The sequence below is a fragment of the Camelus bactrianus genome, chromosome 6 (genome assembly GCF_048773025.1).
Source record: "Camelus bactrianus isolate YW-2024 breed Bactrian camel chromosome 6, ASM4877302v1, whole genome shotgun sequence".
In the NCBI taxonomy this organism is placed as follows: domain Eukaryota; kingdom Metazoa; phylum Chordata; class Mammalia; order Artiodactyla; family Camelidae; genus Camelus; species Camelus bactrianus.
This window is the reverse complement of record NC_133544.1, coordinates 62473795-62542258: the sequence shown is the minus strand read 5'-3', so window position 1 is coordinate 62542258 and position 68464 is coordinate 62473795. Positions and strand designations below refer to the sequence as shown.

The 68464-nt window shown below is 49.5% G+C and overlaps 3 protein-coding genes, 1 long non-coding RNA gene and 2 other non-coding genes across 21 annotated transcripts; 4 read left to right on the top strand and 2 right to left on the bottom strand.

The window, feature by feature from the left end:
* Positions 1 to 6661: 6661 nt before the first annotated feature.
* Positions 6662 to 6734, bottom strand: TRNAD-AUC (transfer RNA aspartic acid (anticodon AUC)). Its single transcript has one exon. It is a non-coding gene; the product is annotated as a tRNA-Asp (tRNA).
* Positions 6735 to 25424: 18690 nt separating this feature from the next.
* TRNAF-AAA (transfer RNA phenylalanine (anticodon AAA)) lies at positions 25425 to 25497 on the top strand. Its single transcript has one exon. It is a non-coding gene; the product is annotated as a tRNA-Phe (tRNA).
* Positions 25498 to 29864: 4367 nt separating this feature from the next.
* Positions 29865 to 41531, top strand: LOC105068793 (dehydrogenase/reductase SDR family member 4). 5 transcript variants are annotated; one of them, XM_074365744.1, is made up of 8 exons: positions 29866 to 30172; positions 31923 to 32100; positions 36229 to 36330; positions 38363 to 38433; positions 38528 to 38579; positions 38874 to 39008; positions 39381 to 39497; positions 41004 to 41133. In XM_074365744.1, the coding sequence occupies exons 1-8, from the start codon at positions 30042 to 30044 to the stop codon at positions 41052 to 41054; spliced, it is 837 nt and encodes a 278-aa protein (XP_074221845.1). In that variant the 5' UTR covers positions 29866 to 30041; the 3' UTR covers positions 41055 to 41133. The 5 variants fall into 5 exon arrangements, with proteins under 5 accessions (XP_074221847.1, XP_074221845.1, XP_045372468.1 ...); XM_074365743.1 differs by having other exon boundaries at positions 29869 to 30172; positions 39442 to 39497; positions 41004 to 41531; XM_074365745.1 differs by lacking the exon at positions 38874 to 39008 and having other exon boundaries at positions 29868 to 30172; positions 39442 to 39497; positions 41004 to 41531.
* LOC123616772 (uncharacterized) lies at positions 31277 to 41099 on the bottom strand. The gene is made up of 3 exons (XR_006724763.2): positions 40962 to 41099; positions 31874 to 34251; positions 31277 to 31598 (listed from the first exon to the last, which is right to left on the bottom strand). It is a non-coding gene; the product is annotated as an uncharacterized LOC123616772 (long non-coding RNA).
* Positions 41532 to 41989: 458 nt separating the features above from the next.
* On the top strand, positions 41990 to 59075 carry CARMIL3 (capping protein regulator and myosin 1 linker 3). 6 transcript variants are annotated; one of them, XM_074365742.1, is made up of 40 exons: positions 41990 to 42441; positions 43895 to 43989; positions 44294 to 44344; positions 44448 to 44507; positions 44593 to 44708; positions 44925 to 45022; positions 45262 to 45332; positions 45434 to 45507; positions 45742 to 45817; positions 45895 to 45983; positions 46435 to 46529; positions 46757 to 46843; positions 47054 to 47163; positions 47313 to 47390; positions 47925 to 48001; positions 48083 to 48187; positions 48283 to 48352; positions 48824 to 48905; positions 49033 to 49129; positions 49275 to 49329; positions 49409 to 49581; positions 49836 to 49904; positions 50127 to 50220; positions 50311 to 50409; positions 50844 to 50972; positions 51151 to 51264; positions 51711 to 51886; positions 52692 to 52779; positions 52921 to 53058; positions 53345 to 53408; positions 53526 to 53734; positions 54142 to 54242; positions 54851 to 55166; positions 55526 to 55654; positions 56278 to 56344; positions 56445 to 56534; positions 57967 to 58085; positions 58178 to 58352; positions 58513 to 58623; positions 58746 to 59075. In XM_074365742.1, exons 1-40 carry the CDS (start codon positions 42402 to 42404, stop codon positions 58772 to 58774), a joined length of 4116 nt encoding a protein of 1371 aa, XP_074221843.1. In that variant the 5' UTR covers positions 41990 to 42401; the 3' UTR covers positions 58775 to 59075. The 6 variants fall into 6 exon arrangements, with proteins under 6 accessions (XP_074221843.1, XP_074221841.1, XP_074221840.1 ...); XM_074365740.1 differs by having other exon boundaries at positions 58172 to 58352; positions 58749 to 59075; XM_074365739.1 differs by having other exon boundaries at positions 58172 to 58352.
* A 1306-nt stretch (positions 59076 to 60381) lies between these two features.
* Positions 60382 to 68175, top strand: CPNE6 (copine 6). 7 transcript variants are annotated; one of them, XM_010954741.3, is made up of 17 exons: positions 60426 to 61008; positions 62276 to 62447; positions 62871 to 63050; positions 63374 to 63448; positions 63606 to 63680; positions 63839 to 63922; positions 64014 to 64103; positions 64459 to 64563; positions 64805 to 64891; positions 65143 to 65202; positions 65799 to 65932; positions 66009 to 66063; positions 66156 to 66207; positions 66541 to 66674; positions 66802 to 67038; positions 67238 to 67412; positions 67518 to 68141. In XM_010954741.3, exons 2-16 carry the CDS (start codon positions 62280 to 62282, stop codon positions 67373 to 67375), a joined length of 1674 nt encoding a protein of 557 aa, XP_010953043.2. In that variant the 5' UTR covers positions 60426 to 61008; positions 62276 to 62279; the 3' UTR covers positions 67376 to 67412; positions 67518 to 68141. The 7 variants fall into 7 exon arrangements, with proteins under 7 accessions (XP_045372469.2, XP_074221835.1, XP_074221833.1 ...); XM_074365731.1 differs by having other exon boundaries at positions 60407 to 61008; positions 66009 to 66439; positions 67518 to 68175; XM_045516514.2 differs by lacking the exon at positions 60426 to 61008 and having other exon boundaries at positions 62265 to 62447; positions 67518 to 68144.
* The last annotated feature ends 289 nt before the right edge of the window (positions 68176 to 68464 follow it).

Here is a 68464-nt window from a genome sequence, read left to right as displayed (position 1 = left end):
TTGGCCAAAAGCAAGTCACGATGCCAGACCAGATTCAAGGGAAGAGAAAATAGACTACCTCTGTCCACAAAAGGAGTTTTCAAGTCACGTTGCAAAAGATGTGGGTACAGAGAGGAGTGAAAAATTATGGGCATTTCTTTCATCTGCCACAGAAACTTAACTATATAGAAACTAAAAGCAATTAGCTACTGCTATACACAACACAGATGAACCTCACAAATGTTGAGTGAAATAAGCCAGACAAAGACGAATGCATACTATACTATCCTATTAATATAAAGTTCAGAAACAGGCAAAATTTAAGTGTAGTGTTATAGATACATGCTGAATTAAGCATTTTTTTAAGCAGTGAATTAATTATCATAAATATCAGAATGGTAGTCACTTTGGGATTGGTAGCTACTTTTAAGAAGAGTGGAAAGGCATTGCAATTAATACACAACACACCCGGGCTTCTGGGTTGTTGGCAGTGGTCCTTTTCCTAACCTGAGTGGTAATTACCCGGGTGATCATTTTAAATCAGTAAGTGGTAGATTTATGTTTTATTTTCCCTTGTGTTACATTTTATGATAAAAACTTAAATACTGTATGATATTGGCATAAGAACAAAAAGATGGACAATGGAACAAAGAACTGAGAAATAATTGATACCCACAGATGAGAATTTGATATACAGTAAATATTGCATCACAATTTAAAGACAACACACTGTTTAAAAGAGGGTGCTGAAAAAACTGGCTCACTAGACGGAGAGAAATAAAACTGAATCCCTACTCTCTAGAGGACACAAAGAGAGCTCCAGGGAGATCAAAGACCTCTAGGCAAAAGATTGTAAGTTAATGGTAAATATTGTGGATTAATATCTTCCTGATACACAAGGCAAGGAAGTACTTCTGACGAACAGCAAAAGAAGAAATTATAGCATCAAAGCTGATTAAGTAAATTGCATCAAATTAAGAAAATGTGTTCAATGAAGAACATCATGATCAAAGTTAACAAATGGATGACAAATTGAGTGTTAGTTGTTATACTTAAAACTAATTTTTTTAAACTGATATCTATCATGTACAAATGTTGCCTGAAAATAGGTTCTTGTCTTGAGCAGGAATGAATTCAAGAGTAAAGTGAAAGTTTTTCAGGGAGATACACACTCCATAGACAGAGTGCGGCCTCTCAGAAGGCAAGAGAGAGCGTGACCACAGAATACAGAGTTGTTAGTTTTTATGCGCTCGGTAATTTCATATGCTAATGAATAGAAGGATTATTCCAACTATTTGGGGGAAGAGGTGAGGATTTCCAGGAATTGGGCCCAGTCCACTTTTTGACCTTTTAAGGTCAAAAGCCCAGAAACTGTCAGTGCCTGTGGGTGTGCCATGAGGCTCAAGGTCTATTTGAAGTTGAGACTTTCACCATCTAGGTTGATTACAAGTTTGTCCTGTCCTCAAATGCTTTGTCACTCCTTCAGTGGATGTGCCCTGCCCTCTTCCCTCCTATCTCACAAGGAACTCTTAAGAGATTAAAAATCAGGAACCCCAGAAGAAAAATGGACAAAAAAAATGAAAAGACAATTTGCAGAAGGAGAAATCAAAAGGCCTGGCAAGCATATGAAGAGACGCCCAAACTCCTTAGCTATCAGAGTAAAGCAAATTTTAAAAATAATATTATTTTATTCAGCTGGCAAAAATTATAAAGCTGAGTAATACCAAGTGTTGGCAGGGACTTCAGGAAGAGAGAGACCTCTTATGCTGTTGGTGGGAGCGCAGTCTGGAGAGTAATCGGGCAGTTCTTGGTTGTAGACCATTGTATTTCATGACCGGCAAGCCCCACTTCTGTATATATTTCTCAAAAAAAAATTCCCTCTCAAATTCAGATGAAGACATCTATAAAGATGTTCATTCCACTGTTTGTGGTGGTGAGGAGCTGGAGGTGACCCTGATGTCTATCCAAGAAGTAGACTGGAAGATGAGGAGTACCGTGCAGCAGTCAGAAGCAACAATTACACGTACCAGAGCGACAGGCATCATGCCGAGGGAAAGCAGGAAGAAAAGAATGAGATCTCTAGCATACACCACTTACATAAATTAATACATCACACCCAACAGACAATACACACCTTACAAGAACACATACAACTCAAAACACATTCACTGAACAGGATGGTTATCTATAAGGTGGAAAGAGGCAAATGAAAGTGGAGAATGGGTCCTACCCAAACCTATGAGTGCCATGAACCAAAGACTATAATGAACGCAATCCTCTATGTCCAGAATTCCCTCAAAAAAAAAAAAGAAAGAAAACCTCAAAAAAAAAAAAAAAAAAAGGAAAAGAATAGGAAGGTTTGAAAGGAAAAATATAATCTTTCTTCCTCCATGGCTTTTCTCTCCACACATCTGCTTTTAATCTGTGTGTCTGTGTGTCTGTGTGTCTGTGTGTGTAGCACATTTTCTAGGAAAATGCTGAATGCATTTACTAACATACGTTCGTAGGGACATGTAATTTTATTTATATCACATTGTTCTCTATTTTGTTCTCTTTGCTTCAGAATATACTTTGGACACCTTTCCCTTTGAGCACTTACAAATGGATCTCCTTTATGAACAGCTGTATTACGTTGATATACTCCAATTTAATTTTCCTACAAATAGATATTTAAGATTACTTTTTAAGTTGTTCACTATTAAACAAGTTAGCTTTTCAAATTGTTATTAAACAATGTCTTGCAAACATTCTTGCACATAGATTTATGGGAAATTTTAGCAAGCATATTCACAGTGTAAACCCCTAGTGGTGACTTCTCAATCGAAGCAGTCAAAATATACGTACACTTAAATGTTTGATAGATGTTGTCAAATTGCTTTCCCAAAGGTTGCAACAAAATAAAATCCCATCAAAAATATCTAAAAGTACCTATTTCCGCAGACTTTTGCCAGCTCTGCATATTATGAAGCTTTTTATTTTTTACCGATCTAAAATTTGAAAGATTGTATCTTGTTGATGTTCTGATCTTCGTGTTTTTAAACATAAGTGAGATGAGTATGTATCCATAATTTTATAGACCATTTATATTTTTCCTGTGAACTGTCTGTTCTCACAACTTGCCTATTTTCTTTTGAGTTGTTTTACTTTCTTTCATTCATTTGCATGAGGGTTATTTTGCAAATTACGGCAATTAGCCATTTTATCATATGCTCTGCAACTACATTTTCACAGTCTGTCTTGTCTTTTGCCAAACAGAAGTTTTAAATTTTTTACACAAATTTATCAATCTGTTCCTTTATGGCTTCTGGGGAACAGATATTTTAAATTGTATTTTGTCACTTGGAAGTTTAAGTGCTTTTCTGAGAGGATTGATTAAAGTGTCTGAGGTGAAGAGGGAGGAGGGGAGTAGTTGAGACAGTCACAACTTATAGGCAGAACAAAGAATTTAAACCAAGAGGCAAGGGGGCGCTGGTGTCAGCAGGAATCGCAGCCCCACTGGGGCCAGTTCCCGACAGCAGCATCCCAGCAGAGCCTGCTAGGTCCAGTCACTTAACGGGAACTCTTAGCTCCCCCGGTGAGCAGCCCAAGCTGGTCCTGAGACTTGAGAAAACACACCTCGTGCTTCCTGGACACATCAGGGAAGGGACCTTCCCAAGTAACTGAGACATTTCAAAATAGGGTGTCATTAATTTCTCCAAAGAAGACATCCCGATGGCCAACGAGCATATGAAAAGATGCTCAATATCACTAATTATTAGAGATATGCAAATCAAAACTACAGTGAGGTATCACCTCACAGCAGTCAGAATAGCCATCATTAAAAAGTCTACAAATACTCAATGCTGGAGAGGATGTGGAGAAAAAGGAACCTTCCTACACTGTTGGTGGGAATGTAAATTGGTGCAGCCGCTATGGAGGACAGTATAGAGGTTCCTTAAAAAACTAAAAATACAGTGCATGATTGGCATACAAGAGGTCCTGAGTTCAATCCCCCAGTACCTCCATTTAAAAATAAATATATTATTATTTTTTAAAAAACCTAATTACTTCTCCCTAAAAAACAACAAAACCAAAAGAACCATGGAAAAGAAAGCAATTATAAGAAAAATTTTAAAAAATATATATATACATGTATATACAATTTTATATGACATTCTTAGGAGTCCTCTGCCTGAAGATGGGACAAACTGTTTTTTTCCTGGGACGGGAACACTGAGTTATACCTACATGATCTAAGTCATGTTACGATTTGTTCTGAATAAAATAACCAAAAAGATGAACAAGTTCTTGCAAGACCAGGTTCTAATGCCAGTTAACCTGTCAAGGATGCGAATCACTGTTCCTCTCAAAAGCATGTGTGGACTCACAGCCAGGAAAGCCAAATTACACTAGGCATACTTTGGTAAGAAACTACCTGGTAAAGAAGAATTGGTTTTGTTTTTTTAAGACTGACTCCAAAACTGGCTATGGAAGCCTGTATCTTGCTAATAAGACTTAGACATACAATATTTGAAAAAGAACAGGTATATCCTATTCCAAGGAATTAGGAACAGACACAAGGGAGAAGGGTAGGCGAGCAAGCCTTTAGGCAGCAGCCCAGGCTGAGCTTTGAGAGGCCCACCTGAAGGCAGGAGGGGGAAGGAGGCCCCATAGTTACCCTGGTTTTCACCTTCAGCCCACATTTATACACCCTCCTATGTTGTAGATGTGTTGGGTCAGGATGCAAAATTATTTGAGTTTAAATTCACAATGTTTAATCATCACTGAATCCATAAAACATGTCCATATATAAGATATGCATCTAAGATATATATATATAGATAGATATTAAGAGCCGGGGACTTGGAGACAGACCCCAGTGCTGATGAACAGTGATTATCTGTGGTTGGACAGGTTATTTAACTACTCTATGACCTGGTTTCCTTCTGTGTAAATGAGGACAGAATCACTTACTTCAATGGGTTTTTATAAAGATGAAAACACCTAATGAATCTGAGTTTGATACACAGCAAACACTCATAAAAAAAAAAAAAAAAAAGGAAAGAAAGAAAGAAAGTCTGTTGGACACCCCTCCACACACACACCGCCTTAGGAAGAAAGAGGCTGATGTAACAGAGAGCATCAGCTAGACCACACACCCAGTTTCTCCAGCCAAATCTCAGGCTCTGACTCTTCGGGTCACGACATGCATCCTCACAGTGCCGTAAGAAGCTGGAGGCATCTGCAGAGAAGAGACATGTAATTTTTTTAAAGAAAATTCTGAACAATAAATGCAAATCTAACTCTGGAGAAGTATAAAATATCAATTCTGACCTTAAGGTACTATCAGCCTGATTGGGTGTGGGAGGAGGCATAGGGCTAAAACATAGAGTTTGGTTGGAAAGACCAAATAGGTGAATCAAATAAGGCTTCCCTGCAGACATGATTATCTCCAGAGGAGATGATGCCTGTGCTGAGTCCTGAGGAAAAGTAGGAACAATCCAGAAAATGAGGAGATACAAGCATAGAAATACAAGAAAGTTGTTATGTTTCTAGTAAAAGGAGCGTGTGAAGGCTAAGGGAAATGAAGCTAGGGAGATAGGTCAGGGACAAATCAACAAAATCCCAGTACGAGAAGCCAAGAATTTAAACTTTATCATAAAAGTCAATGGAGAGCTGTTGAATTTTAGCAATGAGATGGACTTGATCAGATCTTCACCTTGGAAAGATCACTCCAGCCTGGGGCTGGGGGTAAGAGTAGGGATTAACTGTGAAGGACATGAGGGATCTTACTGGAGAGATTAAAATGTTCTAAGACTGTCTCAGTGAGATTGTTTCACTCCTGGGCAACGTTACCGGAGATCATTCAATTGTATACTTAATTTTTACATGTAAGATATACTTCAATAAATTTTTTTTTTGAAAAGAAATCAAGATCTTTCCAGATCTTCAACTTCCATATATGGTCTTTTCTAAAAAAATTATTTGCCTGAGAAAGTACTTGTGTTCAAGGTTATGTAAAATCGCCTTTCCTATCTCCCCTTACCAAGCTCAAAAAAGGGGAGAAAGTCATATTATTCCACTATGGTGTATTGGCGCAGAGTGAGAATACCTCCCAGTTGTCAACAAAGACTATTCTAGACATTGGTTTCTGGGATGCCCCATTTAATATTTAAATACCTTAGGGCTTCTAATCTTTCTCTAGCTTATTCTTCATTTTGTGAAGAATGTAGCCTGGTATTCAAAATTAAGTGTTTCAGCCTGTGTTGTGTTGTTCTGAATTCAGATATATTGTGGAATGAGGCAGTGGATGTGTGAACAATTTTTATTTAAGGACCTCGCCTTTGCACACACCTCAAGTCTCATCAAGGAACACATATGGGGAAGAGTTCTACAGGGGCAAAGCGAAGATAGCGTTGATACAAAACAGTCAATGCTGAAACTGGCATTTCCAAATATTTAAACATAAGCATTCTTTTCAGCTCTTCTCAACTCTCAATCCATAGGTTGTGCCATTAGCTAGGAAAAAACATTACCTTTGAACAGACGAAGCTGAACTGTTTAGAATGGTTTCTAATACTACCGAAATTTCAAGATATACTGATTAAAGTCATGAATAAAAATTTCACATGACTTCTTGCATTTTTAAAAAATTTGAGGGGGAGGTGTAATTGGGTTTTATTTATATATTTATTTATGTAAATGGAGGTACTGGGGATTGAACCCAGGACCTCGTGCATGATAAGCATACACTCTACCACTGAGCTATACCCTCCCCACTTTTTAAAAATATTTTTTGTGGGTTTTTTTGTGGGGGAGGGTAATTAGGCTTATTTATTTATTTATTTTATTTAATGGAGGTACTGAGGATCTAACCCATGACCTCATGCATGCTAAGCATGTGCTCTACCACTGAGCTATATCCTCCCTCTAAAATTTCACGACTTCTTCAGAGTCAATCTGAGTTTATCAGAAAGGTAGTTAAAGCTTATTTTATAGATTTGCATCACAAAATGCAAAGTCCAGTGCTATGATCGCTAACCAGTCTTGTGAGCCTTGATGCTGTCCCGCATCATACTCTAGCTCCATTTATTCTCCCCCTCTCTTGACAGCTGCTTCATGATTTCTCTTCTCAAAGCTCCAGCACTTCACTCTTAGCTGGTGACCTCACTTCCTTTTTCTCTGAGCAAATGAGGCAACGGAAGAGAACGTCTACAAGCTCTCACCACATTTCTGCATGTTTACTCTTATCTCTTCTCCTCTTCCTCTGGATGAATGATAGGTGCTCCGAGCTAAAAATCAACCTTCTCTTTCAGGGCCCCCCTGGAGTGGGCAGTAACACAACAGTGGTCATCTTGTGCTCACACCAACATATCATTTACTCATTGACCAGGACCAAGTTACTTCCTTATGTGCCATCTGGTCATAGGGGACACTGCCCTGAGGCCCCAGCATAAACTGAGAGGGAGGCATCCACACAATAGGGGTAGGTGACCTGGGAGCCTGGTGTGTAACCTGTAATACATGGACCTGCTTCAGCCTGGTCCCTGTTGTGCCGCTGCCTTTGACCTCCGTGTGAGGCTCCCGTAAATACTTGTTTTCCTCCTGTTCATCTGTCTTCCGTCCATGACTAGACCAGCCAAAGGAGCCTACAAGGGTGAGGGAAACTCTTTTCCTTGCCAGCACTGTCTTGTACTTGCCCCTCCAGACTCACGCCCTCCAGGTCTTCACTCTGTTCCAGGCTCTTGGAGGCTGTCTGTACTTGACTCTGCAATCAATTCATCTTAGAAATTTTGTTGAACATCTTCTAGAAATGACTACAGTAAAACTTTAGGTTAGTAGTGGGCAGGAGAAAAAAAAATGCCTCTTCCAGAATGCTGTCTTAATATGGCCTATTTCAGTCCAGAGCGATCACAGGGTACACATTCAATATGCCGGAGCAGGGCACAGGAATCAGAAAGTTACCAGTATTTATGATTAATACATCATGTAACAAATCCTGCCAGTAAAGCTTTTTGGCCTTTTTCGTCATTTGTATTATAAATTTGGTTATCAAATTTTTCATTAGTAGAAGTAAAATCTCATTATAAATGATTCTAGAGAATAGCTCTCTTCCAAGTCATCCACAGGGCAATGCTTCTGATTCCAGTAGTAGTTAATTGTCCAGGAGGAAAACCCCCAGTTGTCCCCTGTCTTTAGCACAGAAAGAGCTGGAAGAACTCCACCAGCCACGTAGCAATTCCGTTTTTCCCTGTGTCCCTTTCTAGTAAATGTCTCTTTACCACCCTGGACATTCTAATCATTCCTCCCCCTCAAAAAAAAAAAAAAACCATAAAAAATAAAATGTTTTTAATGTTTAGAAGTTGTAAAAAGAAAAAGAAAGCGTTGGCTAGCATTTTCTTCTTTGTTCTACTGGATGTAGAGTTCTTGATAATTCAGTCTCTAGGCTTCGTTCTGATTCACTTGCAGGTTTTACACCCCTCATCACTGCTGTCATCAGCCTTAGGCTGGCTTTGCGAGAACCACAGGGTAGACACAGAGCTAGTGGATCCTGCCCTCAGCTTCCTGTGCCACCTTCTTTATTTTGTGTCACCAAGACAAAGCTTAACTACAGGTTCCTACCCTCAGTCAACTTATCAAGATTTCTAGGGGATCACTAGGAATATGTCACTATTAGTTGTGTTCCTGAGTATACAAGACAAGAATAATATTCTCCATTGCAGAGTAAAAGGAAAAAAGTATATGGCACATAACACATATATGTGGTTACGTATGTGTGTGAATATCTGCATGTAGATTCTCATATGTACACACGTATTCTGTTCATATATTTTGGTGCTTTTTTGTTTCTATATGATTTCTATACCTTCTCACATAACTTTTCACTTTTTTCCAAAATATTTCTCCTTCCAGACAATATTCAGAGGTATTTTCAGGTAGCGGTTACCAGAAAAAAAAAAATGTCAAAGTGCTTTAATAAGTATTTCTAGCTTTCACCAAAAACGAATGTTTTAAAAATACAACTGGTCTTTATAATTATATAAATGTGGTCATATTAAACTCAGTAATGTCATGGATGAGATTTTTTTTTGATCTCCAATAATTGGACTAACTACAAAGCCAATTAAGATTTTTAAGTGTGATTTTCATTCCCAAAGAAAAGAAACAGAAATACAAAAAAGATAAAACCTTCTTGGTCACAGCAAGAACCCGGAGAACTATCCCACCTATCTCTTGGCGTAAATTTTACCTCAAACATGCACATACAAAAATCTACTTCAAACAAACCACTGCCATTAGCTCAAGCCTGATCAATAAAGTCAGCAGAAGAGGGGTCCTCTCCATGCCATTAGAGAGAAAATATATCTCCATTATTTGAGAGACCTAGGGAGAAAGAAATCTAAAAAAAATTTCCCCTTGAAAATAGTAAGAAAATTAAATAGCCGTCTTTCAGTTTCTGCGACTGGGGTGACATGGCTGGAACTTACTACACAGGGTCTTCAGAAAATCCTTCTGCGATTTTCAACTTAACTCTAAGGCTTTGTTAAATCTGGTAGTGGGAATAATTAAAACACATACATTAGAGGGGAGAGGGTATAGGTCAGTGGTAGAGCACGTTTGGCACGAGGTCCTCGGTTCAATTCCCAGTACCTCCACTAAAAAGATAAAAAAGTCAAACCTAATTATCTCCCCTGCCAAAAAAAAAAAAAGTGTTATGACATGAAACAGTAAACTCTCCTCTGCTAGCTGAAATGAACTTCCATACTAGGATCACCAGACAGAGTCTGTCCTCTCATTTTCCGAAATCAGTTATTTCCTCAGGACCTGAACTAAGACAGCACAGCGGTTCTGTAAAGAGCTCAGATGGACACCACCCAGTGTCCCTTGGTGCAGGTGGAACTCACAGTGGCAGGGGCGGCAGGGCCAGGTCCCTGTCTCCCAGGAGAGGTGTGCTGGGCCCAATGGAAGTCACGTGCCGCGGAGGAGACCCGCGGAGCGCTTGTCCCACCCCCGGTACTCCTCTGTTTTATGAGATGTGTATAAAAGTGGCCTCACATGGGGTATTAGACATTTTTTTAAAACACTTTTAATTGATTTATAATCACTTTACAATGTTGTGTCAAATTCCAGTGTTCAGCACAATTTTTCATTCATTCATGGACATATACACACTCATTGTCACATTTTTTTCTCTCTGAGTTATCATAACATTTTGTGTATATTTCCCTGTGCTATACAGTGTAATCTTGTTTATCTATTCTACAATTTTGAAATCCCAGTCTATCCCTTCAGGGATTAGACACTTTTGATATGCACACCAAACAGTTCTAATCTTAGGTGCCCACTGTCGAGCGGGTTGCTCTGGGATGCCTCGGTTTCCAGACTTCGGAGACTTCGAGAGGCCTCAGTCCCGTGGGGCACTGAGTCTGAGAGCTGGCGCGTTGCCAGGCAGCTTAGAGAGAAGCCCAGGCCCAGAGTCGTGCTCAGATAACCCTGGGGTCTCCACAACTCACAGCAGTGTACAGTTCACATACATACGTACACAACACACACACGTCTACAATTGGGAGGGGGTTACTTCACAGATTTTATTTTTTTTAGGGTAGTTTTCGGTTCCAGGTGATCGCGATGTGTCAATGTAGGGTCACCAATTGCAACCATATCTATTTAGGTTTCTGTGTTTAATTCAGACTTCAGTTAGAAACAATCCTCAGAGCCAGCTGGAATAAGGTGAGTGACTGGTTGCATTTCTAAGACCTTGAAGAGTCTTTGTTGCATCCCACATGAAGGGCAGCTGGGCGAGGTCAAGAATGAACGGGCTCTCCCTTTCTCTCCCTCCTTTTCTCTCTCTCTGTCTCTCTCTTTCTTTCAGATTCTTGGTGAGAGTTCCATATCCACCAAGCTCTTTTTATGTTACTAGAGAAGGCAACAGTCTTTCTAATTTACATTCTTTTAAAAGTGCTCTTTTCTTTTTGCTTATTATTGCAAATGCATTTTCCTTATTGTTTAAAATGTGTCTAAGATGCTCCCACTTGGAGAGCAAGACCCAGACTTGAACTTGGGCTCTTCACTTACTAGTTACACCCCTTGGGCAAATCACTGAGACTCTTGGAGGTTATTTTCTATCAGCAAACTGAGAGAATAATAGTATCTGTCCATCTCATACGTTGTCATGAATATCAAAAGAAAAGACAGATGAGAAACAGACTCACAGACTTACTGTTACCAGGGGGGAAGAGGGTGGAAAGAGATAACTTGGGAGTTCAAGATTTGCAGATACTAACTAATATACATAAAACAGACAAACAACAAGTTTATACTGTACAGCACAGGGAACTATATTCAATATCTTGTCATAATTTATGGTTAAAAAGAATATGAAAACGAATATATGTATGTTCATGTATGACTGAAGTATTGTGCTGTGCACCAGAAATTGACACAGCACTGTAAACTGACTATACTTCAATAAAAACCTATTTTTAAAAATACAGATGAGAGTGATTAACAAAATGAAGGGGGAAAACCATATAATCAAAAAAAAAAAAAAACAAACCATATGATCATCGCATTAGAACTCTTTTGTAAACAGCAGGTCACTCCTCAAATGTTCATACATGTTCTATTGGACCTTATGACACTCCTCCATCTCAAATCTGATCTCTTCTTGGCTCTGGGAAAATGTATTATTGCATCTTTAATTATTGATTTAGTGCCTTTTATTTGGGTTGCTTATTCGGGAAGCCTAGCTATTCAGAAATTGCAATGCTGAACTCTATTCCCCAGATCTGCCCCGTGAAATGTTTCATTTCTTATTTCAGTTTCTTAAAATTCTGGATATATTGCTGAAGTTTTCCTGTTGCTTTTTTAAGTGCCATTTCTGCTTTGTGCAGCTGACACATTTTCAGTCTATCTTTTGCCATGATCGTTACCTTCATTCTTTTCAATTCTGACCTTCACTCACTTGAGAGGATGTGGAGTCCATTTTATTTCTTTGAAAAGAGGCTCCAGCCATTTTCTGAATTCTGTGTATGGTCCTCTATTGTTGCTCTTTTTCAAGATTAATTAAAATAATTTTCTGTGTACTCTTTGGTCTTGCTTCGAGTGGTGAAACTTTTTCAGAGAGCCCACATAAATTTTTCCAGTTTAATGCATCCTCCCTTAAGTTACCTTAGTGACTGATCTCTGCTCTACTGCTGAAAATTCTTTAGTAAAATTTCTGATTGATTTTGATAGAATTTGTGATTAGGAGTTTGATTGGGTTTCTAGTCACTCCACCATCTTCCTGGACAATTTTCCTACCATGTCAGATCTTTCTATCCTCTGGTTCAATAGAATCTGGAAAGATGCCAAGGACCAAAGATGGGATTAAAACCAGAGAGCAAAACATTTTTAATAGAAAACTGGAAAAATGCCTCTTTTGTGCTTTGGTGCTGCTGTTAAGGCTCAGGCTGGGCCTAAGAAAAGGGGCGCAAGGATGGAATGTTGAAATGAAATCTTACTACAAACCCCTTCATGACTCTACTTATTAACCACATTCCTAAAGGTTCTGAACTCTCCAGGCATCTTGCAAGCAGCAAAGGCTGTGTTGGTTTCCTTTATAAATGAGGGGGATGCTAAATTATCTCCAAGGTCTTTTTCCAGCTCTGAATTTCTACATTAAATAATATTTTAGTTGCAGAATCAGGCATGAATTGATGTAACCAGAATTATCCCCACTTCCGGCTACCCCACCTTCAAAATGGTGCGCGCGCGCGCGCGCGCACACACACACACACACACACACACACACACACACACACACACAGGTCTACTTTGATTTGTAAATTTTCCAAATCAACTGTTACTAAACATAAAATGAACCAGTAAAAGGGAAAATAAGGGAACTGGATAGGAAATTGCCCCCCCCCCGGAATCAGGACAGCCGCTGCTCCCCTAGATCTACTCCAACTCGAGGTACCCAGGAGTAGACCCCACAAGCAGCCAAGGTAGAAATGAGGCACCAAGTCTCAGCCCAGTCCGGACTCTGTGAAGGGGAGGCCCTGCAGCCCTCTGGTGGACACAAGGTGAAACTGCAGCCTTCTTTGCCTCCAAAAAGGCACCAGTGACCTGAAACCCTAACCAAGGGCCTACCTGAGGGACAGTCTAGGTCTTTGCTTCAAAAATGATGTCTTGTGTCATTTTGAGGCACACCTACCAGGAAGCTATTAGATTTGAAGCCCAAGAAAACGAGGCTGGATTTCAAACTGGGTAAGGTTAAATGGCCTACATCTTTACTAGTATTTTGGGTGCTCTCAGCAGAAGAAAAATTTTTTAATTCATGTATTTCAGAATGAAGTTAATCAGAAGGAAGCTGCTGACCCCAGGGCTCTTGACTCTCCTTTGAACTTCAATTACACTTAGTTTACATTGTCCAAACTCATGTCTCAAGCAGATATCCATGGCAATAAGTAGCAGAGAAGTGAGGCATGGAATTGTTTTGACAGGCTGTGAATGGGAGGGTTGTGAAACTTTAGATTACTGTTCAGCCAATATTTAATGCATGTCTATCTGCCTAGTCATTCACTCAAGCCACAAATATTTACTCGTTCATACCGGATCGATCATTGCCTGTTTACTCTCAAATCTCTTCCCCATCCTTCTCTTGAAAACTGTTTCCTGTTTGTCTTTGCCAACTATCTTCCAGCAAAAGCCAATGGGAAGCACTAGCAAGAGATTGGAGGCTGAGAAATAAGGAGAAGGTAGATTTTTTTTTTCTGACCCTCTCTCTCTGTTTTGTGCATAATTTTCCTACAGTGGTTCCAGCTCCTCATCAGATGAGCCCCTCCATCCAGGGTCTTTGGCAGTTCCCACCATGGGACAGCCTCAGCCTCTGACTCTGGTGACACCAACCCTCTCCTGTGTCCTTCAAGCCCCAGTAATGGTAGCGTTTAGCTTCTCACCTCTATGCATTTCTTGTGTAATCAATTCATTTTTTTAAAATTCCCTCTTTGACATGCCCAGGATGATTTTGTTGAACTTGGCAACAGGGATATGGCAGTGGGCAAAGCAGGCTCAGTTCCAGGTCTCAGGGAGCCCATAGTCCATCAGGGAAAATTCAGATGTTAAATATACAATCAGGAGCAGGGTAAGTATTTCAAAAGAAGAGTATATAAGAACATAGAGCAGAGACATCTAACCTAGAATAAGAATACATTTTATAGTTTTATAGGTGACACTAGAAACCCTAAGTCAATGGGTCTTAACACAAAGAGATGGCTCCATGAGCTAGGGTTACCGCAAGGCAAGTTTTAATGCTACCTCGCACACTTCTTGGATCTGGCAGGGAAGAACGGAAGGGTCCCAAGTCAAAGAGGGAAGTTAAGGGTTTCAAGCAGGATTCAAGGCCCAGTAGTGGCAGAGAAGCAGAGATGGAGTCATTCTGGCAACCTGCAAGGGTCCAAGAAAATTAGGCTCTGCCTGATCCACACAGGGGAGAAACCAGAATCTTGGAGGACTGTGTCGTCCCCCTGGCAACCTCCAAGGCATGGGAGTCCGGCAATGTCCAGCCAAGCCTAACTCAGAGAAAACGGCTTCCCAGAGATTTAAGCTCCAACACCCTAGTATGTCCCAGGCCTGCTCCCAGCCCAGCACCGTGTGGTGGGGAGGGAGGGCAGGCAGGCCAGCCAGCTCCTGTGCCCTTTTTTCCCAGCAGGTTTCTACTCATGCCTGGTTGAGTTTGGGGCTCCCTTATCCTCTCCACCTACTCCTCTGTCCTAAAGAATTCCAGATTTACTTAACTCTTTGACTCGTCTTGCCAAATCATCAAAGCTCCAGCTTTATACATCAGATGGGGTAGGCATACCTTCTTCACTTTTGCCATTTAGGTCACAGTTTACCAGATCTGAAGTGCGTTTGTTTTTGTTGTTTTCAGAGCACATGTGAGATTTAATCATGGGGAGGGTCCAGTGGAGACATTTTTACCAGGTTGGTGTCAAAATGAAACAAGGTCCACACATCTTTATTCTTCTTCTTCTTCTTTTTTTTAATAATCTCCACTTTTTAAAAGTTTTCTTTTTCTTTCTTTAAAGCCTTCTTTTTTTTCAGGGTAAGGGAGTAATTAGGCTTCTTTATTAATTTTTTTTTAATGGAAGCACTGGGAACTGAACCCAGGACCTTGTGCGTGCTAAGCACGTGCTCTACCACTGAGCTATAGCCTCCCCCCGGGACATGGTTCTTAACACAGACTGAAGTGTGTTTTTTAAGTGGAGATGTTCCAAAATTCCATTCTGTGCATGACTCAAATACACGGCCATTCCAAGCCACCCTGGCACCCTGGCAGGAGCTCCCTGGTACGGAAGGAGACAGAGAATAAAGTTTGAGGGTCCGCCCCTCCCTCCCAGCTCACTGCCTTCTAATAGGTCAGTATTAGCACTTAGCACATCTGATAACATTATAACTCAACATCCCACCCACCACCGGGCTCTGGTCTCCCTTTCGAACTCCAATTACCCTTAGTCTATACCATCAAAATTCATGACTCAAGAAGTTATTATGGGTCACCTGTGGCAACTGAGGCAGGCTAAGAAAAGGAGGGAGTTCAGTTGTTGCTTGAGACCCTTGGACATGGGCCAGGAAGCAGCCCTTCTCAGTCTGGGTTCCAGGACAGAGCTAAGCCCTAAGGCATCTAGTGTATGTAATGGATTAACTTGTATCTCTAATGCTTCTGGGATGGTACTTGCTATGTACCATCCTTGGGAGCATTGAGAAAGTATTCACTCTAATAATATTCCATAGACTTTAATTCTCTCTTGGAAACCCTGTTGAGAAAGACTGGCCCAATAGCAGAAGCTGGTTCTGGTAATGCTTTTGTTTCGTCTATTTCAAAGGATCATACACGAATGATTCGACACATAAGCATTACCAAAAGTGGGGGGTGTTTATTTTAACAATATGGGTATAAATGCATAGTGAGAGAACACAGCAAAACAACCAGGGGAGCCACCAAGAAGTCCACACCTGTGTCTCCTGATGGCCTTTTGTATTCCCTCTGACCCATTCAACTAACGAAATTCAGTTTTTTTACTTTATTTTTTCTTGAAGTGTAGTTGATTTACAATGTTAGTTTCAGCGGTATAGCAAAGTGATTCAGTTATACACATACATACTCTATACACACACACACACACACACACACACATTATTTTCAGATTCTTTTCCATAATAACTTATTACAAGAAATTGAATATAGTTTCCTGTGCTATACAGTAGGTCCTTGTTGGTTATCTATTTTATATATAGTAGTGTGTATCTGTTAATCCCAAACTCCTAATTTATCCTTCCCCACCTCTTTTCCCCTTTGATAACCATAGTTTGTTTTCTATGTCCATGACAAACCCATTCAATCTTAACAGATGATCAAAGAATTAAACTTATTTTCACCTGCAGGATCCTCTTATCAGGGTCCATTTTCTGGAATTATCTCCACATGAACCTTTACTCGCAGCCACCAGCACTGAGCCCAGTGGGAAGGCAGGGGACTAAATCCCACAGCATGAGGAGGTGGGGGGGGACGGAGCCGAGATGCGCATTACCTGCCTGGCGCCTCCAGAGTTCTGCCACCTGGGGTCGGGAGAGCCTCGCTGCAGGGGAAGGGAAGGAGGTGTGAAGAAATAACACTTAGCGGAGCACTTTTTTAAGCAGTTGTTTTCTAGGTGTTTCACTGACATGTCGGATCTCTCTGCAGCTAGATTGTAAATTGCTTGAACGCAAGGACTCGGTTTCTGCTGTAAACCTTTAATCTCCTGCAGTGTGGAGCCCAGTGCTTCTCCTGCAGATGCTTAATCAGCACGCTGTTGGTTAATTAGACTCTGCTTTGGAGAAGAAAAAAAATAGTGTATCTTTGCAACAGTTGCAGTGTAAGGTTTATGGGAAAGTACTGTATGAATATAATAAGGTTCAAAATATCGAATACTTGTGCACTATAAACCAAGAATCTCCCCACATCCCACCCCACCAAGTCTCATAGGAGCCACCCCACCCCACCCTGGACATTAGACAGAGAAGCCTGAATGAGGAACAAGCTCGTCACCACTGAAATTGAGCAGAACGTCCCCTGGAGACACAGCCCAAACATTCCCTACATTTCTAGGAACAGCAGGCCAGACAGAAACGGAAGACAAACTTGATCCTCCCCCAACCCCATCTCCTTTCCACCCAGCTCTGCTTCTGAGGGTCAAAGGTCTCTCTCATCCACCCCCATGTGAACACCCCTTTATTGCTGGATTCCAGAGTCTCCCCAGCAGTCCGAGCTGGGTACTCCCTGTTAGGCACTGGCAGGTACTGCCTGTCCCCAAGGTCTTCAGCTCAGCCTCAGGATGAGGCAGGGGCCCGGCACTCCTCTGTGGTCTTGGGGTCTGTGAGATTGGACTGCCTGTTTCTGGCAGGGTCCCCCAGCGTCCTGATTCCTGAGTGGCTCTCGGACTGGTCAGCCAGGAGCTTGGATAGTCTGGATAGTCAACACCTTGAGGGGAATACAGCAATGACTCTCACACCCCCAACTACACGAAATTAATTTAGTCTCAAAAGCCAGTGGACTCAGTTTTGGTGGGGAACAGGTCCTTCCAGTAATAAGAAAGGTGTTGTCCGTGATCTGTACCTTCTACCTGCACTAACAATCAGAAAGCCACAGAGCAAACATGGAATCAGGAGAGAGGGAGGTGGCTGGTGCTGAGGACCCTTCAACTAGAACTTGACCGAGCTGATGAGTGCCCACTCCCACACTGTGGCACATCTTTGGGGTGACCAGAATGTCATGTCTACCAGAAAGCATGTCTCTTCCCCAGGACAGTACTAGAGACCCCATGAATTCTTAACTCACAGCCATCTTCATCCTAAACTTGTTGAGCTTAATCATTCCATTGGATTTTCAATGTATTAGTTTGTTTATTGAAATACAGCCAGTTTATAACGTTGTGTCAATTTCTGGTGTACAGCATAATGTTTCAGTCATACATGTACATACATATACTCATTTTCATACTCTTTTTCACCATAGACTACTACAAGATATTGAATATAGTTCCCTGTGCTATATAGTAGGACCTTGTTGTTTATCTATTTCATACATAGTAGTTTGTATCTGTAAATCTTGGATTCCCAATTTATCCCTTCCCACCTCCTTCCCCCTCTGGTGCCATAAGTTTGTTTTCTACGTCTGTGAGTCTGTTTCTGTTTTATAAATAAGTTCATTTGTCTTTTTTTTTTTTTTTTTTTTTTTTTTAGATTCCACATATAAGTAATAGCATATGGTGTTTTTCTTTCTCTTTTCTGGATTACTTCACTTAGAATGCCACTCTCCAGGTCCATCTATGTTGCTGCAAGAGGCATTATTTTATTTTTATGGCTGAGTAGTATTCCATTGTATAAATATACCACATCTTCTTTATCCAGTCCTCTGCCAATGTACATTTAGGTTGCTTCCATGTCTTGGCTATTGTAAACAGTGCTGCTGTGAACATTGGGGTGCATGTATCTTTTCAAATTAAAGTTCTCTCTGGATATCTACCAAGGAGTGGGATTGCTGGATCATAAGGTAAGTCTGTTTTTATTCTCTTGAGGAATCTACATACTTCAATGTATTTATGTTATTTTTTTAACTATAGAACCAATCTTATATCAAGTACTGACAGTAAGGATCTTCGAAGGACACCATGATGGAAGGGATCCCTAGGCTTCCCCTGGAAGATGAGTATCTTGCCCTTTCCTTTGCACTGCCTTCCAGATCTTGTCTCTGCTGTCCTTTGGGAATTGGTGCTCTCTGCCTTACACTCATTGCCTCTGATGGATTCCTGCTCCAGGATTTCTGCAGATCTGACTGACAGAGACTTGTCTGATCTCTTAGCTAGGTCTCATCGGTTGTTAGGGAGACTGTGATGTGTTACCTTCCCTTCCTTTAGCTGCACTGTCTTTGGGTGTAAATGCAGAGCAATTCTGAACCCCCCTACCCTCCCCATCCAAGCCAAGCCTAGGGCCAGAGCTCTGAGATGTCTACCCGGCCATGTGGTCAGGCACACCATCTGGCTCTGCTTCAAGGCAAACTTGATCTTCGTGTTCCTGCTAGTTTGCAAAAATTTCATAAACAACCATCATGAACTTTATACCACATTTGCCAAACTTCACAAAGGGAAATCTGGACTTTGGAAGCTGTTTGGCAGGCTTGACTGCCCAGGGTTCAAAGAACAGCCTAATCAATTGTATCAAAGTTGATGGCATTCTCTAGACCCATGACTAATACAGTCTTATTCAGTATATTTTAAGTCGCTGTACTCAAACAGGCAATGAAACCCAGAATCTGATCTGCGGTTCTGATTCTGGGGCGTCCAGGAAACTTTCCAGCTCAGTGAACCATACACAAATAGAGAGACGGTTTAATGTGGTATAGGACAGTGGCTTTCAAACTTCTTAGCTCCAGACTAAGAAATACATGTTAAATGGCAACCCAATCCCCAGACACACAGAGACATACACACTCCTCCACATAACTGAAACAGAAGATTCTTGAAACAATACTGCCTTAGGGGAAGACATATGTGAAAGTAATTTATTAGGAAATATTTCCAGGGAAAAGAGAGGAATGAGAAAGTTGGACCAGGAAGGGTGTATTATCAAGCCATCACATAGAGGGTAATTTTGATTCATTCTCAAAGAGGGCTTGGGAGGCACTACAGGTCATACCTCAAAGTCATCCCAATGAGAGGACGCTAGAGCTGGAGTTTGTATATTTCATCCCCATCAGTCATCAGCCAAGGGCTGTGGAGGGAAGGAAGGGACACACATTCCAAGGCCCCTCTGGTTCTCCTACACATGCTGGCTAGGGGGAAAGAACTTGCACTGGAATTCAGCTGGTGTGCACAGAGAAGGGGACAGGATCCCAGGTGACACAAGCAGAAAATAGGGCAGCACCTGCTACAAACACTCTAACCACGAGCGATCAACTGTGTATATTCTATTTTGGTTTGTTTGCATGTTTTTTAACTGTTGGCCGTAGACTTGAATCTCAATGCAGCTACTTAAGAGCTGTCATTCAACCTGCTTGAGGTATGTCCTCATTCCTAAAATAGGAATAATAGTATCAACTTTGCTCATCATGATGAAAATCAGAATTGACATAGATGTCCCTAGCAAAGAGAAGATGCTCAGCTTGTAGCTATTATGATTAATAAGTATATCCGCAAAATGCCTCAAAAAAGTAATACAAAAATTTCTGTGTGCTCTTGACTGTACTCAAGACATGCACATGAAAACACAAGTAGTGGAATGTGGGCTCCTTTTCACAGGTACGAGGGGCATCGACGCAAACTTTCACCGTCTCCTGCCTCCACGCCTTTGCTCTTTATTCCCTTTGACTAATGTTGCTCATCCTTCAAGCTTCGTCTTAAGTGTCCCTCTTTCATGAAGCTTTTCCAGACTACCCCAACTAAAACTACTCTCTCCCGCCTCTAAATCACCATGCTGTTCTGTTTGAAATTATTTTATGGAACTTATTCCACTTTCCTTTTTCCTTTTTGCAATGTTTATTAAAATCCTGACTTGGGAACAGATAGACGAATCAATAGAATGAAATAGAATCCAGAAATAGGCCCAAATACCATATGGGAGCAATAAAAATAATCAAGGCATTGGGGGGGATAACACAGATAGTGCTGAGATAACTGATTAATCATTTGGGAAAAACACTAACCTGGATCTCTATCTCACTTCCCATAAAGGGCAAATATTAGATGGCCCAAAGATTTTCACATACACACACACACACATACACAAACCTACATTGAATAACTACACAAAAACATGAGTGAATTATTTATATTCTTGGAGTAAGAAAGGCCTTTCTCAGCATGACATGTAACTCAGATGCCATAAGAGAAAAGATAAATAAATTTGATTCTGTAAAAATTTAAAACATCTATGTGGCATTAAAAAGATATAAACTCAAAAGTCGAACTGGGAAAAACACTTGCCACACGTGACAGTCAAATGGTTAACTTCCTTTCATAAAGAGTTTAGAAGAATAAATCCTAACATAAATAATCAACCCAATAAAAGTGAGACAGGAGGGAAGGGGGCAGAGCACAACCATTCAAAGAATGACACAGCAATTAGCACCAAGAAGGCAGAAAATTCAACTCCCAGTAGACTTTGAGCTTAATATACGCTCATTGAAACGCAATAGCTGCTAAGTGGCACTCTCACAGGTGCTGAGACAGTTTCACGGTTGACCATAAGAGGTCAAAAAGTGGGTGATGGCTGGTTCCTGGGAATCCCAGCCCCTCCCCAAAATTAATTGGAACAATCCTCCCACTTGTTAGCATATGAAGTTACCGAGCCCATAAAAACTAACAGCGCTGCATGGCCGATCTCACTTTCCTAAATGACCCCATGCTCTGGGGCCACCTCTCACCTCTCGAGATGGCCTGAATTCTGCCTGTGGAATGTGTGTCTCCTAGACCTCTGTCGCTCTCTCCCACCTGCTGAGACAGCCCACACTCTGTCTATGGAGTGTGCCTCTCTCTGAATAAATGTACCTCCACTCTCCTGTGGCTCACTCTTGAATTCCTTCCTGCACCAAACCAAGGACACTCACTTTGCCGGGCACATCCCAGAGGCTCAGCCGAGACCTGAGACATGACCACCCTCTTGTGCCCCGTTTTCCTGCAGCAGAAGTGAAGAGAAGACATAAACAAGCAGTTTATGAAACAAACACAGATACCTGCGAACATATGAAAAACTAATCATCTTAATAGAGAAATATAAATCAAAAATACGTCTTTTACACAGATTGGCAAAAATTAAAATGTTTGGTGAAACTGAGTGCTATGAGGGGGTGATGAAATGGACACCATCACACAGAACTGCCTTTTCAGGAAGAGTCCCTAAGATGGGAAAAGGGCACAGCTTTTCTGGAGGGCAGCTGGCAATTTCTCTCAAAATGTCAAAGGCACATACCCTTTGCCCTGTGGCTTCCAGTATTTACCTTGGTCCGCTACAAACAAGTTCTCCTAAATGTACAAATATGCTATTGAAACATCCTAAATGTCAGAGAAAAAATAAACAACTGAAGTAGACTTTAGTGGGTGGTCGATGAATGATCGTCCATCCAGATAATGAAAGAAGGAATAAGGATGAAGCAGATCTGTCCGGCCCACTCACAAAACATATAGCAACAAGCTAGAGAGTGTGTGTACACTGACACACACAAATGTGTCAAACATAAAAATGATGAACGCTGAGTAAAGTCTTTAGTCTGGTTAACAGTGTTGCACCCCTGCCAGCGTCCTGGTCTTGACATGGTACTACAGATATCGCCACTGTGAGACGCCACCATGGGGGAAGTGGGGGGAAAGAAGGGTACATGGGGACTCTGTGTACTACTTTTGAGTTCATAATTACTGTGAGGCTATAATACTTCGAAATAAAAATTTTAAAAAGAAAAAAAACAACAAGATGCAGAAGGTGTGTATTGTATGATCTCCTGGTTTTTCACAAGCATCAAAGGGTAAGAACAATCCCTATGTCATTAAATTTAATCTGAGTGAAAAAAGCTTATGTTACCGGAAAGACAAACCCACCCGCCCCCTTCGCTCCTGAGGGGTTGCTTGAGGCAGGAGGATAATAAGTTCTTAAACTAGCCCCACTCCCTTTGCAGAGATTAGAAAAGAGTGAGTTTCTGCTCAAGAACTGGATCTGGCCCAACAAAGAGAGAGCCCTCGGAAGCAGACCACTCTGTCGTTTTGGCAAGTCTCATGACAGTCCTCACTCATTTCATACCGAAGGCCTCTGATGCTGTTCTGAAACCAGGACAGGGCGCCTGAACCTGCTCTGCATAATAATGGTAAATATTATCTCCACCCTGGGGCGGGCTGGCACCTCCAGGGAAATGGTTTGCTTTCTTTTGTGGCTTTAGGTCGCATTGTCTCTCAGAATTGCTGTTGGTTCTTGGAAGGAGTGTGGGTGAGTGGGGTGTATGTGTGTGCGCGGGCTCGTGCGCGCGCGCTCCCTGGATCCAAAAATTCACAGAAAAATAAAATACTTTTGGAGGGGCGAGGGAACATTTCATCTCATACCAGCAGAGAAGTCTCAAGGAAAACACACAGAGCTCCAGCGCTGGCCTCGCATGCTTGTACTAGCCTGAGACTGTCAAAGCCCACTCTGCAATTTTCTGCTCAAGCCCCCATCATAAAACGCTAACTGGCAGGAATTGCAGCTACAGAGTGCCCTTGACATTGTACAGCGTCCTGATGCTCTGATTCGGGGGGAAAGGACAGATCCTCAGGGAGAACACCCGCTGTGTGTTGGGAGGGGGTTCTTGTGTTTAAAAGATTCTGAAGAAAAGAGACTGTCAGTGAGTCCCCAGCAAAGCAGATGCCTGGTTGAAGTTAGGAGCCCAAAAGGTTTAGTTACAGTAACACTGTAAAAGAAAAAGGGAGGAAGCAGGGTTAAGAAGGGGGAGTAATAAAAAATTCAAAGACCTTAATTTGAAACTAGTAATTTTTCTGATTTAAGCATTTGGGGCATCATACTGATTTCTCGCCATTTTCTTAAGTTTGTTTTTGTTTTTTAAACAGATTTTCCCTATTCTAGATCTAATTTTGGGGGGATATAAGGTAATTTTGCACCATCAACTCTAATTATTATAATTAAATAAAGGCAGTTAATGTGCACCAGGAAAAAAAAAGGAGGAGCTGTTGGACCCCAAGATGCAAATCTGACCAACGCCAGCCCTACAGGAAGCCCCAGAGCAAAGATGCCCCTGAGAGGAGCCCCATGTTAGGCAGAAATGGTGAGGTCCTTGTACTATGTCCTGCTCAGTCACTAGCTTGGCCACCCTCAGAAGGCGTTAACTGTCAGCTGGAGGTGACAGCTAATCAGACTCCCAGCAGCCAAAGTGGGTCCTTTCTAGAAGGTGGATCTGAGCTGTTATCTGCATCTCCATGTCTGCCACAGAGACTGTCTCTGAGGGAGGCGGTGGAGGAAACCACGATTTTGAGAACAGGGCTAGGAATTTGGTTGTGCCCATAAAAGATCCAGTGTGAAGTCATATTAGGCATCCTGTCTGGGGAATTTGTCCTCCTAAAAAGATGCACAACGTGAGAGCTGTGAGTTCAGTTTTATTTGGAGTTTACTGAACACTATAGCCCGGGAGACAGCCTCTCAGGCAGCTCTGAGGAACTGCTCTGAAAAGATGAGGGGGAGGTCAGTATATACGTGATTTTGGTGAAGGGAGTACGTGCAACCAAGTACACGTCTCGGTAGAAGGTTGCTGCTAGTCATGAGGAGACGGAAATATGTCTCCATTCATGACTTTGGTATTTTTCTTTTTTTTTCTTTTTCAGATTTATTAGGTAAAATTATTACAGTTTGAATGCACATACACATTATGTTGCATGTAAATACATATATACAGTATACTGCACTTTTTTTTAGTTTACATATATGTACTGATCATTGTTTCTAAGAACAGATTAGAGCTTTAGCTTTTAAAACTTACATAGATATCAAAGGAATAAAGCCAACTACAAAATAAGAATCAGCAGAATGTGTTTCTCCAACCATAATGGACAGTCAAATTTGTTTACATGTATTCAAGAAATCAATCGTCTAAATTATAAATAAATGGTAGTTCATTTTTGTCCTTATTATTTTTAGATTCCTTATATAAGTGATGTCATATGGCATTTTTCTTTCTCTTTTTGGCCCACTTCACTTAGAATAATGATCTTCAGGTCCATCCTCATTGCTGCAAATGGCATTATTTTATTCTTTTTTATGGCTGAGCAGTGTTCCATTGCATATATGTACACTTTCTTTATCAAGTCATCTGTTGATGGACATTTGGGTTGTTTCCATGTCTTGTTGACTTCAGTGTTTTTCTAGGTATGAGAAGATGCAAGAAATTGCATTCCTAAAATTTTCTCTTGAAAATATTTAACTATCTGAAGGGCTATTCTTCCATATTTTCCCAGAGCACAGAGTGCCTCATTCCTGATCCCCACCCTGAACTCCTTAAGGGTCAGGAACTTCAGTGGCTAATGACTCAATCCTTGTAGAGCTGAATGGTGAGTGACATTCTTTAGTTTGCAATTGTAACTCACTCTACCCCCAACTCTTCATTAATTTTTTGGTGCAATGGCACTGTGAGGGAAAGAGGGTAAGGCAGCTGTGGAAATGTGGCCTTCCTCATCTGCCCTTGCCCTAAGCCTGTGTCCCAGCAGCCATTTGAAACCACGCAAGGGCTAGAATCCTGGAGTTCCCAGGAGGGACGAGAGCAGAGAGCACGGAGGCCCAAGATGAAACCAACTGCTCCTTGAAAATAAACACCCTTCACCATTAGCACCCCTTTTCAAGTACAGCAGAAGAAAGCAGTCCTGGGCAGGAGGAACAAGAGAAACTGATGCCTGTCTTGTAAGAATCTTTGACTGCTAGTGGGAGGGGATAGCTCAGCGGTAGAGTGCATGCTTAAAATGCAGGAGGTCCTGGGTTCAATCCCCAGTACCTCCATCAAAAGTAAATAAATAAACCTAACTATCTACCCCCGACGGAAAAAAAAAAAAAAAAAAAAAAAAAAAGAGAGAGAACCTTTGCCTGCTGCTGTATAGCATTTCTGAAAAGAACCTGTACACACACTGAGTGGATGATTTCTGAATAGAGTTTGTGAACAACTGCCTAAATACAGGGAAATCAGTTAAAAACTGAAAAACCAGAAACTGAATAAGCTCTATGACAGAGTTATGAGATTCTAGATAGAGCAGTATCTCACAAAATTAATACACCATCACATGGAAATAGGCAAAGACCAGGTCAGTCCCTGGCACCTACAGACACAGTCACTGCTTTCATTTTATCTTGTTGTTTTGGTTGTTTTGTGGGGTTTTTTTTTAGTAAATTTGTTGCCAACATTTAAGAATCAAATATTTCGTAGTAAAATCCAGATTTCTACCTTCTGTTTAAAATTCCTAAGATTTGGCAACGGCCTTGTCAATGCCAAATATGATAAAACTGAATGAGCCTTAGGTCTGCAAGCTGCAGGTCAAAGGAATCCACCAGTCCCCATTGGCTCCCAGCCACTGAGGCTAAGGCATGCTGCCTCTTGTCACACTTACACCACCCACCAAAAGTTTAAACCATTCTACATACGATGTAGAAGAGGGTAGGGCAGCAGGTAAATTCACTTTAGAAAAACAAATCCATCAAAACTCGTTATATCTTTCTTAAGGTCATTTGACCATAGCCATCAATTTAAAACATTTGACCCAGGATACAAATGTACTTGCACCAATACAAAATATACATACATCCAAGGTTGTTCATTGTAGCGTTGTTTGAAACAGCAAAACACTGGAAGCTACTTAAACGTTCATCAGTAGGAGACTAACTAAAGTTATGGAATATCTACATAATAGAATACTGTACAGCTATTTTTAAAAGGGAGACAGAGAATAAAGTAGATCTATTGTGTACCACTCAGAACAGTCTCCAAGAAAGTATTTTAAGAAACAAAAGAAAACACGGGGAGGGGATAGCTCACGTGGTAGAGTGCATGCTTCCCATGCACAAGGTCCTGGGTTCAATCCCCAGTACCTCCTCTAAATATAAAATAAATAAAACTAATTACCTCCCTCCCCCAAAAAAAACACCAAAAATAAAAGAAAGAAAACAACAAGGTCCTAATGTATAGCACAGGAAACTACATTCAATATCTTGCAATAACCTATAATGAAAAAGAATATGAAAAGAATATACATATATATATATATAGAACTGAATCACTATGCTGTACAGCAGAAACTAACACAACATTGTAAATCAACTACTAAAGAAAAAATGAAAGAGAGAAATGGGGAAAAGGAAGAAAGAAAAGAATCAAGCAATTTATAGGACAGTATGTGTAGTGTCATTCCATTCATGGGAAACATTTTTAAGGGAAAAATGCATATAAATGCATAGGAAGCTTCTGGAAGGATATATAAGACCAAGAGCTATATGGGGAGCAAGTAGAAGAAGCATAGGGTCGAGTGACTTTTTTACTTTTCACTTTGTAACCCTCTGTCTCTTTTAAAAATCATAAAAATGTATTTTCTGTAATTTAAAGGATACTTTAATGATTACACAAAAATGCACTAATGCTGAAAGTAAAATTCCACTTCAGAGAAAATTAATTTCCCAGAAAACTGTCATTCTCCAACAATGTCAGAAAAATTAAGTGTAGCTATTCAACATTGACAATAGGTCAGGTTGTCATGACTCACTCTGATTTCACATATGGAAATAAAACTGTCTACCTCACTGGCTTAGACGTCTTCAATAAAATTTATAAAAAGCAGCCAAGAGTCCCTGGTGCTTAGTAAGTGTTCAATAAAATTCACTATTATCACACAGCCCTCCCACACCAACCAATCCTGACTTGTGTCAGTGATGCATGAGTCAATGACCAATGCGGAATGGCCACTGCAAAATGCAAGACCTAAATTCCATCCCAGGTGACTTTCCCTCCACACTGCACTCAGCCCTTGAAGAAGATGGAAGTCTAGTCCTCAGTCATGGAGGCCTTTCCACAAACACCGCAGATGGTGCCACCTCCACACAAGAACAATCCCATTACCTATTAAAGTTCCCATTTCGAAAAGACTCCTACACGCATATGTATTTCCCCCAAAGATTTCCTACCCCCGTCTCCAATAAGCCAGCCTGGAGTGGGAACTAGAGATTCCCACACTTCTTGCCTTCCTTCTAGCCTTTTCCATTCACAGATGCCTTCCCTAATGCCCCCTGTGCTCTCCCAAAAGAAATGGTGCTGGAGACCAAATATTGACGCTGCCCAGACAAGGAGGGGTCATGAGATGTTCACGAGCTCTCAGGCCAGAATTCTCTTTTCCCAAAACCCTTTGCTCTTGTGGGTGTGGTCTCCCTCAGCCTTCCTACCCCAAAACTCAGCCCCTGGATCCTGCTGCCCACCTCTGGGCAGGAGGTGAAGAGAGATCAGATAGGCCCTGCAGGCCTGTCCCTTTGAACCAAAAGCCAGAGAGGCTCTGCTTGGGTCCTTCTACATCCCCTCCCCCAGCCCCGCACACAGGTGGGGAACGCTGGGAAGGGTTCCCACAGTGCATTAGCTTTGAGCCGGTCAGGAGGAAGAGTGTCATGCTATCCAGCCTCTGTTGTCAATAATTCATGAGGTTCAGACTGAGGGGCACCAGTCAGAGAGTCAGTTTTCCCCAGACATGGGGAAATTTAGACTCAAGCTTTCTTATCTCATCGGGATGTGCTGAGTCCTGCAGCTGTAACATCTCATTTGAGAAATAAACTATAAATCCAGTGCATGCTTGTTCTATCACTCACTATTCATACACCCCCTTCTGAATGCTGAAATCCTTTTTAGCTGCTCAGCTGTCCTACACATACACTAAATGAATCTTTAGCAAGTCTGAATTTTATTAAACAGCAATTCCCAGAACTGAATTTCACAGATCAGGATTCTCTCTCCTAATTGTAGGGACTGACATCGAGTTGCCAGACGGGTGATTTCACGAACTAACAACACTTTTCTCAACCTACCCGTCTGCTTCCATCATCTTCTCTTAACAAAAAGACTAGCACCAAAAAAAAAAAAAAAAAAAAAAGGAGCAATAGCATGTCCCAGAATAAAGGACTATCTGTTAAGTTAAATATGCTCAGCTTTATGAAACTGACTATGTTGTCTTTATTTTTCTCTTTTTGCCTTGAACTAGTGAAAACTTTGCCAGAGATCAGCACAACTTCTCAGTCCAGCATTTGGAGACCACTGGGTTAAACCAGTTCAGGCTGGCACTGGGTCTGGTGGGGCCTTTCTACAGTATACCATAAGCCATCTAGATTTATTAATTCTCCCAGAAACCCAGGAGGGAGATCATTTCAGTCCACTTGGCGGAAGTAGAGGCTGAAGTCTTGGATGCAGAATTTATAGCTGGAGAGGACCTTATCCATCATCTACTCCAGCATCCTCAGTTTGGAGACGAAGAGCCTGGCCTATGGCGGCAATAATAATTACTCTAAGGTGGCAATAATTACTAAGTGTTTAGTAGTTTACAGCTTATAAAGTGCTTTTATATCCAACCAATATTTTTGAACTAGGATGGAGGCTAAGACCTGGGGACATAGTGATTACAGAGAACTTGAGTGCTCCTGAGTTCTCCATATTTCTACCACTGACTGGGGGACACTCTAGCCTCCCTGCCACCACTCAGGCCTGAAAAAGGAGATGTCCTCTTGGGATGGAGGGTATAAGAGATCCTGTCCAGTCAGGATCTTTATCTCCACACACTGGTTCCCACTGGTGGTGGGAGTCTGCCCTCCAGGCCTGTGGAAATGGAGGAGATCTTGAGCCAGAGTGAAGGGCAGTGCCGGCCTAGCCCAGCTGCTCCCCAAAACATCTCTTAGGCTCCTCCACCCTCACCTGAGACCCTCATGTGGTGGATTCCGTGGGGACCACGGGCCTCACGCCCAAGGGCAATCTCAAAATATTCACCCTTCTGTGGCTTGTTTCATAGGTAGACCTGAACTTTCATGGAAAACGAAGTCCATCTTGACGTTCTGGAAAGTAAAAGCAACCCACTCAAAGTCTTCTCTCCCCCAAGAAAAGAAGTGGGCAAGCAGATGTAGAAGGAGGGGTGGGGGGACAGGGGATTCTGCGGGTTCCCGAAGATGGGGGCAGCCCTACTGGAAACCTGAACCTACAGCACTGTCCCACACAGGCTGGGGAGGCCGGGGCGCCGCGGTCACAGCCGGCAGGGGGCGCCCGCGGCCACAACTGGCCCCCGGCGCAACGGGCCGGTGCCGAGGGGGACGAGCCGTCCAGACCTCCGGCTGGTGGGGGGGGGGGGGGGGGGCAGGGAGCCGGAAGGGAGAGGAGCGGGCAGCTGCGAGGGGAGCGGGCAGCTGCGAGGGGAGCGGGCAGCTGCGAGGGGACCGCGCAGCGGGGCGGGGTGGCGGCACGCCCCTCGCCCTGCCCCTTGCCCTACTCTGCTGACGCCACCCCTGCGCGCTGGAGAACCCTGAACCCGGCCGGCGCCATGCAGAAGACGGGGCTGGTGCTGAGTGCTTGTGCCCGGACGTGGAAATCGGTGCGGATGGCCAGCTCCGGGGTGGCGCGCCTGAACCCGCTTGAGAATAAGGTGGCCCTAGTCACGGCCTCCACTGATGGGTGAGTGCCCAGGCCGGTGTCTCTGAGGCCCCTGAGGCCCCCGCTGTCTGCAAACAATTACTAACCCCTTGTCCTTGGTCTCCTCTGCCCCGTCCTCAGGCCTCACACGTGGCCAGAATCCTGCCCAAAAAGAAAGGAACCACGTGGTCGGCCTGCAGCCCCTCAGAATCCCCTGAGCCTGGCTCCTCCATTGCCAGCGCTTTTGTCCCTGCTGCCTCTGGCTCAACCGCGCCACTTGGGTGTTGCCCCCACCCATCCAATCTCCCAGGGTTCTGGGCTGCCCCAATCAGCCGGCCCTATCTAGGGTCTGGGTAAACCAGACCAGAAATCCAAGACAGTCAGATTTTAAAAATCCCATCCACTGCCTCCTCTGACTGTGGAAATATTCCAGACACCCCATTTTAGCACCCGCCCCCACAAGTCTTGCAGAACTGCACCCCTTACCTAGAGGGGACACAAGACCCATGTGTCCAGGTTTTGGGTTAATTTAGTACCTTTTAGCCTCCCTTACCCAGCCTGTTTCTCACTGTCTCTGGGGTCTACCCTGTGTCTCATTCCCACAGAACTTTGCTAGGTGCCAGCTCTTCACAAATCTAAAATATAAATGGAAGGGCAATGCTAATGGCTAACAAGTGCAAAATGTGTAAGTCTTTCTCCCAGGGGAGTATGTAAAAAATCTACATTTGTAACTGGAGACCCACAGTTTCACATGTACCCCCAAAATGTAACTAACAATAGAATACTGAAATGATGTAGACTAGTAAGGAAGCTATTTGGGGGTATGAGCTTTTCCAAGTGAGACCCTCGAATCATGGAAGTAGCCTCTGCTACACCCCTATTTCATCTCTCTCCTCTTGGTCCCCACAGTGTATGGGGCCTGTGACCCATGGTGACACCTGTGGAAGGTGATGTCACTGCCTGGGAATTTACCCTGAGGACCAAAACCATAAGAAAAATAAGTAAACAAGTACCAAAAATGTGCTAACCACGTCTGTCTGTGTGGTAATGGCTGTGCCATCAATCCTGTCTAACACATGGAGGTCCTGTTGCTGAAAGATTGGCCCCCACCCCTGACAAGCCGAAATGAAACTCAGAGACAGGGTCTTAGGGCATAGAAGAAAGGAGATAGCTTTATTACTTTGTCGGGCAAAAGGGGACTCACAGCAGGCTAGTGCCTTCAAAACTGTGAACCCATCTTGGGGATGGGGCGGGGTGATTATATAGCCATAGCTCAAACAATAAATCATCTATAACAATCAACAGAATCATTTTCTTCTCGAGTGGTGTCATGGTGTCTCCAGGTGACCAATTCTGTAGATGCTAGTGGTTGTCACTCTTTTGATCTCTTTATCTTATAAGCACCCAATGCATGGTCTTCTTGGTAATTCAGGCTATTTTGTGAGGTTACAGTCCCGTGAATTTCTCCCTGGAGAATGACTCAGAGACCAAGCATGATTACTACTTTCGATTACTGGCATAAAGCAGAAACAGTAAAATTAATAACTTTATTTTAACAATGGGCCTGGAGCTGTGAGTAGCAACCGGTCAGTCAGGTTAGTTGACCGTTTTAAGGACAAGCATAAGAATAAGCAATCTGTTAGCCTAAGTATGGCCATCTTATTAATTCTCTTTCAGTCCTACAGAAAGAGAGAGAGCTGGAATTCAAAGCCCGGGCAGTCTGACTCAGGAGCTCATGCTCACCCTCTCTTCCTGTTCTGGACTTGACATTCCTCTCTCTCTCTGCCCACAGGATCGGCTTGGCCATCGCCCAGCGTCTGGCCCAGGACGGGGCCCGCGTGGTGCTCAGCAGCCGGAAGCAGGAGAACGTGGACCGGGCGGTGGCAGCACTGCAGGGGGAGGGGCTGAGCGTGACGGGCACCGTGTGCCACGTGGGGAAGGCTGAGGACCGAGAGCGGCTGGTGGCCACGGTGAGCAGCAAGGATATGGGCGCAGAGCCAGGAGGTGGCAGAAGGAAGCCAGCCTGAGCTGGCTTTCCTGGACAACAGGAGTGTAAGCCAAGCCAGCACTGTTAACTAAAACATAACAGTGCATTCTGCATACCCACACCGGTCCACTAGCATATTCTTATTGTGTGTCTTTGTGTTCTGCTTTCAAGAATCATCCCATATCAGTCAGAGAATCAAAAACCACTATAATACTTCAACCCTGCATCATCCTTTGGAGCACCACACCCCAAAGAAAAAAAACTGGTCCTAGTTCTCCAGCAATTTCCAATCTAAATACAGTCGCAAAATAGGTATTCCCACTTGTGAGCTAATAAACCATCAATCCCTTATTCTTCAGTTTATAAAGTCAAGTCCCTGGGAACAGACACGAGGTAGTCCACCATGATTCAACCACCTGCTGTGTGCCATTAACTTTGTTCCAAGCCTTACTCGGGTTATCTCTAAACCTGACAACAGCCCAAGCAAGGCAAGGACTATTCTCCCTGAATAGAGAGACTGGTTCAGAAAGCTGGAGCAACCGCCCACTGTCCCACAGCTAGTAAGAGAAGAGCTGTGAGCCAACCCAGACTTGCCAAGCTGCCTACAGACTACCGGCCATTTCCCCGTTAGCATTTCCCCATCAGGTCAGGCCTTGGGTGCCCACGAGGACTTTAGTCTCAAAGAAAGTGTCTAAGCCAGTGTCAGAGTTGGTACTTGGCACCAGCCTTCCAGCTGCACAAGAAAATATGAACATCTGGCAAAGGAGGCTGCTCTCCCTAGGCTCAGGGCACACACTTTATATCTTGGAGTGGGAGGGAGAAGCTAGCCAAGAATGAGAAGTAAAAGATTGTGCTAACAGAATGGAAAGTGGCGGAAATAATTGGAGTAATCGTCTTAGACAAGGAGGATGTGAAATGATGGTAGACAGTGGTATAGACGACAGCATAAGGTTATTCCATTTGTAGGGAACCATTTGGCAGAGGCTCAAATGTGCACTGGCTCCAAGAAAGTCACCTTGCCTGGCACAGGCTGCTGCACAGTGCCTGAGACTGAGACCTTGATCCTCAGAATGAAGAGAGCCATCTGGGATCCTGGGCCGACTAATAAGCTACATGGAAATGTGTGTAGCTACTTAATGTCAAAATCCTGCCAGAAAAATGACCTCTGGTCCCTCACCAGTTCCACTTCACCCATCCTGCAGCCCTGGCCCAGAAGTGGGGTCTGAGCTAGACCTTGAGGAGTAGGTGGGACTGGGCAGATGGCATAGGGCCGGGATTCCGGATGACCCTGCAAAATGAGCAGACAGCCAAGGAGGGACGGAAGGGGAGAGGAGAGCGCTGTGAAGCCACAGCAGAGAGTGCAGGTGCCGGAGCGCTGGTGGGAAATGTGCCAGGTAGGACGGATGGGGGACAGGGGCCTCCGTGGCCTCCCAAAGGAGTTTAGACACGTTCTTGGAGGAAATAAGGAACCATGTGAGGTTTTGAGCGAGATGAAAATGGTTATTAGAGAAAGATAATCTAGCACTGGTAGGAAGGTTGTATTGGACTAAAGATTCCAAGCCAAGGACATCAGCGAGGAAGCTGATGCTGTCACTTAGGTCTAGAGCAGTGGTTGTAGGACCAGAACAGATAGGCCCAAGAGACATTTAGTGGGAACCAACCAAGATTTTTTTTTCCCTAACCTTATGTCAGGAAATGGGAAGTATAGCAATGAATCAAAAATGACCCTCAGGTAGTTTGAATGACCAGTGTCAGTGGTGAATGATAGGATACTTGTTAGTAGTTTGAGATGTGTTCTGCCTCTTGCCAGCTGTTACCCTGTGATGAGGAAAGCTGCTGCCCTGAGGATGGTTACTCCCCAGTGGCCTCCTAATCTGCACTTCGAAGCTTGTCAAAGGCATCGTGAGCTGAAACCAGATTAGCCGCTGCTCCACTGGATTCTTCTTTTTCTTAAAAATAGACCTGTCAGAACACAGAGCAAGCAACTCTTAACTATTTTAGGGTAGCAATCACGCAATCTAGAGCAAGACTTAGAAGACACCTGGATGGTCAGAGTACCCTTGCCATTAATCTTCCATGGTTCTCTGTCTGTTCAGTCCAAAGCCAGTCTTCTCTCCTCTCCACGCTCTTAGGCCTAGAAAGAGAAGGGAACGGCAGCAGTGGAAAAGGGCTCCAGGTGGTTCGGCTGCGGTCCACCATCTTCCCACCCCCCAAAGACACACGCACGGAGCCCAGCACACTTCGCTTTCTAATGCATTCTGCACTTTCCGCATCAGAATTCCGTGAGACTTAGAGCCAAGGCAGGTGTCGGGGGCTTTGTGCTGGGACACTAAAATTTAGAGAGTGCAAGACAGTATTGATACAGGTTTTAAGAGATTATGTGATTTTAAATTTTCTTAAATTTACATGTTGATAGCCCAGGCATTCCCTCAGTAGTGTGGAAGCAACTGAGCTTAGCACCTAGTTAGCAAGAATAATTAGTTAAAAAACGGGAGCTAGCAGATGGTACACATTGTTAATAACACCCCTCCGTGTGCCAAATCGCAAAGCACAAAGTTGATGGAGGGCCCATTTACTGTTGCTTGCCCAAGGCATCAAAATTGCCAGTTCTGGGCAAATGTGAAGTCTGGTTTCAGGGTGGAGTGTATTGTTGGCAGGTTCTGTTTGGCTACTCATTACTCCAGCACATGCCTTCACCACCTACTTACAATGTATTAAGGAGGTGAGATGTTGCCTTTCTTAGTTTTCCCAGCTTAATCTCAGTTTCTGCCTTGAATCTTCCATACCTCCAGGCCCCCCCCCCCAAGAAAAGCAAGTGGAGGAGGGGAGAAAATGACATCCTCACTGAGTGTGGAGCTGCTTTAAGTCTCCTCCATCATGGCTCTCCTGGGTAGTCAGTTTCATAGTGTTGCAGGAAAATGGGACACAAGAGGATGGCAAGTCCCTGGGACACTCCCCATCAAGTGAGCATCCTTGGCTTTGCACATTAAAGAATCCAAAAGCAAGCCAGAGTGAAGTGAAAGCAAGTGTATTTAGAGAGATACTCCATAGACAGAACGTGGTCTGTCTCACTCATAAGGGAGAGTGGCCACAAGGTATGCGGGTGATTAGCTTTTATGGTCTGGGTGATTTCATATGCTAATGAAGGAAAGGATTATTCCAGCTATGTTGGGGAAAGGGAGAGGATTTCCAGGAACTGGGCCCCGCCTACTTTTTGGCCTTTTTCCGTCAGCCTGGGTGCTGTCATGGCACCTGTAGGTGTGCCATGAGCCTCAAGGTCTACTGGAAGTGGAATCTTCCACCATCTTGGTTCTTAACCGTTGACCTATCCTCAGTTGCTGCGTCATTCTTTTAATGGTTGTGCCCTGCCCCATCCCTCCTGTCTCAATAGTGGCCCTGACTCTCTCTTGAGGACTCTTATATTAGCTCTGGGTTGGAAAGTAAGTTCTGCCACCACTAACTAGCCTTGTGCCCTGGGCAAATCACTTCACTTCTCCCGAATACTGAATGACCAGGCCTCCTGTTCTTAGTCGGCGCTAATGGATCATTACTGGGCCATATGACCTTGAGAAATTAACTTCCCTGGACCTCAGTTTTGTCACCTTCATAATGACTTTGGGGTAGATGATCTCAAAGGCCCCTCCCAGTAGCAATTTCCTATGGGTCTATTTAAACTCATTTCTCCATTCAGGTACATGTGGACAGGCTGAGTTTGAGATAATGGTAACTCATTCAAGGAGAACTTGACAGTAAGCATTTGGAGAAATGGGGCGGGACTCAGTGTGAAAAGAGGAAGGGTCTAGAAATGGATTTTGAGGTGAGACCTGAAGCCATGAGAATAAAGGTACTCCCAAAAGGGAAAGTCTAAAAAGTCAAGGGTCAGCGACAGCCTTAGAAAAAGCAGGGGCAGAAAGAAAAGACTGCAAAAGAAATTAGATGACTTTAAATGTTTTAGCAGCAGAACTTTGGGTACCTTTGGAGAAAAAATGTTTTAAGGAAAAGAGGTCATTTTGACAACTGTTCCTAAGAAGGAGTTCGTTATCGACATTGATAAATGCACACCCCCTCTTTCTGGCCATGCAGCCCTAATTCAGACCTTACTTCTCTCTAGGCTGTGAAACTTCATGGGGGCGTGGACATCCTGATCTCCAATGCAGCCGTCAACCCTGTCTTTGGAAACATAATGGATGTCACGGAGGAGGTGTGGGACAAGGTGAGAGGGGATGGAAGTATCAGGGGGCAGGCCTCAGAAGACAGCACACACCCAGTCTGCTTTTAGAATGCATTTGTCAAGTACAGTGTAAATGTGAGGAATCCTTGCAATTTGCCACACACCTGGAGTGCACCTGGTAAAGGGGGAATCAGGGGAGGGCTGGCTTCCTCTGTCCCTGCCCTTCTCTTTCATTTCTGCTTCTCCTCAGTTCTGTCTTCTTCATTTTCTCCTTGTTTCTTTGCCTCCCTCCCCCAGCTCTCTTCCTGCAGCGGGCTTATCCAGGCTCTTCCTGATTTATTTCCAGCAGACATGGCAGCTAATATGCCCATACCTAAGACACTCAGACTTATACACCATCCCTCCTCCTTTCAGCTGCCAAAAAAGAATGATCTTTCATTAGTTGGAAAACTTTAATAACTGCTAGTTAAGTGAAATATCAGTTCTGGTGAAATGTGCTAAGTTGCCACTTTATAATATACAGCCTTTGAAAAAGACCTGCTCTCTTTTCTTTGTAACTCTTATGTCAAGAAAATCTGACATCCAAGTGTTCAGGGGCCAGAATACTGGTTTTTGTGTGAGCGTGTATAATTACTTTATATTTATAATATATTTCACACACCTACATTCTTTAATTATAAGGTCTTAATTAAAATATTTGTCTTTTTTACTAAGGTTAATATTCCTACATGATTTGGAAATGCTTAATTTTTTATGATCTCCCATAGTTTTGCTTTTTTACCCTGATGTCATCAATAATTTCTCGACGCTAAAGTTTAAAGATACTAAAATATTCTAGTTCGTTTATCAGTGTTTCACAGACAGAGAGACCAAAGTGCCAAAATGCTCTTCAATGAGTCAGTTCCTGATTGATATTCTTTAAAGCAGAGAAACATCTTTCATGAGGAGGTTGAATAGAGACCACGTGAAAATCAGTTATAAACCAAGTCATTTTTCTTTTTACTTGGCTTTTTTAAAAAATATCACAGTCTATCAAATCTAAAGGCAATGGTTGATCCTTGATTGAACCTGGGACTTTTAAAATAAGGACACTTGGGGGACAATTGGGGAAATTATATTATGGACAGTAAAATCTTTATCAACGGTAGGTTCCTTGGGTGTAATGATAGACGGTGGTGTGTAAGAATGTCCTTATTCTTTGGAAATAATGCTAAAATATTTAGGGCTAAAGCATTAGAATGTCTGCAACTCACCTTCAAAGGGGAAGGAAAATCTGCATAGATACATAGGGCAAATGCAACAAAATGTGAACAACTGGTGAATGCAGGTAAAGGCTATCTAGATATTCATTGTCATTCTATTTCCACTTTTCTGTACGAGTGAAATTTTCCAAAATAAGAAGTTGCATGGGAAGTGTAGGAGGGGACTCTCCCAGCAGTACCTAGAGCAATGTAATCAAGGGTCATGCATTTGTTTTAAATTATGGATGTGGGGTTTTGATTGTAGCCTATATCCCAGCTCTCCCAAAAATACTTCCTCTCAATTCCACTTGTCAATAAATGTCCAGCCAGATAGTCCATCCCGGAGGGCCGAGAGCATCTTGCTCCCTGAACTCAAAAGCCAGAAAAGTGCTGGAACAACCCCAAGGGCCTGAGGTCAGGCCATGTTTTTTCTGAGAAACACAGCCCGCTCTGGGGCAGATCCAGGCAGCCAGCCCAGTTCCAGGGTCTCCCTAGTTGGAAGACATGCAGAAAATCCAGCTCAAAATCAAGGCAGCCCTGAGCATTCAGGTCCATTCTGGGCCAAATCATACTTAGCTGGTTAGGAAACAAAAGGAACCAGGCTCCGTTCTCTCTCCCTTGAAACCTAATGTGTCATCTTCTAGCCGAATAAGCTGGGGAAAGCCACCTCTCCCCGGGCCTTGGTTTCTTCACTCGTAAGGTCGGGTAAACCATCTCTAAGACCTCCACTGGCCCTATGAAGAGAAGCCTATGACCCCCACTGCACCTCCCCATCGCCCTGCCTTCTCCAGCTCCCTCCCCTCATGCTGTTCCTGCTCTTCCCTCCATTTCAGGTTCTGGACATTAACGTGAAGGCCACGGCCCTGCTGATAAAGGCAGTGGTGCCAGAGATGGAGAAACGAGGGTACAGAGTGAGAGGGAGCTTGGGTGTAAGGGGCCCCTGTGGGCTGAGGGGAGGGGTCTCCACTGGGAAGAGCGTCATTCTGTTCTTTTTCCAGAGGTGGCTCAGTGGTGATCGTGGCCTCCATAGGCGCCTACAGCCCATTTCCTGTAAGAACCTCCTCTGCTACCTTCATCCCTTCCTCTATCTTGTACCTCCCGCCCTTCCGGTCACCCTAAGAAGTTTGTGTCCCCTTTGGGAAATCACACCACCAAGTACCTTCCCCCAAAATAGAGGCCTTGCCTCCACAAACCCTAACCAAGGGAGGTTTCATCACAAGACAGTTTTCTCACTGGGACCCTCCCTTCCAAGAGATACTCTATTATCTGTTGCCCTTTATATCTTGTTAAGAACCAAGAATGAACTGGAGTTGAAAAGACTAACCCATTCTCTCCTTTCCCCAGGGCCTGGGCCCTTACAATGTTAGTAAAACAGCCCTGCTGGGCCTCACCAAGAACCTGGCCAGAGAGCTGGCCCAAAGGAACATTAGGGTGAACTGCCTGGCACCTGGACTCATCAAGACTAGCTTCAGCCAGTTGGTGAGAGAGGGGAGGCCTGCTTCCCGCTGGGACCCTAAGGGGTACCTTCTCAGATGGGGAAGCCCAGCACCTGGGTCCTGAGCTCCCAACCACTTCCGCCCCCCTCCCCAGGCTTTTCCACATCCATGCTGCATACGTGTCCAGACTAGACCCCCACATGACCCTTTCTTGAGGTGCACAGTGAAACTGGGGAATTCAGACTTGACTCAGGCCATTTCATATCTCCTTAAGTGGATGAGACCTGGGGTCACCCAGCAAAATGCCTCCTTAGAACCTGAAGAGAATGAAGCAAAAGAGGGCGGTGGACAGAGGCTGGGAGCTGGGAAGGACCAGGGAGTGAAGTGGGCAGCTCTCCATCCTTCCTCCCCATAGAAGGCTGGCAGTTTCTCCCCACACTGTCCCTCACAGGAAGAGATTTCTCTTTTTCCTGCAGTTGTGGATGGGCAAGGAAAGAGAGGAGAGCATAAAAGAAACCATGCAGATCAGAAGGTAAGGCTTCACAGGGGAGGGCTGGGAGGGATAAAGAAAGGGCTGGTCCCTCACAGCTCACAGCTCACCGTCTCTCGGGCCCGCAGACAACACAGGCATGCTTTCCTCTACTTCAAACACACAGACCTCACAAGTTCGCAAACACTGCAGCACTACAGTGAGGGAGCAGGGAGTCTGCTTCCATTGCCAAAACTAAACACAGAGGCATCCAGGGTTAGCAGAGCAGAGCCCTGGGGGAGACCCTGACTCTTCTCTCCACCTGGGTGTCTGCCTCCACCTCTGGGCATCCCAGCCATAAGGGACAAAAACCAAAACCAAAACATGCTTTTTTAGTCCCCTTGAATAAAGAGTCATGTTTCCAACACTCAGGCTAATGATCCTACAATCCAAAGAAATGGAATGAAGAGCTTTACTAAGTCCCCAAACCCCCCTTGCCTAAGAAAACTAGCTTCTTCTCCAAAGGGTGGGCTGAACTGTTCAGGCACCTTTGTCTGGCTCCCTTTCCTCCTCTAAGTTCCCTGCCTTCCTCCAGCTTCTGGCTACTGGGAACTCTCTTGTCTTTAGCTCCTCCACCTTGTCCCCTCAAGGACATATGTCAGCAATGCCTCCTCAGGAAGGGAGACCCCAACAAGGGCTCCCAAAGCCATTCTGATGTCAAGCATGAGCTGCAGGCCTAGTTCACAACTCATTAATAAGTTGGGGAATCCTAGACCCCCAACTAATGATCGATCTCCGTGCTTCTCAGTCTTGGATGCACATTAGAATCAGCTGGAGCGCTTATGAAACCACAGATGCTCAGGCCCCACTCGCAGAGATTCTTTTTCAATTGGTCCAGGGTAGGATCTGGACATCTTTTGGAGGGTATGGGGCAGTGCTGAGGGGAGAAGTGAAGCCTCCGGGATGACTACCGTGTGCAGTTTGGAGGGAGACCCACTAATCCAGGCCTTCTAGGTTTGAGGTGCCCACTCTACCCACCTCTAAGCATTCCATGGCAGTCAGGTTAAAGTGTTCCCTAACTATGCCATCACTGGTACAAACACTGAGAATTAGCAAATCTCACAAAATGAACCTGACTTTAAGGGACAAAAATAGATTCCTGGAAAAGTTGTCTGTGAATTGAAGCTGTACAAATGGAATCATTTGAAACAAACCATTGACTGTCTCGCAGACTCCCTGACACTTGAATAGTATGCATACATGTCAAGCAGATTCTTTGGAGAATGAAATAGCTACTCACCAGTTTATCATGTATAACTTTGGATTTTGATGTCCTGAATTCTCTAAAAAACAAAGCATTTCTATATTGTATGAATATAATATGTAGTGTTTTTTGCAAAGTATTTATGTTTATACTAGATTATAAATAACAGCTTATCCTCATGGTAACCCTATTTGATGGGCAGTAGCTTGTACACTAGTCCTGAAAAATCATCTGATACTTTCTGATTAAGCAAATTTCATTACCTGTTTGACTTTTAGTCTCTTCCTTGTTTCCCCTCCTGCCAGGTTAGGCAAGCCGGAAGACTGTGCAGGCATCGTGTCTTTCCTGTGCTCTGAAGACGCCAGCTATATCACTGGGGAGACGGTGGTGGTGGGTGGAGGGACCCCTTCCCGCCTCTGAGAACCTGGAGAGCATCCACCAGGGCAGAGATTGGGCTCCAACTCCTGGGTCCTGTTCCAGTATTCATCAACTGGCCTTTCCCACCTCTGCCTAGCATACTGCTGACCTTACACCATACTCCCCAAAGTCAATTCTGCCTTGTAAAAAGATCCAGTGTTCTCTGTGGTCAAGGTGTGGCCTTATGAGGATTCCCACTGTTGCTGTAGTCTTGGATAAAGGCTTCCCCTGAGAGCACAGGACAGGCCTGCTGTGAGGGCGGAGTCTGCCTTGTCGAAACCAACTAATTTTTTTTTTTTTCTGGGCATCAGGGAATTGAGGGCTATGAGAGAGAAGGAATCAGGAGTAGATGAAACAGGGTTGAAAATTAACAACTTGCTGCAAATGAGGTGCAAATAAAAATGCAAATGATCACATTGCTTTGAATCAGTGTGGTTTTTTTCAGTGTAGGGTGCATAGATGTGGTAGCCCAGCAGAGAGCACTGAGTGGACTGGATCCCTCTAAGATCCCCTGAGATCCTAAGTCTGGATCTTCCTGACCCTCCTCCCTGTCTCCAGGACCTAAGCGTAATGCTCAGGTGTGGAGGTGTTTGCAGAGCTGCCAGCTGGAAGGGGGTGGCAAGGGAATTCCCAGGTGCTACTCTCGGCCTCATACCCGCAGGGATGGTGCCAAGGACGCCGCAGGGATCTCCCAGGCTGGGCAAGCGGGAAAGGAAGGACGAACTCCCCCAGATTCTGCCAGGTCCTCTCCCGGCATTGCCCTTGGCCGCGAGTTCCTTCCTTCGCGGGTCAGTGAGGACAAACTGGACGGTCCCGGGCAAGCAGTGAAAAGGGAGGATCCTTGCAAGGGTGACCCGGCGAGGGGTACCCAGGCCCACAAACAAAAGAAATGGGTTCTGCTCACAGTGCCTGAGGAGTAGGTGACACGGAAAGTGGGGACGCTGCCCCCCACCCGGGAGATGGCCCAGGCTCCAGGAGACACGCACAGGGCGTCGCACGCGGGAGCCGGCGGGAGGGGTGGGCGCGAGCGCGCGCGGGGTCTCACGCGGCTGGGAGGCGCGGCGCGCATGCTCAGTCCGGCACTTCTCCGGGCGGGGCGGGAGACCCGGCGCTCAGAGGCTGGGGGGGAGGAGCGCTCGCGCAGCCGCCCCTGACTGGAGCGGGCTCCGCGGCTGCTGCAGCGCTCAGCGCCCGGGCCCTGCCGGAGCCGGGTCTAGCATGTGCCGCGGCTCCCCGGCGGCGGCGGCGGCGGCTCCTCTGCAGCAACAGCGGCAGCAACGGCCGCCATGGCCAAGTCCAGCGCGGAGCTCACCCGCGAGCTGCAAGGTACGAGGCTGCGGTGGTCTCCGGGACGCCCCGTCCGGGAGCCTCCCAGACCCAGTGCGTTCCTCCGCGCGGTACACCCTAGTCCCGGTGCCTCCCGCCCCTCATGCATCCCGGTTCCAAGGCAGCCCCCTGCCCCCTGCATCCCAGCTCAGGGCATCGCTGTCCCCAGAGCATCCTCCGTTGCCCCGCTAGCCTCACCCCGTCAGGATCTACCTGTCCCAGAGCCTCCTGTCCCGATCATCAGTAGCAGGTGCAGTCCCCTTATGCTCCCCGGGGCTGACTCTCAGCGATCCTGGCCCACCCATCGGCGAAGCACCCAATGTCCCCTCCGGAGAGTCCCCGTTTCCCTGCCGGGCGGGGCCAGGCCCGCCCCGCCGGGTGATGGGAGCTGCCCCAGGTCCTGACGCCTCTGGGCTCAACACCCTCCCTCCTCCGGGCCCCGCCCCGGAACTGGCTCCGGAGTCCGGAGCCCTTCTAGCAGCCAGGCTGTGCCCAGGCCAGTGGGGCAAAGAAGGGAGTCAGGGAAGACGGCCTGGATTGGAGCTAAAAGCAAGAGCAGAGTCTCTGTAGCTTACCTAGCACAGTCCTGTCTTAGCCTGCCCTCTTCTCCCTACCCCACACCCACACCCACACCTCAAGGGCTCTCCTGTTTGCGTGGTTCTCAGACTCAGTCCAAACCAAGGCTCAACTCCCCAGTACTGCCACAACCCTGACCCCCAGAGGCGGGAGCACAGGCTAGCCCACGCAGAGACCAGGACGCTCAAGGATACTCAGAGGCATGCTGCACCGTCGCGATTTCCCACACCACACACACACACATAAGCACAATCATGAGATATGTGTACACATCTTTACAGGAATTGTGTGCACACACACAGGGATATCTGGATGGTTCTGCCAGCAGATGGGTTTGGGACTCCTTTAAACACTAACTCCTTACTACCCCCCCTACCCCCACCCACACCAGGACTGTCTGGCTCTGTGCCCCTTTCACAACTGCAGGCACAGCATACTCATTCACACTTACCCATCCCCACCAATGCCACACACGGGCTCCCTGGCATCTTCTTTCCATACGTAGTAGAAGGCAGACACTCACACCCGGACCACATAGAACATAGTCAAAGGGACACCCCCGCACACTGACTCACTGTGTATGTGTTGATGGCTGCTGGAGTGCACAGGTTGGAAAAATCCTTCACACTCTCCCACAGTGTCACTCAGCTACTGTCCCCTGATTTAGGGACATCAGGAGCTGGAGTTTTCTCCACACCCCTCTGCTGCTCTAATAGGAAGAGACAAGTCACCCAAGAAGGAAAAGTCTCAGTCCCTGTCCTTCTGTGTCTCTCTCTGATTCTCTCTCCTCCCCTCTGACCTGCCCCTGGAGACCCTTGGGTAGGTGGGGGGTGGCCAGGGTAAGGGGAACTCTGAGCAGCCCACTGCCCACCTGCAGACAGCATCCGGAGGTGCCTGAGCCAAGGGGCAGTGCTCCAACAGCATCGCGTGAAACTGGAGACGAAGCCCAAGAAGTTCGAGGACCGAGTGCTGGTGAGGGCACTGGGCTTGGGGAAGGGAGAGAGGATCGAGGACACCTGAGCTGATGAGGGCAAGGAGCCTGGGGGGTGGGGGAGGCAGAGGTGGGGGACAGCTGAGGAAACATAGCCTGGGGGAGGGGAAGTCTGGACTGAGTGGATGATCAGGAGCCCCGGGTAGGGCATGAGAGGGGGGACTTCCACAGCAGAAGGCCAGCTGGCAGGGGGTGCTCATAGGCTGAAGGGGCTAACGGAGGGCAGGGTGATGAGGGCCCAGGAAGCTGCCATTTGCTGCTGACACTCTTCCCCTCTCTCTGAAGGCCCTGACCTCCTGGCGCCTCCACCTCTTTCCCTTGAAGGTCCCAGCCAAGGTGAGTTGGGCTGATGAGTGGGAGAGCACCTGGCATGCTCCCCCCCAGCCTGGAAGCCAGGCCCTGACCATGAGCTGGGCATCCCCATGCCCCCTCCCCCCAGGTGGAGAGCTCCTTCAATGTCCTGGAGATCCGCGCCTTCAACACACTCAGTCAGAACCAGGTGAGCACCAGGGCTTGGGCCCCACTGCTGGGCCAGCAGCAGGAGGGAGTTGGCATCTGAGGCCCTGCTGCTCCCCCACCCCCAGATCCTAGTGGAGACGGAGCGCGGCATGGTGAGCATGCGGCTGCCGTCGGCTGAGAGCGTGGACCAGGTGACACGACACGTGAGCTCTGCCCTCTCCAAGGTCTGCCCAGGCCCTGGGTGAGTGGCAAAGGAGGAGTCTCTCAAAGGGTTAGGCAACAAGGAGACCTCCCTTCCTTCCCTCTCTCCTTCCCCTGGACCTGGTCCCCCAGGACACCAAGGAGAAGAGCTCTCATGTCCCCACTCCTGCCTTTCCTGGGGATCCAGAAGCTATAACAGGGGAAGAATTGAGAGCGTCATTCCACCCCTCTTGGGATGGATATGTTTACTTTCCAGGAGTCTAATCCGACGTGGAAATGCAGACACCCCAGAAGGGCCTCGAGACACGTCCCCCAACTCTGAGACTTCCACATCCACCACTCACAGTGTCTGCGGTGAGTAGGGGCAGACTTGAGGAACGTGGGGCCTACACCACCCTGCCCCTTGCTCAGAGTCCTCTCTGTAGGAGGCTTTGCCTGCCCTGAGACTCCACAGTTCCCACACCTCAGAGGTTCATGATGTAGCAGGAACCCAGGACCCTGGCACATAAAATGACCTTGACCTGTCCTTGAACTCCAAGCCTGTTCCCCATCCCCTTCCCTCTCAAGGAGTCAGCCCATCTCCTGCCCCACAGGTGGCTTCTCCGAGACCTACGCTGCCCTGTGTGACTACAATGGGCTGCACTGTCGTGAGGAGGTGCAATGGGTGCGTTGGGCAGGGACCCAGCCTGAGGGCAGGTGGGACCCGGAGGGAGTGGGCAGAGGAGGCGGAGGGGAGCAGGTGTGAGCCAGTTCCATCTCTCCAAGGATGTGGACACCATCTATCATGCTGAGGATAACCGGGAGTTCAATCTTTTGGATTTCAGCCACTTGGAGAGCCGGTAAGCGGATGGGGTAGAGACTCGACCCCCCAGCCCAGTATCATTCCAACCCTGGCCCTTCTCGCCTCTCCCTTCTGGTCCCATCCATAGCCCCAGCTCTGTCTCTCACTCCCCACCCCCCACTGCCTTCTACCTATTTAGGCTCTCCCCAGCCCAACCACCCCATCCCTTGTTTCTTCTTTCCTGCCCCAGCCACCTGCTCACTGCTTTCCTGCCCTCTTCTTCTCCCCCCAGAGACTTGGCCCTAATGGTGGCAGCCCTGGCCTATAACCAATGGTTCACCAAACTCTACTGCAAGGACCTGCGGCTGGTAGGGTCTGGAGCGGTGGGGGGAGGGGAGAATTGTGCCTTCTCTGGCTCTGAACACATGACCCCCTCTGTTCTCAGGGCTCTGAAGTGCTAGAACAGGTGCTACACACCCTGAGCAAGTCAGGGAGCCTCGAGGAGCTGGTGCTGGACAACGCTGGGCTTAAGACGTGAGGCCAGCCTCCTCCTTGGGCAGTGGTACCCCCTCGATGTAGTCTTAGGGTCCCCAGAACCTTAGAGCATGATGTGGGCCTCTGAACTATTTCACCCAGCTCCTCACTTTACAGAAGAGGAGACTGAGGACCAAAGAGGGCACAAAGAAAGTCACACCTAAGCCTCTTGACCCCCAGCTCCATGGCCTTCCCCAGTCTGCCCCACCCCCTCCTGCCATCAGCCACTGAGCAGAATGCGCTGCTCCAGCCTCAAGGACCTGAAGCTGGGCTTTGTCTCAGCACAACTTCCCAGGTACTCCAGAGTGATGAGAAGCTCCCTGGCAGGCCCCGAGCTGCTTCCCACCTGTGGGGGCCTCTGGCCACTGCAGCCCCAGCCAGGCAGGCAGGTGGAGGAGGAGGGGCAGCCCAGGGGCTGGGACAAACACATCCTTCCTCCCCTTCCCTGAAGGGACTTTGTCCAGAAGCTGGCCGGGGTGTTTGGGGAGAACGGGAGCTGTGTGCTGCATGCCCTCACTCTGTCCCACAACCCCATCGAGGACAAGGGTGAGCCCCAGCCCTGAATCCTACCCACACCTCAATGCAGACCCCTGTCCCAGCCCAGAGTCCAACCTGGGTCTGAATAGGAGCTCTCTGACCTATGACAGCCCCTACCCCAACACCGCCATCCTTGACCCCAGGCCTGTACTCCACTCAAGCCCCCAGTCTGACTCTGCACCACCTGTCCCCACCCCCCACCTCTCAGTGGGCCCATTTCTGTCTCCACTTCCCAGGTTTCTTCAGTCTGAGCCAGCAGCTCCTCTGCTTCCCCACTGGCCTCACCAAACTGTGCCTGGCCAAGACTGCCATTTCCCCTCGAGGTACTTTCCCCAGGACCCCCCGACTTCTGACTCTGCCCCTCCCCCAGTGCTGCCTGGGTGTGGAGCCCCAGAGATACAGTCACACACTCACACAGCATCCCAGGGACCAAGGAAGGGAAAGAAAACACGTGTCGGGAGCGGGGAAGAGCTGTGTACAAGGGAAAGAAGTGGGGATGGGGGCCAACCCAGCCCAGTGCCCGCTGTGCTCAGGGCTCCAGGCGCTGGGCCAGACCTTCGGGGCCAACCCGGCCTTTGCCAGCTCCCTTCGATACCTGGACCTGAGCAAGAACCCTGGGCTGCTTGCCACCGATGAAGCCAATGTGAGTCCATAGTCCATGAACGTAGCCTCAAGCCCCTGCCTGCAGAAGCAAGCTCAGGCTTCAGGGCCTGAAGTCTCTGCCCTTAGCCCCAGTGAGGGGAGGGGGTCTGCCACCCTTCCCCCTGCAGCACCTCTGTCCTTCCTTCCCAGGCCCTCTACAGCTTCCTGGCCCAGCCCAATGCCCTGGTGCACCTGGACCTGGCGGGGACTGACTGCGCCATCGACTCGGTGAGGGGTTGGCAATGGGGGAGCTGGCCTGCGGTGATTTGGGGAAGCCAGAGTGGGCCTCTGCCTCACCCGCTCCTTGAGTACAGAAGTGGGCAGCGCTGGTGAATAGCTTGAGGTCCAGCCGAATTACAAAGCAACGCCAGAGCTCACACCTTCATGGCACTTTATCCCGGTGCTGCCCAAGGTTGTGCCTAAAAGCCAGCTCCAACCCATTCCCAGGCCGTGAACCCAGGTGCAGGGCTGAGTCCACAGGGAGGAAAGGACTCCTTCCTTAACTTGAACAAGGCACCTTATGAGTCTGTGATGGTCCTGGCCGTACCCATCCACTGCCTGTGAACCTCTCCAAACTACTGGGGGCCAGGCCGGTGGGAGCAGACAACCTACTTTGCATAGAGGGAACACTGAGGCTTGAAGAGGCTAAGATAGTGGGGCTGGCACAGACTGACTGCAGAGGGTGAAGTGCCAGGTCCTTGATGAGGAGGGAGGAGGGAGTCCGTTCCAGCCCCGTGAGACACACTGGGTCTCTCCCCATAGCTTCTGGGTGCCCTGCTCCACGGCTGCTGCTCCCACCTCACCTACCTCAACCTGGCGCGCAACAGCTGCTCCCACAGGTGGGAGCACAGGGGTGCAGGGAGGGGTGGGACACAGGCTGTGGGCGCCCCTTCCCTTGCTGACCCCAGGCATCTCTGCAGGAAGGGCCGGGAGGCCCCACCGGCCTTCAAGCAGTTCTTTAGCAGCGCCTACACCCTGAGCCACATCAACCTGTCAGCCACGAGGCTGCCCTTGGAGGCCCTCAGGTCGGGTGGGTGCAGGGTTGGGGGGCATCCGAGGGGGATCCTTGGGAGAAGGGGGGCGAGGGGTAAAGGTGGGCCTGCTGACCTTCCTCCCACAGGGCGCTGCTCCAGGGCCTCTCCCTCAACAGTCACCTCAGCGATCTGCACCTGGACCTCAGCAGCTGTGAGGTGAGCCCTCTGACCCCCACCCATCACCCCACCCTCCATTTCTCTGACCTAAGTCCAGCTCTGGCTCCATCTTGGCTCTGCACTGCCCCTCTGCAACCCCTGCCCCAAGCTGACCACATCCCCACTTTCCCTTCTCAGTCTCTGGTCTGCAGCCCTCTTTCCAGAGGTCATTTTCAGGCTCTGGATATCTCCTCCTTTAATGCTCTGGGGTGGGAGATACCAGGCTTTCCCACTAGAGGGCAGGAGCAAGCTGTCTCCGGAGCAGCAGCCTGGAAATTTTTCTGGCTGAAGGGAGGGGAGAGAGCCCTTGGGAAGGATCTGGTGTAAAGAAGGGTCCTTCTGATTTTAAACCTGAGACCCAGTATGACCTTGAATCCCGGCCTGACTACTCTTATCTCTAAGCATTAAAGGTGCCCTATCCTCTACCCTGACCCCTGCCTCCCCCGCCCTACCCCCACCACATCCCTGCAGCTCCGCTCAGCTGGAGCCCAGGCTTTGCAGGAGCAGCTGGGGGCTGTCACCTGTGTGGGCAGCCTGGATCTGTCTGACAATGGTGAGTGGGGGCACTTCCCTTCCTGGGACTAGATGGGGACAGGGGCCTGGAACGTGGGAGAGAAGCTCTAAGGAGACTCCAGTGGGCCTCAGGCCTCATGGCCACGCCTCTCCTATCTACTGACCAGGGTTTGACTCGGACCTCCTGACACTGGTGCCCGCCCTTGGCAAGAACAAGTCCCTCAAGCACCTGTTCCTGGGCAAGAACTTCAACGTCAAGGCCAAGTGAGACCCCCTCCCTAGATCCACAGACCCTCACTCCATCATCCACCTGTCCTTCTGGCTGACTGTATTACCTCCGGCTGCCTGCTGCTCTAATAGCAAGACCCCAGCCCCCTCCCCTCCTGCTCTGAGCCCCACCTCCCCACAGGACCCTGGAGGAGATCCTCCACAAGCTGGTGCAGCTGATCCAGGAAGAGGACTGTGTGAGTGCCTGGGTCCGGGAGGGCGCCTGAGGGGTCAGGGCTGCAGGGACTGCGCCCAACCCCCCGCTTGCGCACGCAGTCCTTGCAGTCCCTGTCAGTGGCGGACTCCCGGCTGAAGCTTCGCACCAGCATCCTCATCAATGCCCTGGGCAGCAACACCTGCCTGGCTAAAGTGGACCTGAGCGGCAATGGCATGGAGGACATCGGGGCCAAGATGCTGTCTAAGGCCCTGCAGATAAACTCCTCCCTCAGGTGGGGCCCACATCTGGACCCTCTGGCCTGGAGTCCCAGCCCCGCCCCACCCCCCTACACACACACACATAGGCGCCCTCCCTGCTGTCTCGCTGCTCTGTTCCCCAGTTTTCAGGAGACCCTCAGTCCGAGAGCCATGTTGCAGTCAGCCTCATTACCCAGGAAAGGAGGGAGGGCCCTCCGGGGGTGTGTCCCTGTCCCCTAAGAGAGATCCAGACGGAGGGGTAACAAGTTGGTGCTGACCCTCTCCCCAGAACTATCCTATGGGATCGGAACAATACGTCCGCCCTGGGCTTTCTGGATATTGCAAGGGCCTTGGAGAGGTGAGTAGACCAGGGCCCTGCCCTGACCCAAGCCTTCAGCCTCTCTGTATCTGGACCAGGCCTGAGCTACACTAGCCCCACCCCAGCCCGCTTGACCTCATTGTATAGAAATGTTAGGAAGAACCACAGGAGAGGGAAATGGTCAGCCAGAGGAGGGGTTTGGGGAGCGGGGGCCTCTCCTGCCCACCTCTTCCCACGCAGCTGTGCTGCTCTGTCCCACAGCAACCACACGCTGCGTTTCATGTCCTTCCCTGTGAGCGACATCTCCCAAGCCTACCGCAGTGCCCCGGAGCGCACCGAGGACGTCTGGCAGAAGGTGGTGGTCTGAGCAGGGTGGAACGTGAGGGGCAGGGACCAGCCCACATCCCCTGGCCCTGACCCCACCCCCACCCGCTTTCCTCTCCAGATCCAGTGGTGCTTGGTGAGGAACAACCACTCCCAGACGTGCCCCCAGGAACAGGCCTTCAGGCTGCAGCAGGGCCTGGTGACCAGCAGCGCCGAGCAAGTAAATGTTTCCCTCTGGGACACGGGGCACGTGTGGCGCATGCAGGGCCCGGGTGTGATATGATGGAGCACAGGGCGGGGCGGGGAGAGGGCAGGGAAGAGGCATCATGTGGCGTCCACAACAAGGTTGAGCACGTGGGAGAGCAAAAAGACAGGACATGCAGAATGTGAACCCCAAATATGAGAGAACATGTAGGCAGACATCAGAGGGTCCCAGACAAGGGATGCACAAGCCTGTGGGAGCTCCACTGAGCATTCAAGAAGGGCACCCCAAGAGGAAGAGGAAACAGGCCCTCCAGAGACATCACTATTACCCCTGTCAGCGCTGGCACCAGCAGCACTGCACAAAGGGGCCCAGAAACAGGGCACCTGGGGGCCTACCTGGGAAAGTGAAGATTCAGCGGTCCCCTGACCTTCCTGCCACCTGTGCTACAGATGCTGCAGCGGCTGTGTGGACGGGTGCAGGAGGAGGTTCGGGCCCTGAGGCTGTGCCCCCTGGAGCCTGTGCAGGATGAGCTGCTCTATGCTCGGGACCTCATCAAGGATGCCAAGAATTCCCGGGCGGTGAGCCCTCCACAGCCCCACCCTCCCCTCACAGCCTGGAGAGCCCAAGAAGGCCAGCATATGAACCCAGGAGTGGCCCGGCCCTGTGCCATGCATCTGCCCCCCGCCACTGCCCAGGGCCCCCAGGGACCTAGCGAGGCCTGATTCTGGCCTTCTGACCAGAACCCCTTCCTTCCAGCTGTTTCCCAGCCTCTATGAGCTGGGCCACATGCTGGCCAACGATGGGCCTGTGCGGCAGAGGCTGGAGTCAGTAGCCAGTGAGGTGTCCAAGGCTGTGGACAAGGAGCTACAGGCAAGTCCTGGGGAGGGAGCCCAGGGCTGACCAAGGCCCTAAGCTGAGGGCCAAGGTCAGCTTGGGGAGATTCCTGTGGGCAAAAAGGAAATGCAGACTTGAGACCACCTACACCCACATTGTGCCGAATGCATTGCTAGAAAACTGGGTTTGGATTTTTGCTGCTAGCTTCAATCTTAGCCCTCAAACTCTGACCTCTCCCTCTAGACTCTGATCTTTGGACTGACTCACCCCTGCCCACATGGCCATGTAGTAGGATGGAAGGGACACTGACCAGAATGGGGGAAGCCTGAGTGTCCAGACTCTGCTGCTAACCAGCCCCATGACCTTGGCGAGCCCCTCAGTCTCAGGGGAGCTGGAATAGACAGGCTGGAGTCTGTTCCACTGTGCTGCCAGCCCTGACCCTGCCTTCCTTGGGGCTCTGGCCTCACTTCCCCCCATACTAGGTTATCCTGGAGTCCATGGTCAGCCTAACGCAGGAGTTATGCCCCGTGGCCATGCGGGTGGCCGAGGGGCACAACAAGATGCTGAGCAACGTGGCGGAGCGTGTCACTGTGCCCCGGAACTTCATCCGAGGGGCGCTGCTGGAGCAGGCGGGGCAGGACATTCAGAACAAGCTGGAGTGAGAGGCAGGGGTGGGGCTGGGGTGGGCTGGACTTGGCTGGGAGCACCTAGGGACTTGGGGCCCAGCTATCAGAAATGAATAATTAATGACACAATGTCCATTACAAGGGATGAATCTTTAACCAACTGCAGCCTTGCTATTTAGGGTCTGACTGGTCTTTGCCCTAGAAGTCTAAATGCTGAGCTAGGGTTTAGAAACCTGGGCAGTGTACACAGATGTATACACACACGCAGAGACACCCATGTAGCTGCACACATACCCCAGGAATTGACCCCTAGAAACAGCACAGCTTCCTCAGAGGCACGGACGAAGAAAAATGACGTGAATAGGGGTGCATGGACTGCACTGTCTCTCCCCCCCAAGTTTCCATGGCCCCTAGAGCTCTTTCATTCCAGTCTGGGTGCCACCACTCACCAAAGCAAAGGAAAATTATTACAGAAACCCATGAAGCAGCCAGGCTCCCAAAGTACTGGTTTCTGCTCTTACAACAGAGACCAGCAGAGCTCACTCAGCACTCCAGCTTACCTCGCCCTGTTCCACTGGAGCTCCAGGGGCCCGACCCAGAGCCCCCTGCTCCTCCTCCTCCTCAGTTCCTCATTGTCCACTCTCCCCATCCACACCCACCTAGGCTGGAGAGGCAGCGGGTAGAACTGGGGAGTAGACCCAAGGGGCTTCCTGCAGCAGCGGTGTTGTCTGAGGGCAGCCAGAGCCGCTGGCCCACTCCCTCGGGCATCTGGGGGAGGGTGGGGCCAAGGCTCAGGGGTGGGAGCAGGGAGCTGAGCAGCCCTGCCTATGCCCACAGTGAAGTGAAGCTCTCAGTTGTCACCTACTTGACCAACTCCATAGTGGACGAGATCCTGCAGGAGCTGTACCACTCCCACAAGAGCCTGGTAAGGCCCCTGAGCCCCAGCCAGGCCCCTGGCATGCCCTCCACCTCACATCACCCCATCTCCCTCCACCACCCCTCCCCATCAAGGTCCTGGGAGGAAGGCAGCTTCTTTGGGATCCTGTTCATACCTGTCCTTCCCCAGGCCCGACACCTGGCCCAGCTAAGGACGCTATCAGATCCACCAGGGGGGCCAGGCCAAGGACAAGATCTGTCTTCCCGGGGCCGAGGCCAGAACCATGACCATGAGGAGACCACAGATGATGAACTTGGGACCAACATCGTGAGCACCCTCCTGCCCACTCCGATCCTTAACCTAGGTCCTGTCCCTGAACCTGCAAAACCCCATCCCATTCCAATTCCCCAGACTCCCACTCTCTGCTCCTAACTGGGTCTCATCCCCTCACCCTGATCCCACCCAGCCTCTTCCCTCCTCCCAGTGCCTTGACCACCTGAGGACAGGGAGGCAAGATGGACTCTAAAGAGAAGGCTTTATGAGGAATGGGAGGCTCCAGGTGAGGCTCCTGGGACTTGCCACCTGGCCCCACCATTCATCTCCATCCCTGTAGGACACCATGGCCATCAAAAAACAGAAACGCTGCCGCAAGATCCGGCCGGTGTCTGCCTTCATCAGTGAGTCTTCCAGTCTCTATGCTAATGCCCCCATTTCCCTTTCTCTTTTCTCCCTCTTGGCAGCCTGCTTTCTCCTTGCCCCTCCTGCTAATCCCTCTAACACTGCTGTCCCCACAGGTGGGAGCCCTCAGGACATGGAAAGCCAGCTGGGGAGCCTGGGGATCCCCCCTGGCTGGTTCTCAGGACTTGGAAGCAGTCAGCCCACAGCTAGTGGCTCCTGGGAAGGTCTATCCGAGCTGCCCACTCATGGCTATAAACTAAGGCATCAAACACAAGGGAGGCCCCGGCCCCCCAGGACCACCCCTCCAGGACCTGGTCGGCCCAGCGTGAGTCCCTAAGGCCTCACAAGAGGACTGACTTCACTTAGCAATGCCAGAGCCAGGGTTTCTAGCTTTGGGATACCAATACCAAAGGTACTAACCTTAGGGGATCGGGCAGGAGCCCAGGCAGGCCATGGAACTGGAGAAGGATTATCCAGATTGGATGGAGCTAGACCTTGTCACAGACTGGAAATCTCTGCCTGGTAGACAGTTGGCAGTTCTCATTTTGGTGAGAAAGTCAAGAGCTGCCAAGCTTAGGAAATGCCCAGGTGGCTTGAAGTCTAAGTTTCCATGGGTCAAGAAGAGGCAAGTCCAAGTTCAAAGGGGAAGGCCCTGAGTGCATGGGGGGTGGGGGGTGGAGGGGATTGTTCCTCCCCTAGATGATATATCCCACAGGACTTTCCTTCCAGCAGGTGCCAGTACCTGGGACTCGTCAGGAGAATGGGATGGCCACCCGTCTGGATGAGGGGCTGGAGGACTTCTTCAGCCGAAGGGTCATGGACGAGAGCTCCAGGTGTGACGCCCAGGGACATCCCCAATTTCAGCAGGCCCTAAGGCCCTGGAAGGGCTCCTGTGTCCACCCAGCTCCCCTGGAGGCCCCTCCAATGGCAGTGCCCCAAAGCCTCTGGGACCTTCCCCCACATTCTCATTCTTCCCCACCCAGCCTGTAGCTCCCATGTTCTCTGAATCTCTTCAGGACAGCTAGAAGGAATGGAGCCAGAGTGAACCACCCCAGTGGAATGGGGTGGGGGAACAACAGGCCCTGGGATGGGATGATAGTTAGACCTGGAGGGTATGTTCTGTCACTGTCCTGCACAGACTCCCCAGAAGGAACTGGATCACTTGGAGAGGCTGAAAGGAGATGGGCGAGGGCTGCTTGGGAGGAAAGAGGCTGCTGGAGGGTTATGACAGGGAAGGTGAGGACACCATTCCCTGAGAGTAAGTAGAAAGGGTTACACAGTGGCAGGAAAGACTAGATAAGAGAGGAGGGAGAGGAGGTTCCTGAACCAGGACTGGCCTATCACCAGCACCACCCTGGGCCCTGAACACCCTCAGCATCTGACATTGGCATCTCCCCACGTCCCCACGGCTTTGTCACTAACTCACCCCGACCTTGCCCAGCTACCCCCGGACTCTGAGGACCCTGCGGCCAGGCCTCTTGGAGCCGCCACTGCCTCCGCTCCAGAAGAAGAGGCGCCGAGGCCTGTTTCACTTTCGCCGGCCTCGGAGCTTCAAGGGGGACAGGGGGCCAGGGTCCCCCACTACCGGCCTCCTCCTCCCTCCACCCCCGCCCCCACCCCCGACTCAGGAGAGTCCCCCCAGCCCAGATCCCCCCAGCCTCGGCAATAACTCCTCCCCCTGCTGGAGCCCAGAGGAGGAGAGCGGCCTCCTCCCTGCATTTGGCGGGGGCCGGGGGCCTTCCTTCCACAGGAAGACGGTAAGTGAGGCCGGGGGTGCTGAGTCTTCCTGGTTTTGCTGTCCCACACATAGCCCATCCGCCCACCCCACCCCAGGCCATTGATGGGAGAATGCTAGGACTTGGGGTTCAGGGGAACTTCGTCATCCCAAATCCCTGCTTCTTGAGAGCTCCTTGGGCTAAGCCTGCCCACCCAGAGCAGAGCATGCTGGGAGTCCAGCATGCACATGAGGGCAGCGGAAAGACTCCTCAGAGGGTCTGGGTAGGGCTTCCCCCAGGGAAGGGGGAAGGGCTTGGGTGGGGGGCACTCCCCATCCCTTGCTGCCTGTGGAGCCCCTTCTTCATCAGGACCTGCTTCCAAACCTGAAACTTTGTTCCAGGGCACCGAGGGGGCGGAGCCTGGGGAGGGGGGCCAGGCCCCTGGGGCAGCACAGCAGCCAAGGGTCCACGGCATTGCCCTTCCTGGATTGGGAAGAGCCAAGGGTTGGAGCTTCGACGGGAAACGAGAGGTGAGGGGAGTCACGGCAGTGAACTGAGGGTCCTGTGAGTCCCTGCCCACCACGCTTTCCTTCCCGCGGCCCTGCAGCGGGTCGATCAGGGGAGAGAGTTATGCTCTGGCATTAGATGATGTGAGCTGCAGTTCTGTCCCCACACTTGCCAGACAAGTCACTTAACCTTCTGGAGCTTCTGCTTCCTTGTAAAGTGGGTGTCCTAAAAACACTTACCTCTAGAGCTGTTTCCTAAACTCAGGTGACTCGATTACCACCTTTATGACTGCTTTTGAACTTCTCCACATACCACGGCATCATTTACATAGTATTTTTATTTAAGTCAACTCACCTTTTTAAACTTAGACTGGACTGAAGCATCTTCAAAACCACAGGCTGGCTGTGCTAGTCATGTCTTTGCTACCCCATATAAAATAAACACATAACTATTAAATAACAGTATGTTCATTCGGGTAAACCATTTCTCATGCCCCTAGGGGTGGTATGGGTGCCACTCTTTTGGGAAAAAGTGTCCAAGTGTCTAGGGACTAATGATATGAGATGCTAGAGCAGAAGCCCCTTGCTAACTGCGGTCCCCACACAGAGGGGACTTTTTTTATGACCTGACTCAGCTGTCCTTTCAGGGCACAGGCCCAGACCTGGAGGGCAGTGTCCAGGCTTGGCAGAAACGGCGCTCTTCAGATGATGCAGGTGAGAATGGTTGCCCTCACTTTCTTCCTTTGACTCCGCTGTCCAGACCTCTCCTAACATGCTTTTTCCCCTTTCCCCTTTCCCCCTACCTCCACTCCAGGCCCTGGAGCCTGGAAGCCCCCACCACCACCCCAAAGCACCAAGCCAAGCTTCAGTGCCATGCGCCGAGCAGAGGCCACGTGGCACATAGGTATGGAGAGCCTCTTCTCAGGCAGCAGCTCTGAAGGCCCGGGGTGTGTCCAAAGAGACGGAAGCCATGACCCTGCACTGGGGAATTTACAACCCAGGTGGGGCTGTAAGAAGTCAACACAGTGAAACTGCTTCAGGATATTTACAAAGCTGCACCCAAAAGAAACAACTTAATCCAAAGAGAGGTCCCGCAGAACAAAAGTGGCTTTGCCAGGCTTAGCAGACAGGAGCAATGCTTTGTGAATGCTTCTGGGGAATTCTCTAGGTCAGGGGCCATCAGCAGAATGGTGCCTCTATAAAGAAGGCCTCTCTCTGCACCCCAGCTGGGGAAAGGGTGGGCAGTACTAGCCATGCCAGGCCCACCTCAAACATTCCAGTCTCCTCCAAGAAGAGTTCACCATCCTCCATTCACTCTGAAAATGCCACCCAGAAGAGGCAAGAACCTCGCCTTGGTGGCCAGAAACCCCAGGTATTAGTCCTCAGCCACCACCCGCGGTATTGACCTCAAACAAGTCATTTACCTTCCGGAATAACGGATGACAGGGATCAGAGTAAGACGCGTCCTCTCTGCTGGGTTCAGAGCACCTTTCACTTAGGGAGCTGCTAAAGGAAAGCTGGTCAGCTTGGCATCAGCCTCAGTTTCCACAGGCCTGGAATGTGATCTTCCACCAAGACTGACAGGGACAAATTTCCCCAGAGAGGTAGACACTCCCTTCCCTCCTCCACCCCCACCACACAGCTAGGGCATAAGGACTGGGTGAGAGCAGGGCTGGCCCGGGGCTTGGCAATGCCTGTGCTTCTGCCCCATCCTACAAGGCCTACCCAGCGCTGCAGGCATCTTCTCTGATTATCCCATCTCACACATTGACTAGTTAAGACACCTGAAGCGGGGCTCCATCCTTCACTGAGGAGATCACAGTAGTCAGGTCTCCCAGTGCACACACCTCCGGCCGGCGCCTTCCACATCTTCCTCCCCCGCACCTCACAGATACACATGCAGACAACCCCTTCCACGTGGCACATTCTCAGGCTCAGGTTGTGTAAAGCCACAGAGGCGGGGTGGTGGGGGTGGGGTGAGGGCGCCAGGCACCTCTCCTCCAGATTCACCATCTAAATCAGACTGGCAGAGGGTCCCAGGAATGCCAGGCTGCAGCCATACCCTTCAACCCAGCAGGCCCAGGCAGGCCCTGGCTCTGTCCCTGCTCTCCAAGAGGGTCAGCCTGACCCAGGCCCCCTCCAGAGGTGACAGGCTCAGGAGGATACTGGGGACCAAGGGCTAAGGAAACAGTGGGAGCAGAAGGGGACAGCCAAGGCAGAGACAGGAGCAAATGGGTGTGGAGGGGGAGAGCCCTGGCTTCCACAGCTTCAGGGGCCAGGGAGGGTTATGCAAGAATGCCCTTTCCTGCAGTTTCTCCTCTCTTCCCATTCCCCAGCTGAGGAGAGCGCCCCCAACCACAGCTGCCAGAGCCCCAGCCCAGCCTGCCAAGACGGGGAGGAAGAGAAAGATGGGGCCATATTCCCAGAGAGGACAGTTTCTGCTAGGAATGCCAAGGTGAGGGCCAGCAGGGCTGTGGGGAAGACACTGTGACAAGGCCAAAGAGCTAACTAACTGACCCAGCATCTTCCTTCTTCTGCCAGCTGCAGGACCCCCCTTTAGCCCCACGGCCCCCCAGGCCAGTGGCTGTGCCCAGGGGCCGTCGCCCTCCCCAGGAACCAGGGGGCCAGGAGGAGACTGAGGCTGGGGGTGCAGCCCCAGGAGTGAACAAACCCCGCCTGAGGCTGGGCTCACAACAGGACCAAGAGGAGCCTGAGGTCCAAGGTCTGCCATCTGGCAGGAGTGGGGCACGGGGCACATCTGGGGCCTTGCTGCACACATTGGGCACAGGATGAGTGACAGACAGCCAGGAGTCACAGCCTGGATGAGTACCCAGCCTGTGAGCCCCACTCATTTGCCAGGCCTACCTTGATTGTCATTTCAGGGCCCCCGGATCCGGGCCGCCGGACCGCCCCCCTGAAGCCCAAGAGGACACGGCGGGCACAGTCCTGTGACAAGCTGGAGCCTGATAGAAGACGGCCCCCTGACCCCACAGGTGCCACAGGGGTGGGCAAGAGGGTGATCCCCCTTCCCACTCATTCAGCTGACAGAGCAGCCCCCAGCGGGGCGGCTGGCTCTCCCTGCCCAGAAAACAGGGCTCCCTGGATCTATCCCCAGCAGGAACCAGTGAGCCAGGAACAGACTGACAGCCACTGCGGCACCCTCCCCAGCCCTCCTCTCGACATGTGCCTCACAAGGACTCGGACCCCCTCCCCTCCAGGCCCCTTTGCCAGCCCTTGTCCCACAGGATGGCAGGATGAGGCACGGGGGACAGGAGGCGGGGGACAGGAAGGGAGGGAGCAACCTGGAGAGACGGAGGCTCTCAATGCCTTGCTCCCTCTGCAGAGCTTAGGAGTGGGGGCTGTCTCCTCTCCTGGGAGGGTGGATCTGTCCCTCTATCCCCAGGGGCTCTCTCTCCACTTGTATAGAATAAAAAACCAAAATCACTGCCTGCCTGAGTCTTTGCTGTCTTCCCTGTTCACTGCTCCCACTCCCCAGCTGCTGCTCCCCTTCCCTGAAACCCCCACAGTGGGGAAAAGTGGGGAACACCCCCCAGGGATGGGGCTGGGGCTCTGAGGGGAGAAGCAGGAAAAACCAGAGAGCTGCTGGACAGGAGGGGTCTGAGAAGAGCCGGGTGGGTGTTGCATGCAGGATGTGAGCTGAGCTCGCTGGAGAAGGGGCCAAAATGGCAGAAACCAACACAAGTGTGTGTCTGGCTTTAGGGGGTGCTGTGGGATTGGGAAGATCCCAGTATACCAGAAGGAGATTGGGGACCACTGTGTGTGTGTGTGGGTGTGTGTGTGTGTTACGCACAGGCAGGCTCACTAATGGTGGAATTAAATGGTGGTGTGTCATCCTGGGGGCACCATCAATAGTCAGAAATCTCAACAGTAGGGTAGCCTGCAGGTGAGCAGAAGTGCCTATGGCGGGAGATCAATGACTCAAATTAATGGTTTCCCATTGATAAATACTAACAAATCCTAGCTCGGCATTCAGGTCTCCGCCCAAGAGCCTCTTCCTCTGTGAAGCCCTTCCTGATGCTTCCCTAGACTCATCCAAATTGAGTCCTTCCTCTTTGTGGCCCACCAAATCCTGAATAGGTCCATACTTTACCACTGTCATACCTCACCTGTGTATTGGCTGATCATCTCTGTGAGGCTTTTGTTCTATATACATGCACCTGCCCCAGGGGCAGGAGCAGTGTCTTAATCACCTGTGTAGCCCCAGCCCCTGGCACAGTGCCTGGCACCCAGGAGATGCTCAATAAATGGCTGCTACCTTAATACACGAGCAGCTTCGGGGATGGAGGGTGAAGATGTCTTGGTGACCCCCCCCCCTTGCGTACTCACCGTGTACCCAAATGCCTTCACATGTGATGTGCAGCTCCCTGGGCAACTTCTTACTTCTCCTAGTCTCACTAGGGAATGACTAACGTCTTGTTTCCTCCAGATCTGTGTGTGGCACAGCCCCTCCCACAAGGATGTCACCATATGGGTTGAATCTGGGGTGGAGGGGTCAGTCGTGGGCACCCGGAAAGTACCTCGGAAACCAGTTCTTCAGCACATCTTCGCACTGGGAAGCCCCTGTCTTCAGGATGTGGCACTGTGTGCCGTTAAGCCATCGTGTCCATTTCCTTGGATCTCTCTGTTAAAAGGTGATTAGGAAACTTTGAAGTCTCAAAGCTATGAGGATCAGTGAGGTACATGATGGTTTTTAAGGAGCACGTGAAGATCTCCATTCTGTTGTATTCGGGTTGGTTCTAGTGAGTGAGTGAATGTATGTGTGTGTGACAAGTATAGCCCAGTGTTCTTTTACACGTGACTGCAACTGTCCTTAACAAATGCGGTATGGAGAGTGTTGTGAGACTGGGTGTGTTTCCCTGTGTGTATCCGTAGGGCTGTAACTGTCATGGTGTCACAGTGAGTTTATGCGCTGGCACCTGCACGTGTCAAGATATGTGTGAGCCTGTGAGCCGTGGGTGCATGTGTCTCCATCATTTCCCGGCATGAAAGTATGTGTGCGCACGCACCACCGCAATGTGTGCATCTCAGTGATGCTGGGTGTGGGTGTGGCATGAAGGGGAAGATGTGTGTCACTGTGTCTGCAGGGGTCCAGCCTCTGAGCCATCCCTAGCCTGCCCTCCTCCCCCGGCTCTGTGGCTCCCTCCTAAGCAGTGGCCCTGCCCCTCCCCTCTTCTCCCTCCTAACTGGTCTATGAAGGGGGAGCTGGTGCTGCGGCCCCCCCACCCCTCCCCATCCAGGCCCCATAAATAGCAGCAGAGTCGGAGCCGGAGCCAGAGCCAGCGCCAGCGGCTGGAGCAGCAAAGGAGTCAGGGCCAGGGGCAGAGAGCCGGAGAGAGGAGCCCCCGACTAGAGCCCAGGTGAGCACCCCTTCCTCCCTAGCCCAGCCCCAGCCCAGCCCAGCCTGGCCCAGTCTCCATAACAACATCTCCCCCAGCCTCCAGAGAGGTCACCAGTCCTGCCCGATACCCTCACAATCACATGCCCCTACCCAGTTCAGGGGACCTGTGAGAGCTGGGAGACTTGTGGTCGGAAGGCAGAATCCCCCCAACCCAGACCCTCCCTCACTCATCCAGAAAGGCACATGGTGCGGGGAGGGGGTACCCAGCCAGGGAAGGGTCCGGGTTCTGAGGGAGGTACGGGAACTGTCATACCCTCCTGGAGACGGACACCCAACTAGGGGACAGACACAGGAGTGGGGGCATTCAGACACACACACTCCGGGGAAGCACAACACAGGATCAGACAGCCTCACCCTGAGATGTGGGCAGACACAGATAGATGAACGGACCAGCCATGAGCTTGGGCCAGAGGACCCCTGCCTGCTGCTGCCCGAGGCTTGTTACCACTGCTTGGGGGAGGGTGGCGTGCGTGCATCCCACGGGCAGCATGGAGGGGGCTGCAGCTCCCCAAAAATCCTGTCGCTAAGAGACAGTGCCAGTGTTGCCAAGAAGTGTGAGAACAGGGGAGGTGGGGAGGGAAACCAGAGTTGTCATAGTGGGAGCCACTGCCAGGAACCGGGAACAGATTTCATCAGCGACCAGGCTCTGCTTCTAACTCTGCAAGCCCACCACCTCCCCTTTTCTATCAGCCAACCAGAAGGTGAGTCAGAGGAGGTAGACGGGGACAGCCCTGCAGGGCACCTTCCCACCTGCCTCCTCTGCCCACCACAGTCTCCATTCCTGACCTCTTCAGACTTCCAGGGGCCCCTCCACCCCCTTCCCCACCCCCTTGCCCCAGTTCAGCTCCCTTGAGCCAAGGCTGAGTGCAGCGCTGGCTCAAACATCAGCCGGGAAATAGCAGAAGATGCTGAGATAGCAGAAAATGTGGATCAATCGATGGTCTGGGAGCCAAGGCTGCCAGGAACCCCCCCAGCCGTACAGCCCTCTCCAGCCCCATCCACACATACTAGGCCAGCAGGGATGACAGGAGCACTGAGCTGTGCAGGAGTGGGAGGCTCATGTCCTCCACTCTCCCTGGCTCAGAGCTCCAGGGTCAGAGCGAAGCCAGTCCACGGGATGCCAGGGCCTCAGGAAGCAGGGCAAGGGCTTGGGGCCCAGAGACAGACCCTCTCTCCTGACAGGTAGTCCCCTTCCAGTGTCCAGGCCATCTGCTCTGTCCCCACAGTGACATGTCGGACCCTGAGATGGCATGGGTGCCCGAGCCCCCAGCCATGACGCTGGGGGCCTCGAGAGTGGAGCTGCGAGTGTCCTGCCACGGCCTCCTAGACCGAGACACGCTCACCAAGCCCCACCCCTGCGTGCTGCTCAAGCTCCAGTCCGATGAGCAGTGGGTGGAGGTGAGAGCGGCTGGGCTCTCCTTCACTAACCCCTGGGCCTAGGAGGGAGTAGGCTGGGTGGGGACAGTGAAAGCCTCATGGGGGACCATGAGGACTCCCAGCAGCCTCTTCAAAGCTGTGTGGGTAACCCTGGAGATGGGTGTGCTATCATTACCGACACAAACCATTTCAACAGCTTCTGAAGCCCACGGAGTCCCATTGGATCCTGAGATTGCCCCCAAAGGCCGTGGCACAGCTCTCAATTGTGGGAGCCCCAGAGGACAAATGGTCGGGAGGGGGCTGGCAGCACCCTGAGCTTGGGGTTCAGCCCAGGGAGGGAAGAGCTAGTCACTGGGTGTGCAGGAGCCTGAGGAAAGCTGGCAAGAGCAGAGTGGTCCAAGGCAGAGCCAAGCAGCCCAGCAACCTGCTCCCCTCCTGCCGCAGGTGGAGCGCACAGAGGTGTTGCGCTCCTGCTCCAGCCCTGTCTTCTCCCGGGTGCTGGCCCTCGAGTATTTCTTTGAGGAGAAGCAGCCTCTGCAGTTCCACGTGTTTGATGCAGAGGATGGAGCCACCAGCCCCCGCAACGACACCTTCCTCGGCTCGACAGAGTGCACCTTGGGCCAGGTCTACACTCCCACCCCGCCCCCATCCCCATGCCTCTGGAAGCCAAAAGGAGACAGAGCAAGAACTCTGGAGCTAGTTAGGTCGGGGCTTCGACCCTATCTCTGCCATTCACTGGCTGTGCAGCCTTGGGCTAGATATTTAGACTCTGAGTCTGTTTCCTCGTCTGAACGGTGGGGGTCACAGTGCCTACTTCTTAAGGTTGCTGTGGAAATTAAGACCAATTCTAGCCCAAGTATAGCCCCTGTGAACACTTATTACCTTGTCCTTTGTACCAAAGCAGGTGGGGGCATCACAGCTGGGTCTCCCTCTACCTCCATCCCCAGATTGTGTCACAAACCAAGGTCACTAAGCCGCTGCTGCTGAAGAATGGGAAGAATGCGGGCAAGTCCACCATCACGGTAGGCAAGGTCACCTGTCCTCACCCTTGGGCAGGGCATTCAATATCCCTGCATGGACATCCGTGGTGACAACATGCCCAGGGCTGGCCCCCACCTAAGGGAAAGGGCCTTGTGGGGGTGGGGTGGGGAGAGTCCTGCCACTTGTGTCCCCTTGCAGATCGTGGCCGAAGAGGTATCTGGCACCAATGACTATGTGCAACTCACCTTCAGAGCCCACAAGCTGGATAACAAGGTTGGAACCCCAGAAATCAGGCTCCCACCTCCCCTGTGAGGGTGCCTAGCCCCCGACTTGGGACAAATGCCAGATCCCAACCCTGCTCCCTTCTCAGTGTTAGCCGCCTCCCCTGCAGACCTCACGAGGCTCATGGGTCCTTTCTCCTGTGTCCTCAGGATCTGTTCAGCAAGTCTGACCCTTTCATGGAGATCTATAAGACCAACGAGGACCAGAGCGACCAGCTGGTCTGGAGAACGGAGGTTGGTGCCTGGAACTATGGGGAAGGAGGGAGGAAGGGCAGAGGAAGGGAACCCAGATTGGAGGTGACCAGCTTTCTGGTGCCTCTCCAAGGTGGTGAAGAACAATCTGAACCCCAGCTGGGAGCCATTCCGTCTGTCCCTGCACTCCCTGTGCAGCTGCGATGTCAACCGGCCTCTCAAGGTGAAGCCCCCACAAGTGAGGGCAGCCTGTTAGAGCATCCCACGTCTGTCTGAGACCGTCCCCCTGCATGTGGCAAGCCCCTCCCTCTCCCCCATGTGATCCCCCTTCCCACCATAGGGTAAAGAACCAGTCACAGCTCCAGTTTCCTACACGTGTGCCCTCTGTCAGAAGCCAAAGTCCCTGCCAGACTGAGCCAAAGAATGAAGTTCAGTAGGTGGCCTCTTTGGGCAGGTCGAGGACATCTGTTTGGGCCTAGCGACCGACCGTCAGGCCCCTACCTCCCTGAGTCCCCTCTCCTGCCCCCAGGAACCACTTCAAAGCCTCCCTGACTCTGACCACCCCCCCTTGCCTTCAGTTCCTGGTGTATGACTATGACTCCAGCGGGAAACACGACTTCATCGGCGAGTTCACCAGCACCTTCCAGGAGATGCAGGAAGGGACAGCAAACCCCGGGCAGGAGGTGTCACAAAGACCCCACACCCAACCCCTATCCCCAGCATCCCACCCAGATCTCTGGGAGAATCCCAAGGGTAATGCTGAGGAGTCCTTCACCTGTAATGGGACGGAGATAGGGTGGGAACCCCCTAGACTCAGCCTAAAGACTGAGCCATGGGGGTCTTGCTCTGGGAGGCTCTGCTGCTGGAAGGGGGAGGAGGGGTCCTGGGATGTGACCCTGGGCTTGTGGGGTGTGTGGGGTCTAGATGCAGTGGGACTGTATCAATCCCAAGTACCGGGACAAGAAGAAGAATTACAAGAGCTCGGGGACCGTAGTGCTGGCACAGTGCACGGTAAATCCCACTGTTGGCCTCAAGCCCCGCCCCACCCCGACCCACATGGCAACCTCAGATTCAACCCTGCCCTCATTTTACAGATCAGTTTCTCTGCTTCTGGGAACTGAGCACCCTTTCCCTATCCACCACCAGCTTTAACCTCAAAATCTCTGGTCCCTCCATTTCCCCTCCATTCTACCTGCCAGAAGCCCCACCCGGCTCCCTCCTCAAGGCACCATCCCTCCATCTTACCTCTCACCTCCCACCAGGTGGAGAAGGTGCACACCTTCCTGGATTACATCATGGGTGGCTGCCAGATCAGCTTCACGGTAAAGGCCCAGGGGATGGGGACGTGGCCAAAAGGGAGGGGTTGGCCCATGGTGAACAGAAGGAGCCCGGAATCCCCACTGCCCCTACTTGGACTTCCTGTGAGCCTTAGCTTTTTTTTTTTTCCCCTGCATTTAATTATGTATTGTAATTGTGTTACTTTACCTTTTTGCATCAGAGACAGATATACAAGGAATATTCAGTTATCACAGATCGCACACTAGATAGTAATTCTTCAGGCCTTTTACATAACCACCAAAGAACAGATATTGGATTTTGCAATATAGCATAGAAGTGCACAATCAATCCAGCCTTAGCCAGTATCTTCAATTTACTTTTGCTGCTGTACAAATAATTGGCCATTACTGGGGCTTGCAAGTTAATAACAGGACAAAAAAAATATACATTGCGCTGACACAAAAAGTCAGGTAATCAAACTTGTTAATCTGGTCAGATTGCTCCCCTCACCTGACCTTGTGATGAGGCAACCTGTGGGCTTGCTCAGATCACCTTGGTTCTCCCTACAGATCCTAGCTCTGGCCTTGCCTCTCTGTTGGCTCTCACAGATGCAACATAATCCTTTCCCCATCCCCACCAGGTGGCCATCGACTTCACCGCCTCCAATGGGGACCCGAGAAGCAGTCAGTCCCTGCACTGCCTCAGCTCCCGCCAGCCCAACCACTACCTGCAGGCCCTGCGTGCAGTGGGAGGCATCTGCCAGGACTATGACAGGTAGGAGGAAGTGAGGGTGGGGCACAGGCAGGGAGGCCTTGCCCAGTGAACCCCCACACACTTTTCTTCTCCTTAGTGACAAGCGGTTCCCAGCGTTCGGCTTTGGGGCTCGAATCCCCCCCAACTTCGAGGTAGGCTGGGTGCCAGGGGAAGAGAGGAGGTGGTGGGAGAGTCAGACCAGAAGAAAAGACATCCCCTGGCTGGCCTCCTCTTACCCTCACAGGTGTCCCATGACTTTGCTATCAACTTTGACCCGGAAAATCCTGAATGTGAAGGTAAGGGAGGAGATCCCCACCAGCCCCGCCTCCCTCCAATGCAGCTTGCAGCCCACCCCTGTGCACCCCATGCAGGAGCACAGACTCCATTCCATAGGCCCAGCTCCCTGCCCCTTCACCCATTCAACGCCTGCCTTCGTTTGGGAAGACTTCCAGCTCCTGACCCAGCATCTGCCCACCCAAATCCCCCAGCACCTGGACTGTCCAACTCTCCTACTTAGTGAAGAACCTGGTAGCAAGGCAGTCCTGGTACAGGGAAGCCCCTCCTTGCTTTAAGGGGTGTCAGGAAGGGCTCCCTGCTCATCTCTGCCTTCCTCACCTCTTTGTCCATAGAGATCTCAGGGGTCATCACCTCCTACCGCCGTTGCCTGCCCCAGATCCAGCTCTATGGTCCCACCAATGTGGCCCCCATCATCAACCGCGTGGCAGGGCCAGCCCAGAGGGAGCAGAGCACTGGCCAAGCCACGGTGAGGATCCAGACATGAAGCAGAGACAGCCTGGGTGTCCTTGGGTGGGGCCAGGGCCAGGGTCCGGGCTGGGGGCGGGTACCAAGGACCCAGAGCTGACCCTCGCTCCCCCTCTGCCTACTCTCAGAAATACTCGGTGCTGCTGGTGCTCACAGATGGCGTGGTGAGCGACATGGCTGAGACCCGCGCTGCCATCGTGCGGGCCTCCCGCCTGCCCATGTCCATCATCATTGTGGGCGTGGGCAATGCCGACTTCTCTGACATGCGGCTGCTGGACGGCGACGACGGCCCTTTGCGCTGTCCCCAAGGCGTGCCCGCGGCCCGCGACATCGTCCAGTTCGTGCCCTTCCGGGACTTCAAGGATGTGAGTGCCCAGGGCCCCCTTCAGGCCGAAGGACGCCTCAGCTCCTCCTGCCCCCCAAATCTGACCTGTCTTTCCCACCCAATTGGTGCACCGCGTAGGACTCTGGAGCCCAGCTGGCACTCGAAGCCCTGCCCCTCACCTGACCCCCTCCAGCTCCTCCACTCTCCCGCGCCTAACCGTGTCCCCACCCTCAACCCAGGCGGCACCCTCTGCGCTAGCTAAATGCGTCCTGGCCGAGGTGCCACGGCAGGTGGTGGAGTACTACGCCAGCCAGGGCATCAGCCCTGGGGCTCCCAGGCCCTGCACACCCGCCACGACCCCCAGCCCTAGCCTGTGACTGCCACCCACTGGGCCAACACTCCCTCGGCCTCTGGGTGAGTCCTGGGACACTAGGGGATGCAAGGGGGGACTTGGTAGAGTCCGTCTCGGCTGGATGTAGTGTAGATGAGGGTGCTTACGACTCTCCCGCACTCTCGCAGGTGCCTGCTCTGACCCTTGTGATTCAAGTGACCAGTGCCTCTCCCTCTTGGACCAGCTGTGCCCCCTGAGTGAGTGGTGAGCCCTGCCCCATCTCTCCAGGCCCCTCAGCCTCTCGGCCTTGTCGCCCCTCAGTGACTTTCTTCAGTGATCCTGACTTTCTGACCATTAATAAAGGGAACCACTCCTAGCACCTCAGCCTCTATCCATCATGCCTCAGATGCCCACTGGGTGGTCCATAGCACCCCCCACACACCATTAAGATATGAGGACCAGCACGTTTCCAATTCTGGGCCAGAGCTCCCCAGGCTGCCTGATGTCTCTGCAGTTTCACCGCAACCGTGTGCCAATGAGATCTAAGGAGTCCCTACCCTCACCTCCCAACCCCAGGAGGCCCAGGCTCCCTGGGGGTTAATTACCAGAGATGGAGGGGTAATAAGTGGCTGTCAAGGGGCCAAGTTGATGCCCTCTTAAGCTGTCTCCAAAGGGGCTGAACTCCAGCCCCCACACAGCTGTGGGGCAGGCTGAGAAGGGGCGGGGAGGGCGGAACTGAAGGGGGACAACACGTCTGCTAGTGAATTATGAATACAGAAGGGGTATCTAAGGCCTGTGCAGCCTGGTTTTCCTGGTGTGTATGTGTGTATGCGTGTGTGTGTGTGCACGCGTGCGTGCATGCGTATTCATGCACTACATATCTCTGACTCTCTAGGATTGTGGCCTTAGTGGTTCAGGAAGACCAGCTGTGTACTCTTAAGAGCATTAACAAGAGCAAATATTACCGTTTAGCATGTGTGAAGCTTTGTGCTTAGTGCTTTAAACATATCCACTCTTAGTAGGTAATTACCATTATTTTCCCCATTTTTTTAACAAAGCAAATGAGGCTTCACTGAAGCTCACCCGTGATTAAAGAAGAACTGGTAGCCCTGGAACTTGAGCCCAGGCCCATCTG

Excerpts from the sequence above, each read along its gene's own strand:
- LOC105068793 (XM_074365743.1), top strand. The coding sequence starts at position 30,042 with ATGCAGAAGACGGGGCTGGTGCTGAGTGCTTGTGCCCGGACGTGGAAA. Across the intron at positions 32,101-36,228 it reads GAGAGCGGCTGGTGGCCACG|GCTGTGAAACTTCATGGGGG; the intron begins GTGAGCAGCAAG and ends ACTTCTCTCTAG. Across the intron at positions 39,009-39,441 it reads AGACTAGCTTCAGCCAGTTG|TTGTGGATGGGCAAGGAAAG; the intron begins GTGAGAGAGGGG and ends TTTTTCCTGCAG.
- CARMIL3 (XM_074365737.1), top strand. The coding sequence starts at position 42,402 with ATGGCCAAGTCCAGCGCGGAGCTCACCCGCGAGCTGCAAG. Across the intron at positions 46,844-47,053 it reads GACTGCCATTTCCCCTCGAG|GGCTCCAGGCGCTGGGCCAG; the intron begins GTACTTTCCCCA and ends CGCTGTGCTCAG. Across the intron at positions 50,973-51,150 it reads ATGCCAAGAATTCCCGGGCG|CTGTTTCCCAGCCTCTATGA; the intron begins GTGAGCCCTCCA and ends CCTTCCTTCCAG.
- CPNE6 (XM_074365731.1), top strand. The coding sequence starts at position 62,280 with ATGTCGGACCCTGAGATGGCATGGGTGCCCGAGCCCCCAGCCATGACG. Across the intron at positions 62,448-62,870 it reads CCGATGAGCAGTGGGTGGAG|GTGGAGCGCACAGAGGTGTT; the intron begins GTGAGAGCGGCT and ends CTCCTGCCGCAG. Across the intron at positions 64,564-64,804 it reads CAGCAAACCCCGGGCAGGAG|ATGCAGTGGGACTGTATCAA; the intron begins GTGTCACAAAGA and ends TGTGGGGTCTAG.